At 38.6% G+C, this 70,398-nt stretch overlaps 8 protein-coding genes across 13 annotated transcripts in view; 3 read left to right on the plus strand and 5 right to left on the minus strand.

The window, feature by feature from the left end:
• Positions 1–2,602, minus strand: part of stx3b (syntaxin 3b) — a 23,131-nt gene extending 20,529 nt beyond the window's left edge. The window contains exon 1 of one of the 3 annotated variants that reach the window (XR_009649360.1): positions 2,227–2,596. Coding sequence is in view for 1 of the 3 variants with exons in the window: in XM_060884846.1 (XP_060740829.1) it covers positions 2,227–2,256 (30 nt within the window). In the remaining 2 variants the exon portion in view is untranslated. Of the gene's footprint in view, positions 1–2,226 lie in introns of all 3 variants that reach the window. The other 2 variants (XR_009649361.1, XM_060884846.1) reach the window with 2 other exon arrangements.
• A 2,706-nt stretch (positions 2,603–5,308) lies between these two features.
• Positions 5,309–8,095, minus strand: ran (RAN, member RAS oncogene family). The gene is made up of 7 exons (XM_060885442.1): positions 7,964–8,095; positions 6,995–7,063; positions 6,685–6,769; positions 6,391–6,516; positions 6,097–6,284; positions 5,829–5,999; positions 5,309–5,709 (listed from the first exon to the last, which is right to left on the minus strand). The coding sequence occupies exons 2-7, from the start codon at positions 7,025–7,027 to the stop codon at positions 5,665–5,667; spliced, it is 648 nt and encodes a 215-aa protein (XP_060741425.1). The 5' UTR covers positions 7,028–7,063; positions 7,964–8,095; the 3' UTR covers positions 5,309–5,664.
• Positions 8,096–10,006: 1,911 nt separating this feature from the next.
• tbc1d10c (TBC1 domain family, member 10C) lies at positions 10,007–18,994 on the plus strand. The gene is made up of 10 exons (XM_060884779.1): positions 10,007–10,092; positions 10,321–10,436; positions 11,286–11,382; positions 11,450–11,557; positions 12,441–12,547; positions 13,271–13,385; positions 13,938–14,003; positions 14,090–14,279; positions 14,360–14,520; positions 15,331–18,994. The coding sequence occupies exons 2-10, from the start codon at positions 10,324–10,326 to the stop codon at positions 18,370–18,372; spliced, it is 3,999 nt and encodes a 1,332-aa protein (XP_060740762.1). The 5' UTR covers positions 10,007–10,092; positions 10,321–10,323; the 3' UTR covers positions 18,373–18,994.
• A 148-nt stretch (positions 18,995–19,142) lies between these two features.
• On the minus strand, positions 19,143–24,613 carry rad9a (RAD9 checkpoint clamp component A). The gene is made up of 11 exons (XM_060884780.1): positions 24,394–24,613; positions 22,904–22,974; positions 22,611–22,733; positions 22,205–22,319; positions 21,367–21,466; positions 21,172–21,278; positions 20,491–20,597; positions 19,929–19,993; positions 19,722–19,829; positions 19,398–19,608; positions 19,143–19,306 (listed from the first exon to the last, which is right to left on the minus strand). The coding sequence occupies exons 1-11, from the start codon at positions 24,425–24,427 to the stop codon at positions 19,190–19,192; spliced, it is 1,158 nt and encodes a 385-aa protein (XP_060740763.1). The 5' UTR covers positions 24,428–24,613; the 3' UTR covers positions 19,143–19,189.
• A 1,048-nt stretch (positions 24,614–25,661) lies between these two features.
• zgc:113229 (uncharacterized protein LOC550612 homolog) lies at positions 25,662–31,817 on the plus strand. Its single transcript, XM_060884695.1, has 5 exons — positions 25,662–26,672; positions 26,775–26,914; positions 27,371–27,929; positions 29,132–29,377; positions 30,076–31,817. The coding sequence occupies exons 1-5, from the start codon at positions 26,007–26,009 to the stop codon at positions 30,364–30,366; spliced, it is 1,902 nt and encodes a 633-aa protein (XP_060740678.1). The 5' UTR covers positions 25,662–26,006; the 3' UTR covers positions 30,367–31,817.
• p2rx3a (purinergic receptor P2X, ligand-gated ion channel, 3a) lies at positions 31,812–40,066 on the minus strand. Its single transcript, XM_060884696.1, has 12 exons — positions 39,933–40,066; positions 37,765–37,900; positions 37,603–37,674; positions 37,437–37,506; positions 37,257–37,341; positions 36,859–36,936; positions 36,635–36,764; positions 33,761–33,897; positions 33,580–33,673; positions 33,423–33,488; positions 33,260–33,337; positions 31,812–32,287 (listed from the first exon to the last, which is right to left on the minus strand). Exons 1-12 carry the CDS (start codon positions 40,052–40,054, stop codon positions 32,165–32,167), a joined length of 1,191 nt encoding a protein of 396 aa, XP_060740679.1. The 5' UTR covers positions 40,055–40,066; the 3' UTR covers positions 31,812–32,164.
• Positions 40,067–44,626: 4,560 nt separating this feature from the next.
• ssrp1a (structure specific recognition protein 1a) lies at positions 44,627–58,219 on the minus strand. 4 transcript variants are annotated; one of them, XM_060884693.1, is made up of 19 exons: positions 58,143–58,204; positions 57,716–57,774; positions 57,432–57,617; positions 54,937–55,042; positions 53,059–53,252; positions 52,583–52,683; positions 52,120–52,249; positions 51,015–51,118; positions 50,663–50,791; positions 49,294–49,515; positions 49,094–49,166; positions 48,749–48,869; positions 48,562–48,607; positions 48,313–48,448; positions 46,728–46,895; positions 46,335–46,432; positions 45,556–45,721; positions 45,374–45,464; positions 44,627–44,975 (listed from the first exon to the last, which is right to left on the minus strand). In XM_060884693.1, the coding sequence occupies exons 2-18, from the start codon at positions 57,767–57,769 to the stop codon at positions 45,384–45,386; spliced, it is 2,115 nt and encodes a 704-aa protein (XP_060740676.1). In that variant the 5' UTR covers positions 57,770–57,774; positions 58,143–58,204; the 3' UTR covers positions 44,627–44,975; positions 45,374–45,383. The 4 variants fall into 4 exon arrangements, with proteins under 4 accessions (XP_060740676.1, XP_060740675.1, XP_060740677.1 ...); XM_060884692.1 differs by having other exon boundaries at positions 44,627–45,464; positions 57,716–57,771; positions 58,143–58,219; XM_060884694.1 differs by having other exon boundaries at positions 44,627–45,464; positions 45,556–45,718.
• A 2,859-nt stretch (positions 58,220–61,078) lies between these two features.
• The window catches only part of clcf1 (cardiotrophin-like cytokine factor 1), a 14,803-nt gene continuing 5,483 nt past the window's right edge, over positions 61,079–70,398 (plus strand). Inside the window, exon 1 of the mRNA XM_060885187.1 lies at positions 61,079–61,472. Within this exon, the coding sequence (XP_060741170.1) occupies positions 61,457–61,472 (16 nt within the window). The 5' untranslated portion in view covers positions 61,079–61,456. The remainder of the gene's footprint in view (positions 61,473–70,398) is intronic.

The following is a 70,398-nucleotide window of genomic DNA, read 5'->3' on the forward strand; positions in this document are numbered from 1 at the left end:
GACTTCAGAGAGAAAAGAAAGAGAGCTTATTTTTGTATCTCTAGATGAAACTCTGCTCTCGTTTTTTTCTCAGACATTTCTAAATAAGATTCCATGGTCAGCATTAAAGCACAGAACACTCACACACTCGTACAGTACACGCACACACAGACTCTCTTATCCTCCTCTGTAGGCTCCTTTATTCATGGATTTCCGGGAACACAAGCACTCAGGAAAATATTTGACTGATATAAACGTCGCCACAGCAACAAATCCTGCTTCAGTCTCTGTGGATTTCCTTCGATCACACTCTCTTACTTTCACATTGGGGGTTACGGGGTCTTTCTTTCCTTTTTGCTTTCTGTCTTTTTGTTGTTCTGCCTGTATCTCTGTCTGTTGGTCATTCATATTCACTCTATCTATTGGATGGTCTGTCATTTGGACAGTCTGTTGGTCTGTTTCTCTCGGTGTCAGTCTGTTGCTCAGTAATTCTTTTGGTCTGTCTTCATGATACCATTTTGTCCAAAAGATCAACCGTCTCTCTCTTTGTTGGTCTGTCTGTCAGTTCATCAGCTGGTCAGTCTATCTGTCTGTGTGCCAATTTGGCTGATGTCTGTCTGTCTGACTGTCTGTCTGTCAGTTCATCAGCTGGTCAGTCAGTCTGTCTATGTGTCAATTTGGCTGATGTCTGTCTGTCTGTTTCTCTCCTAGGTGTCTTTCTACCACTTTAAATGTTCTTTTCTTTTCTCTCACTCACTGTGAGTGTGTTTTGTGGTTTAAGGTCTATGTACTGTATATCTCTCTGTGCCTACGCTCTTTCCACATGATCGCTGTTACACTCTTGTTACTAATGTAGTTTTTGGGGATGTTTGCCTTAATATTTATCTCGTTTACATATATCAGAAGTCCCCTATGTGGCTCTTCCTCTCATGACACCACCACATTAAGTCAGCTGACCACATCCTCTGTTCTCTTAATTAAACCTCCAGTAACAAGATGATGTCTAATAACATATCTATTACAATATAGATATGTTGGTACTTTCCTTCATATTCTGCTTATTATTATTATCTTCATATTCTTCTTATTATTATTACCTTTAAATAACAATAAGAGCTCAGCTCCCTATATAGTGCATTAAACCCTATATAGTGCATTAAACCCCGTATAGTATATTAAACCCCATATAGTGCATTAAACCCTATATAGTGAATTAAACCCTATATAGTGTATTAAACCCTATATATTGCATTAAACCCTATATAGTGTATTAAACCCTATATAATGTATTAAACCCTGTATAGTGTATTAAACCCTGTATAGTGCATTAAACCCTATATAGTGTATTAAACCCTATATATTGCATTAAACCCTATATAGTGTATTAAACCCTATATAGTGTATTAAACCCTGTATAGTGTATTAAACCCTGTATAGTGCATTAAACCCTATATAGTGTATTAAACCCTGCATAGTGCATTAAACCCTGTATATTATATTAAACCCTGTATAGTGCATTAAACCCTGTATAGTGTATTAAACCCTGTATATTGCATTAAACCCTATATAATGTATTAAACCCTGTATAGTGTATTAAACCCTGTATAGTGCATTAAACCCTATATAGTGTATTAAACCCTATATAGTGTATTAAACCCTATATAGTGTATTAAACCCTGTATAGTGCATTAAACCCTATATAGTGTATTAAACCCTGTATATTGCATTAAACCCTGTATAGTGTATTAAACCCTATATAGTGTATTAAACCCTGTATAGTGTATTAAACCCTATATAGTGTATTAAACCCTGTATAGTGTATTAAACCCTATATAGTGCATTAAACCCTGTATAGTGTATTAAACCCTATATAGTGCATTAAACCCTGTATAGTGTATTAAACCCTATATAGTGTATTAAACCCTGTATAGTGTATTAAACCCTGTATAGTGTATTAAACCATGTATAGTGTATTAAACCCTATATAGTGTATTAAACCCTGTATAGTGTATTAAACCCTATATAGTGTATTAAACCCTATATAGTGTATTAAACCCTATATAGTGTATTAAACCCTATATAGTGTATTAAACCCTATATAGTGTATTAAACCCTATATAGTGACATTAGGTTAAGTAAAGAGTCTGCTTCTGTTTTAGTGGGAAATAACATCCCTGGTTTGTTTATTAAAAGCAGCTGACGTGAAGAGTTAAACAAACACAGAAGTAACTTTAATCTGAGACTCACCGCCTTCAGCTGCTCCAGTCGGTCCTTCATGATGTTAATGTCACAAATGTGAACTGAAGGAAATCAGTTAATAAATAAAAAGGTTTAGAAGTGAAGTGAAGCAGTCAGTCAGCAGCTGGGAAGTGAAAAGTCCGAGCTAAAAAAAGTCTCTTTTCTCCTCAGACTGTTGTCTTTCTCCTCCAAGTCCACTTTATCCACAAACGGTCCATAAAAATGGCTGATCTGCTCCAAACCAATAGTGTTTTTTTCATCTAAATCTATCCGCTCAGGGGATTAAAACAACAGTTGGGTAAAGCTTAATCTCTCTCTCTCTCTCTATCTCTCTCTATCTCTCCCTCTATCTATCTGCCTGTAATCACTAAACTCGAAGAGCTCTAACTCTGCGCATGCGCACTGGCGCACCTATGCAAACCGTTTGGTTAAGGTGAACACGCCCTGTTTGTCGTAGCCTATCTGTGTGTGTGTGTGTGTGTGTGTGTGTGTGTGTGTGTGTGTGTGTGTGTGTGTGTGTGTGACGTTATTCCTTTGAACAGGTGACACAAATATGAAAATTTAGCTGACCTTTCTTTTAGATCAACTTGCTCTGTGTGTGTGTGTGTGTGTGTGTGTGTGTGTGTGTGTGTGTGTGTGTATGTATGTGTGTGTGTGTGGGGGGGTGTCTGTGTGTGTATATGTGTGTGTGTGTGGGGTGTCTGTGTGTGTCTGTATGTGTGTGTGTGTGTGTGTGTATATGTGTGTGTGTGGGGGGGGTGTCTGTGTGTGTGTGTGTGTGTGTGTGTGGGTATGGGAACTACTGAAATATAATTCCTCTTCCTCTATTTTTTCTCAAACAGTGAACAGAGTGGTGTCCCAGTTTGTTTTTGGATCACAGTATATAAGCCATTAAAAAAAGACGTGTGTGTGTGTGTGTGTGCGTGTGAACCTGTCCACACTGTTTAACATGAATAAAAGAAATACATACGTCACATAATTAAAAAAAAGTATAGAGTTACCAGAATTGTGACTGGATAAACAAGTTAATCATTTCTAATCATTACCAGTTGGCTTCAGTTAATCCTGAGCTTAAGGTAGAATTTGACTTCCGTCACTAGAAATGAGTTTCTTCAACAGTGTTATTAACTTTCAGAAAATGTTTGTTCTGTTGTTTTCTTAACTTCTTTGGAGCATAGTAAATTAAATGTGTAATTAATTTTTCATATGGACATAAGTTACAAGTACAACACAAACTATGAAGGAGTAATTGTACAGTATGACTGCTGTACCGGTGCATTTACACATATATACATAGAAGACATCATAACACATATAAACATCACTCAGAGCAAATATTTTTCTGAATTTCTGAATTAGAATTTATCTGGATTTGCTAAAAATTCATTAAAAAGCCATTGCTTGCATTAAAATAAAGGTTTTACAGGTTATAAGAGTTATAAAGTCTGGTACTAAAAATACTAAAACACTACATGTATAATACAAACATTTGACCTTTGGTTTATATACGGACTACAAGACACACTGGCAGGGAAGTAGATATATAGACCTGATTAGACCTCTCAGATTAGACCTGTCAGATTAGACCTGTGATAGTGTTAGAGTGTTCTCGCCCCCTTGTGGCTAAAATTCATACAACAATGTACATTTATATTTCTATTACTAGGATTCAGCAAATGTCCATACAAAGAAGTGTTTTTAGTCTCTGTCCAAAACTTATCCTCCTGCTCGTACAAATAGGCATTGATCTAGGGATGATACTGATCAAGGGTATGAAAGATTTTCTTGTTTTTGTATATAAAAATTCAATACACATATGTCAGAAATGTTGGCCATCTTGTTCAGGCAAAATTCTGATTATCAATCTGTTTTATGGTCTATCAGTCTTTGGTTATCCATTTTTTTTTGTTTTGCAGTTTATTTTTATAGTTATTTTCTTAGTCGTTCAGTTTCACCTACTGTGAATGCACCAGATTTGCTGGGCATATGGATCTTCTATAGAGGAAATTCAGTCACGTCCATTAGCTACACTCACTATTAGAAATAATTTTTTACACTCTTCCTAGATGATTTATCGGATTCACATATTTTGGTCAGCATGATGCCAAAATCTCCACGAGGAAATTTTTGATAAGACATTCCTGTCCTCAGAATATGAAATAAATCATCTGACTCATCAGAAAAATTCTGAATAAATTTGTCAAACAGGTAAAACACGATTCTTCTGCCAATTAAACATCTCCATGACACTTTTCAACAAAACAGATGTCTGCAAATAAATTCTAAGTTTGGAAGGATAAACATCCTTTATCACTATATTTACAACTCAAGTGCACTGACTTTAAACTTAGAATATATTCGTACATTTGTATGGAATTTACTTGGGATCCAGCTCAGAGAACATTGTGGTTCTGGTCGGATAACATGCTTCCTTTTGTTACCTGTTCATTATTTGAATTTATTAAGAGCATATAGAGAAATTAATCCCAAAGATTTGTAGGCAGATAAAATATGCTCCAACCTGATCAAGGGTCATAAGTCTTTTGTTCAACCAAGAGTGACTGTTATTGCGAGATTTACTTTTTTTAACAATAGGACAGACCTTTTAACCACTGAGCTATTTAATCATGACAGACAAGACACTACACATTTACCTCACTAAACATGCAAAAATATTAAAAAGAACATACTGGATGATCCTCCTATTGCAACACAAAGTAAACCTACATTCAGGGCATGCAATTTTAGTTTGCATAATCTCTATGATTGGCTCATATAGCATTATGTACAAAGCCTGGTATAAAGCTCTTCCTGGTTCTTGTGATCTCCTCTGTAACAGTTAATCATGAAGCAGTTTTGCATATGAACTAAAACCCTTCCCAGCAAACAGCACTTAAAAAAACTCTTCTCAATGCACACACATTTCCACATTTTAATGTATGTAATTGTATGACAAGAAGCAGATAATCCCACAAACAGAAATGCAGCAAAACCTTAAGACAATATTTAAGACATTTTTAATTCGAACAGATTCAGCTGTGTAAGTTTTACAACTAAAGTTTGGGGAAAAGGAAAGGGTCCAGTCACAAGGTATACTGAGAATGTTTTTATTCAAAGTTGTTCTCTAAGTGCTTAAAGCCACACAGAGAAGGAGAATAAGCACTGGGACACTCAGTCTCATGCCGATGAGTGTATATGCATGTCTGCAAGTGAACGCACGTGTGTCCTAGAGTGAGTCTTAATGGTGGCGTCAACATGAGCATGTCTACAATTGAACAATCACTTCACGTTTTATTCAGTCTGAAACAAAATGAAAATTTGAAAAATAAAAATATCTGAGCAGGGAGGGTTTACAGTAAAAGGAACTGGGAGGAGAGGGTGTGGGGACAATTCCAATTGCTGAGGAAACCCAGCAACACCATAACGAAAAGATCAAAAGGTAACAGGTTAGAGGTCGTCGTCCTCATCTGGGAGAGCCGTTTCTGATGCCACCTAAAAGATGAGACAAGAAAAAACCCCAAGTTAAAATTATTATTAGTGCTAAAAATGCAATTGTCATACGCAAAAGGTTGTAATGTCACTAGTCCTGTACACTTCAGAGGTATACTTACTTTCAGGTCATGCTCATACTGTGCAGCAAGTGATGGGTCCATGGCGATTTCGGGTGGGGCTAGGGCAGGCATCTCCACAAACTCCAAGTTGGGATCTCCAATCAGCTTTCGTGCAAGCCACAGGAAAGGCTTCTCAAAGTTATAATTACTCTTGGCGGAGATGTCATAGTACTAAAATGAAACAGACGATACAAGCCACTGTTTTTAAAAAGGAATCAGACTTTCAGGCAAAGATGAAAAGGCAAAGATGATGTACAGCACAATATACCTGTAGGTTCTTCTTGCGGTGGAACACAATGCTCTTAGCTTTCACCTTCCGGTCTTTGATGTCCACTTTGTTGCCGCACAGCACTATTGGAATGTTCTCACACACACGCACCAGGTCACGATGCCAGTTGGGAACATTCTTGTAAGTCACTCGAGAGGTCACGTCAAACATGATGATTGCACACTGAGCTGGAGACAAGGAAAGAGGAGAACTCTGCTCATTACAGCGCACACACACCTGCACACTTGGAACAGCGCCATCGTTTACAAAACTGATGCCGAAGCCAAAGCATACCTTGAATGTAGTATCCGTCTCGCAGGCCTCCGAACTTCTCCTGTCCGGCTGTGTCCCATACGTTGTACTTGATAGCGCCCCTGTTGGTGTGGAAAACCAAGGGATGCACTTCAACACCCAGAGTTGCTGAAAGAAAACAGGATTTAGTTTTAACAGTTTAGTGTTATTAAAAAATAAAACATTATTATTATTAATAATAATAATAATTAATACCCACACTGTTAATTTTATCCATCACAGAGGTATTTCAACACCCATTTTTCCCCACCTACTTGCAATATTTTACACACGTACCAACATATTTCTTTTCAAACTCTCCTGTCAAGTGTCTCTTCACAAAGGTGGTCTTTCCTGTACCCCCATCTCCAACAAGAACAAGCTGTAGACAGAATTAACTGTTACACAAACTGGCAAAACAGCCCCAAGAACACTTCACAAAATAAACAGGCACAGAAACAAATTACTTCTGAAGTCTATACGTTTCTAAATCTGGGGAACAAACTCAGACATTAAAAACCTCTCACTTAGTTGTGATGCATAGTAGTTAAAAGTTAGGCGTTAAACATTATTTTCACAAAGAGACAAACACAGATGTAAAATTTACCTTAAACTGAACCTGTGGGTCGTTTTCTGCCATGTCGAGTGTGTTAATTTGTGACTCAGCAGCGGGACTCTGTGAAAGAGAGAGAGGAAGGGGGGGAGAGAAAGAGAGAGAGAGAGAGAACGAGTAGGGAGAGGGAGGGAGAGAGAGAAAGAATGAGAACGAGAGAGACAATGAGTAGAGATAGAATGAGAATGAGTAGAGAGAGATGGCGATAGAGAATGAGAACGAGATAGAGAGATGGCGGGATGGTTACGGAGAGCACACACATGGGCCATAGTAAATAATTCCTATATTTTGTCCTGATGACCAAAAACAGACAAAATAACATTTACTAAACGGCGCAAAGTTAATGAGCAGCGCGCGCGCGCACACGCAATATTTCGCACAAAACTGTTAATGCGTATTAAAGTCCGTAAACACGCTGGATTAAATACCACAGGCCTTAAACCCCGAACCATCTTACCACATCCTCCAAAACGACTCACTACCGTAAAGACTTTATCCCCGTTGTCATGCTACCAATGACGCTTTGCCGCACTTTTCTAGTTTGATCTGGAACAAAACCCGCTTCCCCATGCTAATTATGCTAATGCTAATGCTACGGGCTGTGCCCTAAACACGCACACTAGGCCCCAGAAGCGTTCGTCCATTCGTCCTAAAAACGAGGCACAGTCACAAAGAGATAAAACAAAGCAGATAACATTATACGCTACATTGCGAACCTAAATAAAAAAAAGCGCTATTTTCTAATCGTGCTAAGCAGCATCCATGCTAACAGCTAGCGCTAGCACACACAACGCTTAGCTTCAGAAAGATAAAAACAACTAAAACACAAATACGTCATTACAGCAGCCTAATGCCTCCGTTAAATGGTTAAAGTAAACATCAGGTCACTATACACTGTTCACGAGATCACTAGAAATAAATAAAAAAAACCCTGAAATGAAATACAAAACAAGTCACTCTTACATCTTAGCACTTTGTGCTCCGCGCAACGCGATATAAAGAAGAGAGCAAATGGCAGCGCCCGCGCGGGATTCAGCGTGCGCCGGTCACATAAACGCTTCCGCCCGCGACACGTGACACTGATGCTGAAACGTGGTGGGGTAAAAAAAAAAAAAAAAACCGCGCGAGCTCGTAATACCGCCCTGCTGTGGCCCGTGTTTTTACTGCCACGAACCCAAGGACCGAGTTTTTATTTGTTTTACTTGAGTTGAATATTTTACTTCTTCTGACGCAAATGTCAGTCCTCAGATAAATGACTGTTCTCTGCAGATTTAAGGGGAAAGTCTCTAACGCCTGCTACAAGTCACCAGAGGATGTCATACGTTATACAAAAATTTTGTTTACATTTATAGGTTCTATCTTACCGTCTGGTGTTTCGTGCTGTTCCTCAACATTAAATGTCATTTATTACAGAATAATCTCTTGTACTCAGATTCAGATTATTGTCAGCCCTACAGCATCGTGTGCACAACTGATCAGTTTATATAATCTGAAATGGATTAGCATGTCCAAAGTGATGTCAGGGGAGAAGACACAAGAAGCCTGACCATAGAGTATATTATTTCAGTATAGCAAAATCAACAACCTCATGCTAGACAGACAGGCAGACAGGCAGACATAGAAACAGACAGACTTACAGACAGAGAAACAGTCAGACAGACAGAGAAACAGACAGACAGACAGAGAAACAGACAGACAGACAGAGAAACAGACAGACAGACATAGAAACAGACAGATAGACAGAGAAACAGACAGACAGACAGAGAAACAGACAGACAGACATAGAAACAGACAGATAGACAGAGAAACACAGAAACAGACAGACAGAGAAAGAGACAGACAGACAGACAGAAACAGACAGACAGAGAAACAGACAGGCACAGAGACAGACAGAGAAACAGACTATCTACACCATCAAACAGAATCTACACCATCAAATCCTCTTTGAATAAAGGGACAGATTAAACCCGAATAGCGCTGTTAGTGAAGGAAGGGAAAGGGCTGATGGGGTTCCTTTCTATTCATCAGGCTGGTCGTATTCAGGGCAGACACAGGCAGAGTGGGAAAGGTCTTCTTTCTGTTTCAGCTTGTTAGCAGTAGCGTGTCTAGTTTTTAAACAGGATTTTGTAGGACAAATCTGCACTAGCAAAGTCTGATTTGTTAGTCGTGTAATGACGTTAAAATGTACTGACTTTATAGGCTTGAAAATTGAATTATTCTTATCATAGTTTATACCGGGAGAGCTGGGTGTAATGCAGAAACAGACACGGAACGGGACAGCATTTCATCACATAGCACCCAACACGTCTCACATACACTCATTCACATTTAAGAGCAATTTAGTAGAGCCAGTCCACCTATTGCTACTGTTTTAGGAAATTCAAGAAAACCAGACACTCACACGGACATGCAGAGAACACATGAAACCACACAAGACAGCAACCTGATATCAAGATTGAACTGAGAATCATGGTAACGCTACCTAATATACGACAGCCATACGATAGACTTTATATATTATCAAGAAATTTTGAAGTAAATAACATTTCAAAGATATATTGGTGATTGACAAGGAGCCACAGATGATTATTATTTTCCTGATTTATTTGTCAGGAATAGTAGAACAAACACAAGACATTATACTGTACCCCCAGACTAATTATGATGAATGTTAAACATTAGCTTATATTATACCACAGTATCTTGGACCACAGGAATCTTGGATAGTTAGTGTATAAGATTCCCACTTGTTGAGTCTTGAACACATATTTTACACACCTAAATATACAGCTTAGCACTTAATCTAAAATTCTTGCTACAAGTTTAACACTCCATGATTTGTGTTAGCAATCCCATCATAGATTAAATATGCTAGCTTGAGTCTGGTCACTTTTTCTAATCTTTTATATCAAGGCTTGTTTGTGAACTTTCCTAAAGCATGTGCACAAGCTCCTACACACACACACACACACACACACACACACACACAGACACACACATACACAACCACTACAGCGGAAGTGTTTTTTTCAGTTCTGTCTTCCCTCCCATAATAGCACAATTGCACCTTATAGTCAGAAGTGCATCCGAAGGTAAGTACTTGATGCTTGACTCTTCAGCTTTTCATAGATTTTCACAGTTCCATTCCCCAAAACCAAGCTGTAAAACTGACACAAACACACATGCTTGAGCAAGACAAATGATGTAGAGGATGTGAGGTTTAGGTGTGATGAAATAGCTCAGATATCACTGTAAAAAAATAATTGATATCCGGCTTTGTGCGGATTTTCGTGCTCCTGAGTTTAAAACTCTCTGTTTAGGTGATGTCTCTCCGTTCGGACCAGAGAGAGGATGGAGAGAACACCTCCGGCTCCTCAGAGGCTAAAACAGACCGTTATGGATTCCTGCTTGTTAATGGAGATACAAACAATGACAGGTCAATGTTAGAAAACACACACACACACAAACACACACACACACGCACACGCACACACACACACACACACACACACACATTGTGTAAGAACTGTGTTTTCAGCTAAGTATATGTATTTTATAAACATAACTTTTTCTCAACCGTCACCTACAATTACTTTCTCTGTTGCGCTCAACATCCTGCCGCATTACCATGGTGATATTGGCCCTGACAGAATGTGGTTTCCTGTTGTGTGTGTATGTATATGTGTGTTAGGTTGTTTATTATGACAGTTGTACTTTGTAATCTCAGTAACTTACATTTAAAGGCCACATGTTGCAATGTTGTGGACAAGGAGCAAAACTTGTAAACAGTTACTTGTGTAAACTCTCAGTATATATATTACTATAACTACATCTAAAATTTAGTTTAATTAGGTTTGTTAATTTATATTCTGATATCTAAAATGACACTGGTGTGTGTTTTTCTTTTACAGAACAGAAAGAAATATTGTACTGAAATTGTCAGTGCTGTCGTGTATTGTAATAGATTTGTTATTAATGTCAGTATTGTCATTATTTGTCATTAATGTCATTATTATCTTGGTTTTATTTTGTCTAGCCTAATGCAGTTAAATGCATGTGCTCATACGTTTAGTAAAAATCAACTTGTCTAGCAAGAAATTGAGCATTATTAAACATTTTTATGCTGCATGTGTTAATAGAGAACCTTTAACAGTAATATCCATATCAGACCTTATATAAGCAACATATCTTTTCAGTAATGCCACAAAGAGCGGTAATAAGCATACTTATTATCTTACAACCGTACAATCATTTTGTTTTTATGCTGAACTTGTATCACCAGTAGTGATGACCTCAGTCCTGAGTTGGTGAGACACCGTGAAATGAAATGGATCAACCTTATGAGCCAGTGGGATCAGGTGATGGAGAAGAAGCATAGTAAGGTATGTTAAAAAGACATTGCACTGTCAGAAACCCAAAATGTTCTACATCATCTTCTTTTGATTATAGATCAAAGCTCAGTGCCAGAAGGGAATCCCAGCATCTGTGAGGTGCAAGTGCTGGCCCCTGCTGTGTGGAGCGACACAGAGGAAAGAGAATAACAAAGATCTCTACAATGTGAGTACATATGTTAATAAGTAGTAGAGGAAAGAAAAGAAAAGAAATTAATCACTGGCTGTTTATACACAGTCCAGTACAGTGTTTATATATAGTATAAATATTCTAGAAAGTATCTTTCTTCATTTAATCACCTATGCCTACATTTCACTTCAAACGTCCAGGTGCCTATGGAGCAACATCCATCCATCCATCCACCCATCCATCCATCCATCTATTAATTCCATCCATCTATATATCTATTCATTCATTTATTCATTCATTTCAGTAACTGCTTTGTCCTGGTCAGGGTTGTGGTGGATTTAGAGTTTATCTGTACTGGCAAGAAAGAATGGAATGACAGTCCATCTCACACGCTTCAATGTTTGGTAGATCTCTTTAACCGTCACCTTTCAAGATTCTACATTTATAGCATTTAGCAGACACACTTATCCAGAGCAACTTACATTTATCTCATTTATACAACAGAGCAGCTGAGGGTTAAGGGCCTTGCCCATGGTAATTTGGTGGTTCTGGTACTAAATTTGGTACTAAAGTACTAAAATACCACTGTTCCCATGACTGACTGACTCTCTCCAAAGAACTTCATTAGCATTTTACCATACAAAGGACCCTTGGTGTGCTTCAACTTGTTGCATTTGCTAGCAAAAATCTGTTTTCCCCTTTGTGCAATAAGCATAATTTACCAGTAGTTGTTTGTACTGGAACAAAACCCGTTTTGCCAGTCAAGAACTGTCACTTTTGGCATTGAAGCAAGTGAAATGGCTCCAGATGGATAGTCAGAGGAAAGCAGCTATTGAATTAGAGAAGAACACCATCTTTCCCATGACCTGTTCTGACCTGTTAATTCTAGTTTGTGTTTCTCTTTATTTCTCTGTGTCAGACTCTGGAGTCGTCCCCGGGTCAGCAAAGCTGGATTGATGTCATCAAGAGAGACACAGACAGGCAGTTTCCTTTCCATGAGATGTTTCAGTCCAAAGACGGCCATGGGTAAAAGCAATCTTATTTTCGTCACTGTCCTTAAACATCATTCATGTCCATGCTGATTAATCCGGCTTGTTCTGACAAGCCATCAGCTGAAAAACACAGGCCATACTGGTGAAACTGGTAGATGATTATTCTGATTTACACCTACAAACCTGTTTCAATAAAAAAAAGGACGATAGACAGCCAAGGATTCATTGTCCTTGTGTCCTAAATTGAGATTATTAGATATTTCAATTACATTTACAGCATTTTAGCAGACACTCCTATCCAGAGTGACTTACATTTTTATTTCAGTTTATACACCTGAGCAATTGAGGGTTAAGGGCCTTGCTCAGGGGCCCAGCAGTGGCAGCTTGGTGGACCTGGGATTCAAACCCATGACCTTCCAATCAGTAGTCTTAACCACTGAGCTACCACATCCCAACATGACTCTGGCATGCATTCACAGCATTTCGCACACACCCTTATCCAGAGCAGCTTACTTTTTTCTTTTAATACAATTGAGGGTTGGGGCCTTGCTCAGGGACCCAGCAGCGATAGTTAGTGGACCTGGGATTTGAACTCACAACCTTCTGATTGGTAGACTAACACCTTAACCACTAAGCTGCCACATCCCGATTAAAGGGACCCACACTTACTTTAGATTTACTTTTTTTGGATTTTTTTGGCAGTGGATACAGCAAAGCTAATACACATTTCTGTTTTTATATTCTTTTATACGAGAAGTCAGCAAGGCTTGTTGCAGGTTCTAAAGGCTTACACTCAGTTTCGGCCAGATGAGGGGTACTGCCAGGCGCAGGGTCCTGTGGCGGCAGTGCTACTAATGCACATGCCCATGGAGGTACATATCCTAATTTATGACAAATTAATGAAAATTATGGCTTGTTTACTACAGTATTGCTGGTATGGTTTGAGTTTATATGAAATCATCACTGCAAATAAGCGCATATTTATTCTGACTGATCTTCAGGATTACTCTACCCTATCTACAGGGCATGAGAGTTCACTAAATAGTTTATTGAGGATAAAAATCATGTAAGACATATGCCATGGTTTTCACATTGATTAGATTTCAGAACACCTGTGAGAGATTTTGGAGTAATGTTTTAGACAGCACTCTCCATAAACAGTATCTTAATGAGGAAATTTGTTTATTCCACCAGATAGACTCCAGATACTTGTAGAACCTACAGTATATTAAGGTGCATTGCATATTAAGGTGCATTGTTTTGGTTGCTTGTGCTGGCCCAAAACTTTACCTTCCTTAATTTATCATCTATTTGTATGACAGTGATTACAGTATGTTGAAAAGCCTAGCTAGTCATTTTTATCATGTTTAACTGGTCAACACAACTGCTTAACTTCTAAAATGCCTATTCCATAAAAATTTCAGGAAGCGTTCTGGTGTTTGGTACAGATCAGCGAACACTACCTCCCTGGATACTACAGTCCCCTGCTGGTAGGGCAGAATTAAACCAAGCCACAGCAGACTTGGGGAGAATGTGCCACTGTTTTTATAGCCCATTGCACTTTCTGTCTGTACAGGAGGGAGTTTTGTTCGATGCTGCAGTTCTCTTTGGAGTGCTTAAAAGGACATGTCCAGCTGCATACAAACACATGCAGAGACAGGGGGTGGAGCCTCTCATGTTTGCCACCGATTGGCTGATGTGCCTGTATAGCCGCCACCTGCCATTCAACACTTTACTCCGAGTCTGGGATCTCTTCTTCTGCAATGGTGAGGGATGAATTGTGCAGGTTTGTCTTTATGCCTTTACTGACTGATAAGTATGCAACTAATACATGTGTGTGTTGCAGGCGTACGTGTGCTGTTTCAGGTGGCTGTGGTTTTAGTGCGACGTTGCTTAGGGGAGGCTCGACAACGGAAAGAGTGTGAGGGCCAGATGGAGACTCTGGAGAGACTGCGGTCAGTCAAGGGGCTTGTCCAACACGAGCAGGCCGATGTCTTTATTCAAGAGGTGTGTAATTTAAATGGGACCAGTGCTCAAACTAAATTAAGTCCATTGGGAAGCTGTCCGTTGGTTTCTGTGTTAATTGAAGTACCTTTATACTACCGATAAATATCTATAAAAGAAGCAATGTGTAAATGTTTGTTGTTTTTATATTTCTTTATTGTTTTGTTATGAAAGCCTGTTACATCTTGATCAATATTTGGAATATATCGTCGCTGTCGGGCGGAAACCTCGTATGTCCAAATTTGGTCAATTTCATATTTTTTCACATATCGATGCTATTGGTCAGTCCCCATGTGGGTCTGTTATTTTTAAAGTTATTAACCAATCTAAAGTCTTGAAAATAGCTTGAGCGCAAATCTCATAACTCCATTGGACACTTCAACTGTCCACCTCTTCCTCACTCTGCGGGAGAGCTTCACGGCATATTTCTCCTTAATAAGAGTCGCAATGAATCAACACGTCTTCTGAGGTAAATGTCTTCAAAACACTGGGCTCAAAGAAAAAAAAATCTTGACCCCCGCTAGTTCTGGTGCTCGTCTGAGGACAGGAATTTAGCGCAAGACAATCCACTGCAACGCGGACTAAACCCTGTGCACTGCAGATAAGGTACGGCGATTTTTTAATTTCCTGAAAAATAACGGTTTTGGAGATATGAGGATTCCTCCCGACAGCGACGATATGTATGCCTGCATGACTACCTGCATGTTTTGTTGCTTGACGCACAGGAAATCTGTAGCAATTCGTGTAAAAAAGTAATTTTGTAGTATATACACAGAGTAAAATCATTTATTTCTCTCATTCTCTCCTTTTTAGGTGTGTTCAGTACCTTTGTCCTTGGGAGAGCTCCAACGACAGACTGAAAAGGAGTTACAGAAATGGAGGAAAGAGCGCCCAGGTTCGACCTTTGACCCCCGAGATCGTTGCCAAGGATACTATATGATATGGGAGAAAGGGAAGGAAAGGGTGAAGGAGAACGAAAAGAAGGAGAGACAAAGCAAGAACCTGAAGGTCCCTGTGATGCGTTCACACTCGTCTCTCTCTCCAGCAATCCTTCGTAAAAAATGGAGGAAGAGAGAAAGTAAAACAGAGACTGAGGAGTGGGAAGGAAGAGGGTTTATGAAACAGTGCAGTGATGATGAAGAGAAAAGGAGGGCGAGCGTGTGTGGTGTAGCTGGAGAGCTAATGGCGAAGACACAGAAGACACCACCTGAGTTCAGTAAACACTTACAGATAGAGTGTAACACAACCGTTAACAAACAGTGTACATCAGCTATGGAAACACAGCTGGATTCGGAACTGTCAGATCGCAATGACACTGTGTTTGAGGAGGATGAGAACGACGTGGTTGTCATTGCCGTCCCATCGCACACTGACACTGGTGACCATGAAGAAGAAAGAAAGCTGCCTAACAGCCTGAAAGAAGATGATTTACTAACAGCTACCAGTCAACAGGAAACAGAAAAACAGCATGGCACCGAGGCATGGCAAGACGAAGAAAAGAAAGAACAGACTCCCAGAGATAACCAGGATGAAGAAATTTTAACACATCGAGACCAACAGGAGCCTGAAACACAACAAGAGGAATCACAACCTTCCCAACTAGAGGAAGTAGAGGATGCAAGAAACAAACCTGAGCAGGAACCCCAAGAAATCAAAAATAAACAGGAAGAGGAAACTGAAATTAAGACATGTAATCCTGAAGAGAAGGTACACCTTAAAATCAACACACAAGAAGACGATGTAGAAGTCCAAGAAAATACTGACAAACAGGAGAAACCGGAGCAGGAAAACGGAACGAAGAGTAAACGTGAAGGCAAAATGCGAATGGATTCTAGTAAAAATAAACAGGAAATAGAGACAAATAGCCAAGAACAAGAAGAAGAAATACATCTAGGCAGCACTAAAGAGGAAGCAATACAGTTAGGAAAAGAAAAACAAACAATAAGCAGTGAGGAGGAAGTGGAAATAGAGGAAGAAAAGGAAATACAGACAAAGAGCAATGAACAAGAAGTGGAAATTCAGGAAGACAAGGGAATTATGACAAACAGCAGTGTACAGGAAGAGGAAATAAAGGAAGAAAAGGAAATACAGGCAAACAGCAGCGAACATGAAGTGGAAATAAAGGAAGAAAAGGAAATACAGGCAAACAGCAGCGAACATGAAGTGGAAATAAAGGAAGAAAAGGAAATACAGGCAAACAGCAGCGAACATGAAGTGGAAATAAAGGAAGAAAAGGAAATACAGGTAAACAGCAGCGAACAAGAAGTGGAAATAGAGGAAGAAAAGGAAATACAGGCAGAGAGCAGTGAACAAGAAGTGGAAATAGAGGAAGAAAAGGGAATTATGGCAAACAGCAATGTACAGGAAGAGAAAGTAGAGAAAGAAAAGGAAATACAGGCAAACAGCAGCGAACGTGAAGTGGAAATAGAGGAAGAAAAGGAAATACAGGCAAACAGCAGCGAACATGAAGTGGAAATAGAGGAAGAAAAGGAAATACAGGTAAACAGCAGCACACATGAAGTGGAAATAGAGAAAGAAAAGGAAATACATGCAAAGAGTTGCAAACAAGAAATGGAAATTATGGAAGGAAAGGGAATTAACGTAAACAACAGTGAACAGGAAGTGGAAATAGAGAATGGAGACAAACAAGCACATAGTGCTAATGAAGAAGAGAAGCTAAAAATATCTCTCATACACACACAAGATGAGCTTCAGCAACAGGAAGACAGCACACAAAAAATTGAAGTTGGGCAAATTGTGGAAATGGAAGAGGAAATGCATTCAAATGTACAAACTCCAGAAGATCAGAAGGATGCAGAGGATCGAGCACCTTCCGTTCAAGAAGAAGAAGGTCATGTGAAAGATGAATGCTGTGGAAATGGAAGCAATAAAAATGTGGAAAACACACAGCAAGAGCTGGAAGGAGAGAGACAGAATGAGGCACGGATTAGTGATGCACCTGCGGAGGAAATCGAAGGAAATGTCACGGACGGAGAAAAGGGAAGTAGCAATAGTCTCACAGTGGATCAAGCGGAATCAGAAACTTTAGTGTCTTCACCTTGCGTTCAACTAGAGAGGGTGAAAGAACATTCTGGAGAATCAGAGACTTCACGGAACTCCGACTGGACCCAGGATGAAAACACGGAAGTTAACAAAATGTCCACACCTGAACATGTGGAACCTGACAGAACCAGTGTATCTAGAAATCCAGAGCCTCTACAGCCAAACAAAAAGGAAGAGGAAGTGGAAATAGAGGTAAATATACCATCTAACTCAAATCCACAGCTCAGACTTCGCAGGTCCTCCAGCTCCCACACCTCCTATCCCACGATCCTCTCTGGGGACACTTTCAGGGACCCGCAACAAAGCATCAAACGAGATTCATGCCCCCGAACCACAGAGGAAGAAGAGTCAGACATCGCACAGCCTACACAAACACAATGCTCAAAACAGGAAGATTCACAAAAACCACAAACGCAATCTCAATCGAAGTCAAACAAACCCAAACGCAAGGGTCTGTTTCAACGACTCAGAGCTGACACGCCTTCCAAATCCACCATCCCCAAAATCGTCATTCAGGACTTCAGTGAGGCAGAGGAAAAGATGAGCTCTAAGGAGAGGAGGCGGCGGAGGAGGATGCAGGAGAGGAAAGAGAAAGAGGAAGATAAGGAAAGGAAGAAGCTGGAGAAAGAGCTGGAGAAAGAAAAGGAGAGGGAAAGGAAAAAAACACAAACGAGAGGAAAGAGCTTTCAGGCTCTCAGTAGAAAGCATGACGACAATGAAATTTTCTCTGAAAGAAGCGGCTCGCCGGCGGTAGGACGTAAAAGGACGTCTTTCTCCGAGAGTTATTTTTGACTCAGGGAGACACTGACATTTCTCAGCATTTTATATAAATGGATTGTAGTATGATTCATTCATTTTTCATTTTGCAGAACATACACTGCTTTAGAGAGAAATGCTTATAAAACTTGTTTGTCTTTTCAAACCCTTATCAAACATCTTTGTATATACAGTACACCTGACCATTAAAGCAAAACGTGCCTATTTTGTTACTCTATCCAACTACTGTCGAAGGAAATTAATGAACATCTGCTGACCAATCAGATTAAGAATCCAGCAGCACAAGTGGTATAAATTATTTTATTATTTTATTCCTTGGTATTTGAATGTTGTGATTTCCTAAATCAGAATTTTAACCGAGTTAATAGCCAGTGATGTTTTAGCATTTTTGGTAATGACTGGTTGGTTAGCAAAATAAAATCAGCCGTGTGAACACAACTCACCTGTAAAGACAATTATAGGTATCTCATTTATATTTTTATTGGCCGTTTATGGATGTTCCAAGGTCAGTAAAGACATCTGAGAAGATTTTGTTTAGCACAGAGATTACTTTTCCTAACACACCTTAAGTGAATTTTAGTAAATTAACTACACTGTGTTCAAACCACAGAAGTAAATAGATTGACATGTACGATGATTCGGGTGCAATGTGTCTTGTTTTGACTGTTTCACCACTGATTCTACTTAAAAAAAAGCGAAAAACAAACCACTTGAAACACTTGAACTTAAAAAAAATTACAAAGAACGTTCCAAATGGATCCATTATGAGGTTCCTTGGTACGAATTGTCCATTTTCTTTTTTGCTCTTTTCTTTTGCTCTTTGCTGCGCAGTTTATTCCGACTGTCTCTCGTCCTCGCTGTCGCTGGCGAGCACTTCCTGGCTCTGCATTGTCTGATCGTTTGCCTTAGTCGAATCCGGTATCACGGAGCCGAAGAAAAGTGAGCAGAACTGAAAATGACAGGATGAAAATGTAATGAACGATAAATGAACAGCTGATCAGAAATGTACAGCGTGTTAAAATTCAAAACCGCTTTTAAACCTTTTTATTGGGTGGTCCCAACACTGACTCCTCCTCGGGCTCCACATCCTCGTCTTCCTCTTCGCTGGACAACCGGTTTTTGTGGTTGGTGGAGGACGTTTGAGGTTGAGGTTGGTAAGATGGGCCAGCGAGGTCACTGGTCTCCATGGCGATGAGATACGAGTCAATATCATCGCACATAAAGTCGTCGGGTGGGAGTTCAGCACGGGCTCTGGGAGACGGAGCGGAACAGATCAAGAACAAAGATAATAATTAACGAATTAATTTAAATGTGTGGAAATAGAAAATATAGCCCGTAGCGTCCGCTCATGAAAGTTTGCATACCCATTAGCTTTGTTGTTGTTGTGGTTGTGCTGGTGTGTGTCTTCAGACAGAGTAGCAAGTACAAAGTTCGCCTCTAAGACACTGTCGGACACGCTCAGGACAACAGGGCTAAGACATGGACACGCACACAGACACACAAATAAAAAGCACTTTTAGGACAAAACATAAAAGAAATCTGTTATTAATTTGTGGTATTAAGCAGTTTACCTGCCAGGCTCTTCAAAATACATGGAGATGGGAAGACCTGCTGTTTCAGCAAACACCAATAAACCCTGTGAACCAGAGAGAAGTGTTTAAACTAACATACAGCCTTCCATCAACATTTACGCACTCAGAATAACATTTCAAATAAACAGTTTTAAGACGAAGCAGTAACTAAAAACAGGAAAGAGACGATTAACAGCTGAAAACTGACAGTCTTGTGAACTTTGAACTTAATCAGCTACTTACAATTTATACATTAGACATTCTCAGCATCTTTATTTAAAAATAAACCAAACACCTTATTCAAGCATTTGGATGAATCTTGAACACGTACCATATGACTGTGCTGTATATAGAAATTAGACAAATTAAAGGAAAAACTGTGGAACTACAGGGTGTGGGGGGCATTTACTTTTGCTAGTACAGAGATTGCATCTACTTGTCTGTTAGAGTTAAGTCGCTGCCCCACTGAAAATCTTTTTTGTCTCTTTTCCCCTTGCTTTCTTTCTGTAGCTCAACATAGTGACATAAATGCATTAGACCCTGTAAGTGTGTGTGTGTTTACCCGGAGTTCTTTGAGACAAAAGGTGATGCTGGTCTCAGAGCCAATAGCAAAGTGATCGAATTCATCGGAGCTCAAACACAACTCGGTCATCATGGCTTTTGATGAATCTTGGAAGAAAGGAGAAAGGTAGAAAGAGAATTTTTTTAAACAGCGTATAGGAATAAAAAGGTTAGATTTTGTAAAAGACGTCATGGACTGGTGTCAGTGCTACAGTTTAAGAGCTACAGCATCTATTCATTTTGGACATTAGAACTTCACACAGTTCATATGTTTAACACATTCTTCATTAGACAATTATTAATAAATGTATCAAGAGTTTTTTTACATCGTCATTTTTCCACGTAATGCTTTTAACTAGCACACTGGTAAAAGTGACTTATCAGACATCAGTATAAATAAATTATTTTTTATTATTATGTTAAGTCTGATCTAAAATGAGGCAGGAATTGTGTTGGTTGAAGATAAACACCTTCAAATTTTTGACGCTTATGAACAAGCACTTGGGCTTGTGCTTGTACTGAGATTTTTAAGCCACCTGATGCATCTGAAATGTGTTACCATTTGGAAAACCACAACGACCACCACTGTAACATTAGGTCTAGTAAAGCAGGAACAGTGAATCGTACTTTTAAAGACATTTTACAGAACAGAAAATAACTTAGAAACCCGGCACTTCATCACCTGCATCGTCTTCCACGTGGTTCCTGAGCCAAACCCGATCGCTGCTCACTGATACGTTCACTTCGTCCAGAGAGGGTGGGAAATGCAGTACTGTATCCACCCACAACCTGCACACAGAAGACAGTGGAAGAAGAAAGTGAGACAGAGACTGAAGTAGAGATAAAGGAAAAGAGAGAAAGAGGGAGGAAGAAGGACCTGGGTTGAGCTTGGAGCACGTTGGTGCAGGTGTCCTTGTTAAACACTGCTTGCAAACACTCACAGTCCTGAAAGGACAGGTTGTGTGTCTTTAAAAGCCCTGAAACACACACACACACACACACACGTCTCATTAGAAGGGGAATTCGTTAGATCGTTTGTTCCCCTTTCCCCTCTACTCTCCATCTCCCTCCTGGTCATGTTATTTCCTCCACCAATTTATTTCAACTTCCAATTTTTTTTATTGTATCTTTCTTCTCTCTCTCTTCCTCTCTTTAATCTTTCCCTCTTCATATCCTACCCTACTTACACATACTCATTTCTCTCTGCTTCACTTTATCCTTTTTCTTTCACGTCTCAGTGTCTTACATCACTCAGTTTTTCTCTCTCTTTTTACCTCGTCTTCCTCCCCATCACCTTCACCTCCTTTCACCTTTTCTTTTCCCTTCTCTCTACCTTTGCCTCCTTCACTTTTCAGTTTTCTCCGCATCGAGTTGCTGCTCTTACTAAGTAAACCTAATGTATGGCAAACGTGGCAGAAGTTATTTTTACCACCAGATGTTTATCATTTTAAATACAGACTGTCCCTGAGATGTGTTCTATTCCTTTTATAACACAGTAATTGCCAACAATGAATTATTTTAGTTCCTGAAATCCTTTACAAATGTATTTTTTCCTCATATGCCTTGAAAAATACACAGTATATCATGTTACTAACAAACCAAGAAAAGAATGTCTTCATCCTAAAGACTTTCCTAAAGACAGTGTGACAAAAAACTCCTTCCATGAATGTTATAAAATTGTTTCCATTATTTCTATGACTTCTATGACTTTTTACCATGTTTGCAGTGGAGTGTGATTCTCAAACGACTCTTCTCGGTGTTCATCTCAATGCGGCACTTTTCCACAGAGCGCTCTAGAGATGAGAGAGACCTAAAAACTGTCTGTACACTCTGAGAGAGAGAGAGAGAGAGAGAGAGAGAGAGAGAACTGAAACACACTGAAACACTGAACCTATAAAAGAAACAATCTCATTGATTTGAAACAGTGCTCATGGACACATTCTGAAATTTCACAGCATCCGACCCTCATACTGGTGATTTTTAGAAGTTGAAGAGAAACCAGAGATCATGCAAAATATAACATAATAAATAACTGCCACATAGTAAATTAATATCACAGATTTAGTTTGAGAAGAAGTGTTTGGGAAGAGGCTGGTAACATTAGAAGACTTTGCTTGTTACTTTGATGGGCATTTTGCAGCGAAAGGCTTGGTCTGGAGGATGCTGGAACCTCTGGAAGAAGAGTGGAGACATCAGGAAATAGGCAAACGCTGATCGAGATGAGTTCACTGCACGCAGGGTTAGCTGCAAAACATGGGCACATGATATTTACATAAATATAAATGATAAATAAATACAAATATCAATATGAGATCTAATGCATCAAACATAATGCCTTTAGACCCTTAATTTAGTGATATTAATGGTAATATTTAACTCCCCTTGACCACACAAGCAGACACACAGACACTAACCCCATCCTCAGTGGGCTCCAAGTAAAGTTCTTCTCCAATCCTTGAAAGGGAGTGTATTGCTTTGGCCAGCACTGTAAGACACAATGTATATATAATAACACAACAAAAGGTTATTATTGTATTTTTTATAGTATTTTTTAACTACAAACTAACAATATCTTGCAGATAATTCTCAGGGTTTGCCAAAGGTTGCCTGTATTTTGCATACAAACTAAATTACAATAGAGAGAGTCAAGAAGCTTTTATTGTCATTTCAACCATATATAGCTGTTGCAGTACATGGTGAAATGAGACAACGTTTCTCCAAGATTACACAGGACATTGTTTAATAATATTTTAAAAAGGAATGCAGATAAAAAAGATTCTGCCTTCTTAGATTCGTGAGTGTGTGTTCTTCAAATGCCAACAATAAACTATGAAAATAACAACAACAACAAAGCCTACAGGGACAATGTTAGCTCAAGTGGTTAAGGGTCTTGGTTGTTGATTGGAAGATCAAGGTTCAAGCCCCAGCACTGATAAAGCTGGGGCTGCTGAGCAACACACTAAAAAATCTGCTCCATGAGTGCAGTATCATGGTGACACTGTGTCCTGACCCTAACCTTCAAAGTTGGGATATAAGAAAAAAGAACTTCACTGTGCTGTAACGTATACGTGACAACAGAAAAAACTGCTACTTCTAAACACATCTGGATACAGATAATATAGTGAATTAATATTATTTCTGCTCCTGTCCAACATTTACATTTCTGTCATTTAGTAAAACACTTTTATCCAGAGTGACTTACAATTGATTTCAATTTATACAACTAAGCATTAAGAGCAATTGAGGATTAAGGGTCTTGGTCTGGGCCCCAGCAGTGGCAGCCTGGTGGATCTGGGATTCGAACCCATGACCTTCTGGTCAATAGTCCAACACCTTAACCACTAGGCCACCACATCCCCTTATTATTAGATGACAACCAACCAGATTTGCACCAGAATAACTCTCTCTCTCTCACACTCATCTTCTACCGCTTATCTGAACTATCTCGGGTCACGGGGAGCCTGTGCCTATCTCAGGCGTCATCGGGCATCAAGTCAGGATACACCCTGGACGGAGTGCCAACCCATCACAGGGCACACACACACACACTCATTCACTCACACAATCACACACTACGGACAATTTTTCTGCACCAGAATAATAAAAGGTTTATTTAGGGATGGTTCTGAGATTAATCCCCTGAAGTTAAAACCTATTTTTAAACATGCAGGTTTTGTTCAAAACAGTTTCAAACGATTAAAAGGTTATAGGAACATTAAGAAACTTAGATTTCCATAAAGAAAACTTTCCTGGAACAAAAAAAAAGTTAAAACTGTTCTATAAACAGCCAATAATCGTTAGTTTGAGATACAAGGCAATATAATAAAGAGATATAAGAGTATTAGTGATTTGACGTCAGTATGATTAACGTTGTTGTTTGTTGTTATTTACATATTTAAATCACCTTTGACGTTTCCTCCTGTAGCGACGCAGTCCATCCTCGTGCACTATTAACTATCTAGAGGCGTAGACATTATTTAAAAAAAATAACGTTGTTTGTTTTTGGTTACGGTTTAACGCACATGCTGGTGCACAAACACACTCAACAACAACCATTTATTCAGACAAATAAAAACAATTCTAAACTGTTTACTTCTCATCACTTCGCCATGTCGCGCGCTAAGTTCAACCAATCAACACGCTTTACGTCATATAAACGCGCCAGGGAGGAATCTCAAATGGCTCCCTGTTAGACTTCCCTATTTAGGGCACTTAAGTAGGAACTAGGGAGCTATTTGAGGCTCGGGCAGATGTGTGCAAACAACACACTTATTTTTATGCTATTTATGATTTCTCGTCCAGATATTAATGTAGTATTTAATCTAGTATTTCCACACATTTCTCATGATATAATCAAACCACATACAGATTTTGTGTTTAATATAGTTTCATTCACAGTTTAATGTTTATTTTATTAGACACTGAGCTTTAGATCAGAAAATAAAGACAAAATAAAGACACATAAAGCCTATGTGACATATTCTAAACTCATATTTATTCAGGAGAGCAGTTAATGAGGTGTATACGTATATGCTTCCATTCATTCATCATCAGGAGCCACTTTGTCCTTGTCAGGGTTGCACATGGATCATATCCCTGAAACACTGGGTGTGAGACACTGTCTTATTCACACACAATTCAGCTCAGCCCAGTCAAGCTGTCATGTTTATTGGGAGGTGAGAGGAGACTGGAGAACCCACCCAGACAGTAACCTGAGCTCAAGATCGGACCAGGGACGCTGGATCCGTGGGACAGAGGCACCTCCTTGTGTACCGCCCTGTACACATTTAATTAATCATAAATAATAACTAAATAAATAAAGTGACATGATCATGACATGATCTGCGACTCCTCACTGCAAATTATGGTTTCAAATGTATCTATTCATGTGTGTGTTTATGTAGGTTTTTTTTTGTTTATTTTTGTTTAGTATCATTTGATCAGATTTAGCATTAAAACAGCAAACCAAAACACACCTATAAATTACAGTGACCATAGTAACACAATTTCACTGTAATAACAAAAATACACATGCATGTTGACACAAGTGTGACAGTGGACAGAGAGTACGAAGAGAAGACTTTCTTCCTATGAAAGATGTCAACTTGACACACTTGTCTTTCTTGTCTGTCTGGGTCTGTGTCATTGCTGAACACACCTCTGTGCATTTCATCGGACGTGTGCATGTCTTTCAAATACAAATAAAATCGACACTTACTGGGACGCTAAACAAAAAACGGCTGGATTTGGATGATATGGAAGCGTCATCATTTCAAAATCTGAGTGGGATATAAACAACAGTGAAATTTTAAACTCACTTCGCTAGGAGATGAACCAAAGACATGAAGAATGAAATGATGTTGAGCCACGATACTTCAGGATTTGGTGGAATTTTACTTTTGGCTTTAGACAAATATTGAATGTTGTGTGTTTGTGAGTATGCGTGTACTAATGTTATAATGACTTTGTGTCGCATGTGTGACATGTAATCTTATCTTTTACTTTCACTGTGTGTAAATGGCGGACGTAAACTCTGTATCCGACACTCAGGGCTTGTTGCAGTCGATGCTTCAAAAGCTGAGGCTCCAACCAAGACCTGAGAACATCAGTATGCACGCAGGAGATAAAAAACAGTTTGGTACAACGGTGATCGAGCAAAATGGAGGTGCTGCTCAGAGCCCACCTCAAACTCCACCAATGTACAATTTCGATTTTAATATGGACAGCAAATCTATTGTGACCAATCTGGCTGGCACACCGGGTTCGACTGGTGTATCCACATCTCTTTTCCAAGAATTTTCCCAAGGAATTGATGTTCGAAATTCACAAATGTCATCCACACCAAAACAGAGAACACTAAATTGGAATTTTATGAGCAACCACACTGTATCAGGAGGGAACATGGGCATCAGTAAACACCCAGATGATGGCATGATTCCAAGGCAAGCCAAGCAGCAAAAATTCTCTCTGACAAAAAACAGTGCATCTTCTCTACAAAGTATAGAAAGGATGTTGCCCTCAACTCTTACATCAAGCCAGGTGGAATCAAACATCCAGGACCAGGGAGCTGGACAGAAAAGATGGACTCAGAAGGTGAAGGAAAAATGGAAGGAGAGACACAAAAGCATACCCAGAAGAGAACAAAATAACAGAGAGAAACAAGAACAGAACAACATATCAAATGTAAGTTTTTTGTATTTATATAATTGCATTCATTTAGTCTTAAACTTAGTAATTTATCTCAGTCAGTTAAATAATTCGCCTTTCTTTCTGTACTCTATGTAGAGCATCATGTCTCCAATTCCTGCCCAAACTGTGCCCTATGAAAACACAACTACAAAATTCAACCAGGACGTGAGTGTCCAGGACCAGCCAATCAACAACGGTTCAGTCGAAGACAATCCCAGTCAACTTGATCACATGAGGTACATGAAATATGAGCTATGTAGTTATCAGAGCACATCTTTCATTTTTGAGAATGTTGTCCTGCTCACCTGCTGAACTCAGACGCCCTCAGAGAAGGAGAAAATGAAATTGTAACTAGTGTTAAGGAATTCCAACTAAAGCAGTAACTAAGGAGATATCATGGTGTTTATAATGTGCCATGTCAAGACAGTTGTATTTCAACCTGGCTGCTGCAGGAAAGCTGAATATTGTGTCTATATCAGCACACCTTAAAGGGATTTAACAACAAAACTTGTTTTATAAGAATCTGGACAAGATTTAAGAAGCTTAATTAAAATCTGATTATTTTACTCAACTACCAAACAAAGAAAATTAACAGTAACATAATATCTTTACAAGGTTAGCACCATTTCCTTTTTCTAAACTTAAACTTAATTATAATCACTCTAATTTGTATTGTTTTTATTTTTTCCCAGTGAGAGATTATTTTCACCAGGTTCTTTTAACCTAATGGAAGAGATTTTTACTGGTCAGGAGTGGGCCAGGTTCCTTCCATCCAGCACCATCAGCCAATCCGACTCCAGTTCCATCACACAAGACCAAGAAATGGGATTAACAAGCAGTATTAGCCAATCACATCAAAATAAGCAATCCATGCTCAGCCAATGGGATTACAGAGGGTCCACAGACTCTAATGGGGGAATAACAGAATCACAAGTGAACCCTGGAGGTTTTCACACTGAAATGTTTAACCAAAGAAAGACTCCAAGTTTCGGTCAAGTTTCACATAACGGCCAGTACGGGCCGTATGATACAGGACCAAAACATTTAGAGGACATGGATCTGAGCGACAGACCATTTTGGAATAATCATCCAATCAAAGAACAAACACATATTTATCCATATAATCAATCAAACAACACAGAACTTAGTGTAAATCTGCCATTAGCCAGTGAGCAAACTATGGAAATAAACCACAACCAAAGTGGAAGTGTGCATGAGGTTCTCCCAGTATTGGATTTATCATACCTTCAGGTAAGAACAGTAATTGCTAAGAATATTTTTATTTAATGTGAAATGGGTGTGTTGGTAATTGTTAGACAGATTTAAAGAAAAACAAAGATAAATTGTATTTGTAAGGTGCTGGATAAGAGCTGCCAGTGTTCCTTCGTGTAGATTCTCCATGTTTCTCGAAGTGTTTAAGAAAATGAACACCATTATTCCAAAAGATCTTTCCTTAGATAGTGTTTTGATGATGGTATCGCTGTCGAACAAGCCACGCGTGTTCAGGCTCCTGTGAAGACCACCTCATTGATGATTAATGATTGACATTATTTCCATCCTCATAAAACCATTCATTGAGTCTTCATGTTTTTGGATGGGGCTGAGTCGTCCTGGAAGAGACCAATCCCTTTAAGGTTCAAACTGTTTCATTATAGGATATGAAGATGATCAGCCAGAAGAATTTTGTCTTGATTTGCAGTGATTTCCTGTAAGAGGACAAGTAAACTTTTAAAAAAAATAATAATAATAAATACCATTTTCCTTTTAACTTGTCACATGCTTGTATAATTTCTAAAATCAAATTGAAATCATATACAGTAGAACATGTAGTGAAATGCTTTTACGACTATCCTTGATTTAACAATAGCCAATTGGTAGAGAATAAAATAATTAAATAATGGAATAAAAATAAAATATGGCACAAAGTAGATACAATATCAGGAAGAAATAAATATTTCACAATAAACATAAAAAAATGAATAAATATATCAGAAATATATATACATATATATGTACAATTTCAAATATCAGATAGTTTCAGCAGTTTCCACCAAACCAGTTATTTTGCAAATAGATTTAAGGTGACTTGTATAGAATTTACATATTTATTTATTTACATCTGTCTTCATTTATTGAGCTTTGAGAAGAAATGAATATCTGTTTATTATCTGTAATCTCCAACAACTTTATAACTGTAATACACATAGTCTATTATAGTTACATAATAATAAAAGTCCCTTTTGTGTATTAACATGTGGTCTGTCAGAAGAATCTGACTAACGTGCATCACATGGCAGAGCAAAGTATGAATAAACAAATAAAACTTCCAGCATGAAGTATAACAACATTCTCAAACCTGTATCTGTTGGCCCAGACAAAGACAACACAATGTTTTTGTTTAATTCAATGTACACATGAGATCTTATCATATTATTTTTGTAATCTCTTCTCAGTCCAAAGGCAGTTCCTCACTGAAGAAACAAGTAACCCTGAATCGTAAGCGAAGCCACGCCGCTGAGAGAAGAGGTTCAAACGAACGATGGAGATCAGAAACAGGAGACATGAACGAGTGGAGAAATAATTCCTCGTCTTCAGATCCACTACCAAGTCTTTCCCCTGCTTCCTCAACCTCCTCTCTCCAGTACTCTATTTCTCAGGATTCAGAGTCATTGGTGTCTACAGAAACTGTAATCAAAAGGGTAAAGAAGTCTATGAGTCTATGAGTGTTCATCAAAACCTTGACCACTGTGACAGGTGTTTCTACGATTGTGTATTGATCATATGAAATTGTGGGTTAAGTTAGGGTTAAGGGTGTGGTTTAAGGTTACTTCAGTGTTATCAAACTGAACAAAACCCAACCACATGTCCTTCGCACCTGATCACACTGGAACTGGTGGAAGGTCTAGGAGATAAGGAAATACCATGGTGCATTAAGTCTTATAGCAAAATCATAATCAATGCCACAATTATGTGATCTTACCCTGATATGAAGAAGGTTATGTCTGTGTTTTATCCACCTCAACATTGAGACATTTCCAATAACAACACTGCTTCCATAAATGGTATATATACATATTACAGAAAGCTTCACCTTATCAATGATTATATGCTTATCTTTATTATTTTAAAGTTTTGGCCTTAGATCATAAGGCATGTGCTCCATAAATCCCTGTGAGTGATCCGTTACTCTACAAAACAATGACCTAGTAGAATAATCACAGTCATATAAATCTGTTTATCTCCTATTCTCCTTCTGACCAATCAGATGTAATTATTCTGAATATTATTGTTAATGTATAGTATATTATAAGAATGCTGTATATTATTGATGCTCTGAGCAGTCTACACTATTGCTTTTAGGTGCCTAACATTCATCTTTATTTCTCTGAATGATCAGAGGCGGGTGGAGAACACACGTCATGTGCGATTTGCAGAAGAGGTGACCATTGTACCACCTCTTATTTTCTGTGATGATGATGATGGCGATGCTGATGATGAGGATTACACTCATAACGTCAACGAGGGTAACGAGGGCAACGAGGGCAATGAAGGTAACGACGACAGTGGAGAAGAGTTGCCGTCACGGCCGTCTGTTCCCCGATGGATTGAGGCACTCAGGAGTAAGACTAAGAGAAAGACTAAACTTAAAATTCCACGCATGAGGACTAAAAAATATCGTTTCGTGTGACAAAACGATTGACTAGTGACCTGAATAACATTGTCGTTACAACATAACATTGTGTAACGTGATGCATTCTGAAGTGATCGTAACCTCCAGAGTGAGAAGCCTACACTTCATGTTGTTTGTAATTCTATCTCTATCTTCTAGCTAATGAGATTTTTACACCTGGAAAATTCATGCCCTTAACCAGCAAGTTAATCAATTATCAGCAGTGCAAAGCATAAAATCATGCAGCTTCAGATCATCCTCACATCGAACATCAGAATAGGGGAAAAATTTGATCTCGGTGACTGTGACTTGTTCGTGCCTGATTGAGTTTATCAGAAACTGCTGATCTTCTGCGATGTTCATATACAAGAGTCTACACAGAATGTGACAGACTCTTTACAACCATGGTGAGCTGAAAAGCATCCCAGAAAGCAGAAACCTTGAGGTGGATGGTCTACGAATGCAGAAGACGATGCCGGGTTCTGCTCCTGTCTGCCGTGTACAGAAATCTGAGGTTATATTGGAAATTGGCTCACTGTCAAACTGGACCGCTGAAGACTGGACAAATGTCACATCAACAACCATGCTACAGTCAAACTCAATAACGTCACAGTTTTCTCCATTCTGATGGGTGACAAGAACATTCACTGAAGATCTGTATCTGCGTGATTGACTGCATAATTGCATGGAGCATGAATGTGCAGGTGTATAGGTGTTCATACTCTAGTCCACACCCACACGAGTCATAGAAATTGAATGGATTCAACAGCATACGATTCACCATTTGTTTATAACAGTAATAACAGTAATTATATTAAAATAACCGAATACAAACACATAGAATAAAACATGGAATAACAACTCCAGAGCATTAGAGATAAAGGTTTATTAACGTGTGTATATTTAAAGGGTGTAGTTGATTTAAACAGCAATTATGCAACATGAATAACTGGAACAATACGTAATGCCAAAGAAAACAATTTTGCTACTGATTACTATGAAAATCACACGTTTATAACTCATATAACCTTCCATTTTTTTTTTTGTAGTTAGACGACTTTAAAATGTATTATTCAGGGTTTTTATTTTTTACACGATTATTGTGTTTACAGTGTGTTCGATATGTATTTGGTAAATGTGGTTAGTTATATTTTTTTTGTATTACTTAGTCTATATTTGTCAATAAACCCTAAAAGCCTGAGAGTTTAAATATGAAATAACATGAATGGATGTTTAAATATACAAATACCACAGTGCAGTACAACATGCAGTAATTGTGGGTTGTGATATGTTAGTGAGAATGGTATAAAGAAATAAACGTCCTGCTATAATACACTGAGATGAATGATCCTACTATATGTAATAGTAGCAGAAGGCTCATGTGCATAGTTAAAGAAGCAGTGAGGGTGATATTGGTTTGAGTCACATTGGACATTTTGATTGTGATGTTATAAAAGGAGAAGTGAAAAGAGACGTTTCTTTTTTTTTTTTTTTTTTTTTTACTATACCGCTGAATAGTTTGCCTTTAGAAAGCACTAGGAATGTAAAAGTACAAGAGGACTGAGAACATATTGTCTAAGTCTTCCGTCTTGAATTCTGAGACTTTGTTCCTGACTCTTTAAAATGTTTAACCTTAAGAATTCCACCGATAATTCTTACTCATTACTTATTTTTATGAAGATACTCATATTTATGTTGAGATACTGGACATTGGAAATTGGTGATGGCTGTAAACCTGATGTCCCCTTGAGTAACATGTGTCAAGGTTCAGAATACTGAATCTCCTTCTCTTCGTTCCAGCCGAGGCGCCCGTCGCTCACACATGATGTCCAATGGAATAAGCCCCTGAATCATCTGAGCTCTTCTCTTCCCGTTTAATTGTCACCTGGCTGGTCTGATATAAGTCGAGACTTGGAGATCGACTGACAGAATCTGAGACCTGAATCCGAGAGAGAGAGAGAGAGAGAGAGAGAGAGAGAGAGAGAGAGAGAGCGCAGTATCAGTCATGTGTTTTAGCATGAAATATATAATTTATTACCAATCAGCCAATTATGTGATAAGAAAGGTCAGAGGAGAACAGGTTTAAGCTGACAAGAAGGCTATGGAAACTTGACTCGTATGTCAAATCACTACTCTATTGTGAACTGTTTTCTGCAAAAATATGGGCTGCACTTTTGTATTTAATAGGCAAGCATGAAGTAATTATTATGCGTCATTCCTTTAACCAGTGTCTCTAGATGGCATGTCTCTGTATAACTACATAACTTTCCTATTAGTTTGACTGCATTTACGGAGTAATTTAATGTATAATTTTAACGGATGCTTGCAAAATGCAGGAATACAAACACACAGATAGAAATAAAACTTTGGCTTTGCCTGAAATGGAATCAATTGGACAAGAAATGTTGTATCCAGTTTCTGTAGTTTGCTTTGTATTTGTACTTAAGCTATAAGGTTCTTGTTGCTAGCAGGAAATCTCTTGAGACTAGCAATATCTCTATAACAAAAGAGTCCTGGCTAAAATGTCCTCATCATAAGTCTGTATTTTAAAATAGGTCTGTATTTTTAAATAGGTTTTCACTTTGCATATTTGGAATTTCGACTTCTAAGGTCTTTCGACACCTCCTACTGATTCTTATATTAGCGAGGAGTAGAAAAATGCAAAAAGAGAAGAAAAAGTGATTTTGCCTCAAAATGGTTGCTGCAGGTTTCTTTAGTTTAGCTCTGTGTCTAAAGAACAGTCAGTCTAACGTGAGTAATGATTTAGATTAGAAGCTTCCACAATGCTAAACTGCTAGCTGTGTAGCTTCTGCTCAAAATTAAACAAGCAAACGTATTCACACAGACACCTAACGTGCGTTGACTGGGATAATGAAAAAGGTGTGTGCATTTAGGAATAAAAAGACGTCACCTCTTCAAACTTCTTCGCCTTGTATTGTTTAGCCCCTTTCAGGAAGTTTAACAGGATGATGTCACAGAGGACCGTTGCCTGTAGTCAGTGAAAATTATAATTAGTGCGGTATAGTGGACGTGTGTGTGTTTGTGTGTGTGAGTGTTTATGATGCCGAGCTTACCAGGCCGACTGAGGTGCAAGCTGCAACAACATTAATAACTGTTGGGATTAAGTGAAATTTTCCAGCCTGTAAAAAAAAACAATCAATTATAACATACTGTACACACATTATTTCATTATCATACCTACATCTACACACACACACACATTATACTCACGTTGCCAGATACAAGTATGTCAAAGCGAATAGCAAAAGCTTTATGAAGTGTGCGATATTCTTTGCCATCTACTGTCTTAAAGTATTTTGCAAACCTGAAATAAAGAAAGAAAGGATATTGGACATTATTGTGTGTGTGGTGTATTTGTCTACTTTACTGTAGTGTGTAGTTGTTCTGCTACCTGAAGTTGTATCCCTTTGTGATAGAACTGTCTTTAAATGCATTGTCCAGACGTGTGAATGTGTATTTGGGTTTACAGTTGTCCACATGTTGGTCTAGATTGCATATCCAGGCGATATTAATTCCAATCTCTCCTCCCTAATACACACACACACACACACACACACACACACACACACACACATATAACATGAATCTTGACAAACAAACAAAACAAATGTATACATTTTCACCCTCATTCCAGATTACGTTTGTTATAGAGTTCTAATAACTACCAAATTATTGAAATCTGTCTCATGTAGAAAAATATTTTCCATTAACACATCCCCAGTGAGACCCCAGTTTATGTGGTCCAGGAGATTGGAATAATATCAAACAGGACTAACAGGATTTCCAGCTGTTCAAGATGACTGTGAACATAAAAACAATGAGTACAGCTACATGGGGCAGTTTTGTTCATGTTTATATATAACAGTCATAACCTAAATAAGATTCTGGTTCCTCACTGGGGAGTGTGGGCATGGAGACTGGAATCCTACAAGATCCCAGTAAGTGATCAGATATGAAGCAGTGTAACAATCAATAAAACTCAATTTTCTAATATCAAGCAAGCTAGAAAATACTACAATACAGAATAAACTGGATTTTCAGTGGTCCTTCATTAAAAGGGCAGGGAAAGAAAGAGTAAAACAAAAGTAATCAGTGTATCAGTAACACAAAAAATGAGGGCATGTACAGGACTGAGATTTTAAAAATGCGGTCCTGTGCAGTTCCTCTAACAGGCAGAAAACATTTCATTCAAAAAACAAAAAGAGGTTTTGGCTGACTTTCATAATTTGTTCGCAAAATTATTTCTAGTTCTACTGCAAAACAAAACATGCAAACATCAGACACCAAAGACACCTCAGGTGAGCCTTTGTTTTTGGTGTAAATGGGATGCATTTGATTCATAAGCATAGTCATCAGATTATTTCCTGACCAGACAGTACACCTCCTCACCAGCAGGGGTCTCCATTGCCTGAATTTTAGTTCAGTACTTCCAGGTTACATCCTGTATACAGAGTATACAAGGCCACCATGGGCATGGGCATGGCCTCAGTGTGAAGTCTTGACAGTCATTAAGTTAAAGGCCCTATATGATGTTTTGATTGCTATTACTGTGCGATATCTATCTATATATATATATATATATATATATATATATATATATATGTATACTATGGCATGCCGTTTAGGAAATTATTCATGAGAGAATTGAGTGAAAACTCGGAATATATTGAATGAATCCTGAATATATTGAATGAAAACTCGGAATATATTGAATGGATTCTCCAAAACTCGGAATATATTGAATGAAAACTCGGAATATATTGAATGAAAACTCGGAATATATTGAATGGATTCTGAATATATTGAATGAAAACTCGGAATATATTGAATGAAAACTCGGAATATATTGAATGGATTCTGAATATATTGAATGAAAACTCGGAATATATTGAATGAATCCTGACGTCATCAAGACGCACCCGATATTTTGTACTTTAGGCAGAATGACTGAGTGAGCGATAAACTTATTCGCTGCTAGGTAGGTGGGTTAATATGGGTTTGTAATAGCAGATTTGGTTGTAAATTGTAAATAATTTTATTGTTATAAATTTTCAAATCACACTAGGTCATCTCACTGTATCCAAAAGACAGATATTTGCAGGTTTAAAGAAATTTAACAAAGTCACCAGTCTTGCGTGACTTTTCCAATACTTCAGGCATATTGTGTCTTACAACTGTCAATTCAGCAGCAATATGTGTCTTTTGGATACAGTGAGATGGCCTAGTGTAATTTGAAAGTTTATAACAATAAAATTATTTACAACCAAATCTGCTATTACAAACCCATATTAACCCACCTACCTAGCATCAGACAATAGGCAGACAGTAGTGTAGTGGACACCAAAAGAGATCCAAATTAGTGATCTTGATCCGTGTCTGTTAGATATGTAAATAGGGGAACTTAAGTAAAGTTGGCTGCATATTCACAGATTCGTTTCCTGAGTCAATAACTCCTGAACTAAAGGGTGTTACTACACAAATAACACCTCTTTTTTTATCGTAGTAATGTAGAGACGCAGCTACAACCCAATTTTCCTCAATATCAGCTTTCCTCCGCGTTGGAAAAAATACATAAGTCTCTATAGTGCAGACGACTGAGAGACAGATTCCAAGGGACCGTCTGCAAAGCCCGAAAACCCGGTTTTGCACTTTGCAGACGGTCCCTTGGAATCTGTCTCTTAGGTGTTCGCACATAGAGACTTATGTATTTTTTCCAACGCGGAGGAAAGCTGATATTGAGGAAAATTGGGTTGTAGCTGCCTCTCTACATTACTACCATAAAAAAAAAGGTGTTATTTGTGTAATTAGAGCGTTTAGCTCAGGAGTTATTGACTTGGGAAACTCGAATCTGTGAATATGCAGCCAACTTTACTCAAGTGATATCGGGTGCGCCTTGATGACGTCAGAATCCATTCAATATATTCAGACTTTCCATTCAATATATTCAGACTTTCCATTCAATATATTCCGAGTTTTCATTCAATATATTCCGAGTTTTCATTCAATATATTCCGAGTTTCCATTCAATATATTCCGAGTTTTCATTCAATATATTCAGAATCCATTCAATATATTCCGAGTTTTCATTCAATATATTCCGAATTTTCATTCAATATATTCCGAGTTTTGGAGAATCCATTCAATATATTCCGAGTTTTCATTCAATTCTCTCATGAATAATTTCCTAAACGGCATGCCATAGTATACATATATATATATATATAAACAAAAGAAAAAGGTTCCTCAAACAAGCTACAGGACTCACATTTGTCGAGATGTGTTGGAAATCCACATTGGCGTATTTTAGCACGTCTGCCACTCGGAAGATGGGACAGTCTGTGTTATTTTCAGGGTCAAAGACACATTTCAGTTTATTTTTTTTTCCTAAATTCCCCCTGAAACAGATAGATAGAGAGAGAGGGAGAGAGAGAGAATTATGTTTTGGAAGCAAATCGTAGCCTTGCTCTAGTAAAAGTGTTGGTGTTTCACCTTGTGACATTGAATCGAGGGAAGTGAATGCTGTTCTTTACAAAGATTGTGAAGTTCTCAACCTCCTGCATTGTTTCACTGTGAAAGGTCAAGGGCAGAAAAAAATAAGTTTACAGAGTTTATTGTTATATGTGGATGTGTAAATGTTTTAATCAAATGTCTTCACAAGACTAGAAATATTCGACAGTTTGGAACTTGTGATGACATTTAGTTGGTCCTCCACAAGGAAAACGTCTTATTAAAAATAAATCCTCCAATTTTAATTTCAAATATTAAAAATGTCTGCTTTATAGGATTAGGATTAAGTGTAACAAAAAAGTAATAATTAGCAACATTAAAAATTGTCATTGGAAGGTTCTTGTAAGGATAGTAAGACAAACGTGTATGTGTGTGTGTACTTGGTTTTTAAGTCATCCTCTGCTGGACACCAGCCTAAAATCTCACACCGTTTTGCCTCAGTGACACACTTCCCCGTTATCTTCCCTACAAGGTGAAAGCAGGGAGAATAAAAAAAACTTCAAGGTGTTACACATGACAAAAATAGAAGGAAGGAAGGAAGGAAGGAAGGAGACACACACCACTTGGCAAGTTTGAGGAAATGTGTTGTTTACAGTCATTATCAGTGTTGCAACTAAAAGTCCTGTCAGTCTGAAAAAAAAAGGAAGAGAAGAGAAAAAAAGGTATGAGGACATGGATAGAGCTACGTAGGCCTGTATGCATTCAACAGGATCTTTAAATACCGACCTCTGGACACGTACTCTGCATCTGATTGGGTGTCATGACCATCCTGGTGATGATGCAGAACATAGAGGCACCCTGGGAAATGTCACATAGTTTTGTTTTTTCATTCTGAAAGACTTTTATTTTATCATGGAACATATTTTGTTGTCAATATGTGTTGCTAACCTGTTTGGGCATCACATAATCTGCAACATCCATCAGAGTGTTGTTGTAGAAGCCAAAGCCCTTTACTTTAGTCATGACTGAAGACTCGATCCCGGTGTCACGGACCTGATATGCCTTTTCATGGATAAACACCCAGCTTTAAACCCCACACACACACACACACACACATACACCAGAAAGCAAAAATGTTTATTCTTCTGGTTATTTGATTTCTGATTATGCATCTCTTGTTTTTTTCTCTCAAATTGAAGAAAAAGCCAGCTGCCTAATTGAATTAGAGAAACAAAGTCATTATGTTCTTCAGAGACTGAAAGCATTTATCTCGCACTAAGCAGCATAATTTGTGACTGGATTTTTCAGCATTTAGTAACTAGAAATGTAGTTAAAGGATGTTTATTTCTGCTACAGTAATTTCCATAATATAATATAATATCTGGGACACAAAAATCCCTAATATACAGTGTGAGAAGAAGGATACACATCTCTGTCTTCTCCTTATCTGCTTTTCCTCCACCTAAATCATAACAATTAAAGCAGGCCATGAATATTTATGATTTCTGTTTGCTTTTGAATTGATTACAGAAGGCTTCTCAAATGGCTTGCCACCGGGGATAACTATGAACCTATAAACAATGTATGAATAAATATTAAATGAATAATATCCTCAGAACAGAATTATTTCATCAGCATTATTTAAATGTGAAATTAAATAATAAAAAAGAAATAATTAGAGCATAACTAATAATTTATAAATTGTAATCATTTGTTTCTCTCTTTCTAGGATTAGGGTTAACTTGCACTCCCTTGTTAGGATTAGAGTTCTCTCTCTCTCTCTCTCTCTCTCTCTCTCTCTCTCTAGGGTTAGGGTTAACACACTCTCTCTCTTTTTCTCTCTCTCTCTAGGGTTAGGGTTAACATACTCTCTCTCTTTCTCTCTGTCTCTCTAGGGTTAGGGTTAACACACTCTCTTTCTCTCTCTCTCTAGGGTTAGGGTTATCATACTCTCTTTCTCGCTCTCTCTCTCTCTCTCTCTCTCTCTCTAGGGTTAGGGTTAACACACTCTCTCTCTTTTTCTCTCTCTCTCTAGGGTTAGGGTTAACATACTCTCTCTCTTTCTCTCTGTCTCTCTAGGGTTAGGGTTAACACACTCTCTTTCTCTCTCTCTCTAGGGTTAGGGTTATCATACTCTCTCGCTCTCTCTCTCTCTCTCTCTCTCTCTCTCTCTAGGGTTAGGGTTAACACACTCTCTTTCTCTCTCTCTCTCTAGGGTTAGGGTTATCACACTCTTTCTCACTCGCTCTCTCTCTCTAGGGTTAGGGTTAACACACTCTCTTTTTCTCTCTCTCTAGGGTTAGGGTTATCACACTTTCTCTCTCTCACTCTCTCTAGGGTTAGGGTTAACACACACTCTCTCTCTCTCTCTCTCTAGGGTTAGGGTTAACGCTCTCTCTCTCTCGGGTTAGGGTTAATTCTCTCACTCTCTCTCTCGGGTTAGGGCTACCTCTCTCTCTTTCTCTCTCTAGGGTTAGGGTTAACTCTCTCTCTCTCATTCTCTTGGGTTAGGGCTATCTCTCTCTTTCTTGTTCTCTCTAGGGTTCGGGTTAACTCTCTCTCTCTCTCTCTCTCTCTCTCTCTCTCTCTAGGGTTAGGGTTAACTCTCTTTCTCTCTCTCTCGCTTTCTCTCTCTAGGGTTAGGGTTAACTCTCTCTCTTCCATGTGTTGTGAATGTTCCCACATGAACAAGATTCATAGTATCCCAAAAACACACTGGTACACATTGAAAATGGGTACCTATGAACTGCTGCTGTATTCATAAAGCCTGTCTATTTCATCTCTCACCTCAGACTTGTTCATTAAGCATCTACATCCTTTGTGACACGCTATATTGTAAAAAGCACTATATGTTTAAAAAAATGTGTAATTACATTTAGTACTATACATATTGTTTAAAGTATGCCCTTATATGTAGATACTTTTTTGTCTTCTGATTTCAAACTTAATAAATAAACCTATTCTCAGGTGCAACAAATGCAACAGATTTTATCACATTATTTTTATCCATGACACAATAACACATAAATTAACACTTACTCTCTCTCTCTCTCTGACACACACACAATTTCAACCACATGTACAGTACAAACATGTAAACATTCCTAAGCTCTTACCCAACAAAGTAAATGATAATGAGGAGCTGAGCTATACGGTTGATAATTCCCACCAACCAGCTCTTGACCACCACCGACTTGGTCGTCTCATAGGTGAAGAAACCGGCAACCCATCCGAACATGATGAGGTCAGTTGTCAGATTTGTGTGCTAACAAGTGTAAGCTCCTGTTCGCGTCCGGATGTGTAGAGAAGAAGGCCGCAACACGTGAACTCCAGCTAAGCTTCTCTTGTTCCCTCAGAAGTTTAGTGCCTTCTCCTTCCAGCACTAAATGCAGAGATGAAAAAAAGAAAGACAGCTAAATGACCATTAACGCTATTCTCTCTCCTCCCTCTTCCAACTCTTCCTCTCTTGTGTCTCTGGGGTCTGCTACGTTTCCTTAATGATCCGTTCATCTGCTAACCTCTTAGGCTCTTCTAAACAAAGTGTGAGTGAGAGCATCACCACATTGAGCACATCAGCTGCCAAACTCATGCATTAATCTCACTGCTATATACAAAAGCATGCTGTTACTTAACACACCTAATAAATGAGGTAATTAACACCAAAAATATTGAAATCACCTAAAATAAAAATATTTAAAAGAAATCTTTGTCATCACAGGCACATGCAGATCGCATGCATACAGTGGGATGAAATATTATCCCTAGGCTTTCTGGGTTATAGTATAAAAAATTATTTATATATGTGAGCCATCTTTTATCTTGTAAATTCACCTACATGTCAAGGAACTGACTCAGAAATGAGTCAACTCATCAAATCAAACATTTTAAAAAATTAGGAAATTAAAAAAACAGTCAAATGACAAACACCATCAACATGTTTGTGTGTGTGTGTGTGTGTGTGTGTTAAAAAATCTAAGCCTAACTGGTGCTATTGAACAAAGAAAATAATACATCATATCTAGAAATGATGTATTATTTTCTTTGTTCAATAGCACCAGTTCAATAGCACCAATAGCACCAGTTTGTGTGTGTGTGTGTGTGTTAAAAAATCTAAGCCTAACTGGTGCTATTGAACAAAGAAAATAATACATCATTTCTAGATATGGTGAAGGTTTCTGTTCAGAGACGTGTGTAATATTTATTTTTTATTTTTGTTCTCCACAAGCAGTTTCATAACGTGGGGACCTCATTTTTGTGATCATTAATGATCAAGATTCTCTGAGTCTCTACTGAAAGGTTAATGAATGTGTGATGATCATGTTAACTGCTTTGTACAAAAAGTCCGATTTTCAGCATGTCTAATCTCTTCTAACAAAGCATGTCTTTGCACCCTGATGGATTTAATCTCGAATGGATCGTAAACTTGATGCCAGCTTCGTTCCAGCTCGAGTGAACAGAAAGCAAGTTAAAATGTCAAAGATATTCTACCTTTGAAATTTTTCGACACCAGTATTACATTTATAAAGAAAATAGTTAAATTAGGAAAGAATGCAAAATGCAAAACAGAAGCATTTACACAAGCGGTTTCAGACTGAAAGATTTTTCCTATCATTATTAGTCAATTTACGTTTATTCCGTAATTTTACTCATTTTATCTTGCACTTTTATTTCTCTAATTGTATCTTTTTTTAATTAAATTTAATTAAATTTGTTTTGGCTTTTTATTTTATTTCTCCTTTTATTTCTATTTCTTTGGCAAATGTACAACCCTTCATCATGCCGGTACATTAAAACATTAGGAACTCACTCTAAGTGACACACATACAGTACAGTATTTACATAATATCATATTATTACTGTATATATAACTTATTTATTGTATTATATACTGTTTTGTACTTTTATATTTCTTTTATTCATTCATTCATTCATTCATCTTCTACCGCTTATCCGAACCACCTCGGGCCACGGGGAGCCCGCGCCCACCCCAGGCGTCATCGGGCATCAAGGCAGGATATATTTCTTTTATATTCAATTTATTTCAGCAAAAGAAATGCCCTCTTACATGGTGTGGGGAAAAAAAGATTCAGAGCACAATAGAATGAATGAATGAATAAATAAATAAATTTGCAGTGAATCTGGAACATTCACTCCTCAGTGATAAAATGTCAGTTCATCTCTATCTCATCACCACACACACACACACACACACACACACACACACACACACACACACACACACACAGTAGCTAATCGACCTACTGGCATACTTTTGGATAAGGATCAACCAGAGGAGTACAGTGTACTTTTACCCCACTTTAATACTTAACACTCTGGAGAATACCTTCTACCCAAGTGGGACTACATTAATGTGCAAATTGTGTACTTATTGAGGAGGGGGAATGTGCTTCCGGCTAATACTAAAGTGCCCCATTATGTTTGTGGTTATTTTTTGAGCCAATTACAGGACAAAAATGCTTTCAAGTTACTGGGGAAAGGGAATTTCCTGTAAATTACAGAGCACGGCTGGTGCCATATGTTTAGTACATTAGTAACAGAAACACTGTAGAACTGCTGCACAAGTCAATGACATTCAACAACGTCCACGAGGCAAATGGATGTATAGTCGGTCGGAGAAACATTAACATGCACTTGTTTCGTTAATGGCATTATGTTTGAAATCCCACACCACGAGAGCTGAAAACAGGCAAGAGGGTGGAACACTCCCTCGACGTCCTCCAGTTAGATCAGATCTGTGGAAAGCAAAAGGAAATGGCTCCATTTGTCTATTTCCATCATTTAATGAAAAAAAAAACCCACACTCTCTCTTACCATCCCATTTTCCTGTGAATTATTAAAGACCACCCCGGCTAATTCGGTCAGAGCATAGATTAAAAACCACACGACAATACATACCCCATACAAACTATGAGCTGTGTCTGTGAGGCAAGGGTTTTATTTTAGTAAACAGACTCTCTCTCTTTCTCTCTCTGTCACACACACATCAATATTTTCTCAAAATTATTTTTGCCAGGTAGCACCTTTAAAACTACAAAAAAAAAAAATCCCATTGAACTCCCTCGGTACAGATTTTATTCAAAGGATTTAAACATCTACAATATCAATCTGCTGCTATTTATTAGAGTCAGCGTGCTTTTTTTTTTTTTCTTGATCTTTCCATCAGAAAAACACATTAGGACCATATTAATTATTAATTATGCCTCATTTACTCACTCCAATTGTTTTTCGGTTATTGAATTTTAGAATTAAACCGAGGAAAATTCCAGAGACCAATTAAAGCAGCTATTGAGCTCTAAAGTACTCAGTAACTAGACAGAAATACACGGATACTGAGTGCCAGTTTCAGTCTGTAGCATAAACTCTCCTGCTTGATATTATTTTAATCTCATGATCTTTGTTTTTCCTCTTACCTTTAAACACCCCTACGTGCCATCATATACACTTACGTCCTCAAGTTTAGATTGTCCAATATGGAAGGTCACTTTGTGTCTTAACATCCAAACTTTTGGACTTTTTTCCCCAGCTCCCTCTTTAAAGCTGAGCTGAAAGTCTTTCCTGATCTCTCAACGCTCACCGTCATTCTTCCACTTCATAGTTTCTTTTCCCCCCTTTTATGTAATTGTCCTTTGTTTGGTTTCACTGGCACCAAGTTTTTTTTTTCTCCTTAATAACAAATTGTTTATTTGTATTATTTATTAGTCAACCTGTTTTTGCAAAAAACTTTGCGTATACAAATCTAGCATCTTTCAAGCGATTCCTTCCAAAAGAGCACATGCAAAACACAAAGCCATGCAGTCATGACTAGTCTAAAATTTCTGAGTGCTTTTATTTAGCATTTTAATAAAATTCAGCTAACTGTAGATTTCAAATTAATTTTAAATTCTAATTAAAAATTCTAAACCAAAAAGTGGATATTCTTTAAGCTTCATGACAGAAGTTAAACTAATGCCTTTACAGTGAGATGCTTATATTCCTTGCGCTTCGAATGATTTCTGTATTAACAGATCTATTTTCCCTCCAATTACACAAATAATTCATTAAAAAAAGTGTTCCTGGTTTTCCAAATTCTGCAGATTTGTCCCACTGAATAATTTACAACCTATTGACAAAACAATCCTGCGACACATTTGTTTACAAATTAATCACAACACTTAAAATGACCCATGTTAAAACTGAGCACCTTGTTTACTTAAGCAGTCATACATTATAGTAGGAGTCAGTCACTATAACCGACTCTGATTCAGATGATTCACATGATTCAGCTGTGTTGTAGATGCAGTCTAATGCAAACCTCATTCATTCCCAATCACTTTACTGTTGAAGTAACTGCTACACAATTTATCATTTATCATCCTGCGCTCACACCACTATGGCCTGGGTTTGATTTCCAGGCAAGGAACCAACCCAGCAACTGAGGGATTAACTCTGTGCTGTTCCCAAAAACTAAAACGAAAGGTCGTGTCCGGGAGAGCGTCTGGAGTAAAACCTTTGCGAAATCAAAAATATGAGACCCGCATGATGATCTGTGGAGTCTCTGAATAGGGAACAGCCAAAAAAACCAACATCCTTTGTGACAATGTCCATTGTTGAAAGTGCTATACAAGTAGAATTGAACTGAATTTCATTCCTGTAATGTTACTTCACGTTTTCTATTCATTTCTTTAGTTGTCTACTTCGAGCCTGAAGATCTTTATCCTCGGTGTAAACAAATTGCTTATTGTAGGGATTTGGAGTGTGTGAGAACTCACATCAAGCTTTTCATCTCACACACACACACACACACACGGAGTTCAAACTTTATTACAAAACATTTATTGATATTGTCACAGAACAAAAACATCCATATATTCAAATCAAGCTGTAGTACAGGATCTTCACTTAAAAGCAGGAAGAAACGAAAGCACACAAATAGGAGAACGCTAATCATCCCTGATTTTTTAATTTTTTTTTAATTCGAGTTTAACTACAAGCAAGTAAAAAGATGTTGCATTCAGACAACAGGATTTAGAAAAACGTACCCGCCTCTCCGTGGTCTCGGTTTCCCTATACATAGATGAAAGTACACCAGTGCTTGAGGAGGCTTGAAAACTTGGTCCGAAGAGGTCAGTGTGTGTGTGTGTGTTGTCTGTGACTGATGCCTGAGAGAGTATGTGTGGGGGAAAAAAACAGGATGCAAGATATCAGTGTTGTTCTGATAACTTTCACTGAACAGAATGAGCCACCAAAATACACTGTTTTCCCTGAACGTGAACAAACGCGAATGAAATTATAAATAGCAAAAATAGCATTGTTCCATTGTGAAGCAATTAACATGAGTTGGAAATGCTAATTAACAGACTTTTATTTGGTGAGCTTTAAGGACCTGATCCAAAGCTTTTTTTTGTTACAAAAATATACAATTTTCAGCTATTCATAATTATATTTCTCATCAACGTTTGCGTGAATGAACTTCGTAACTCTAAATGACGTTCAGTGAAAACATGGTGTGCAGGATGGCGGTTTATCCTTTGCGACAGTTCTCAGAATCCCAGCTCACGTGTGCGACTTCAGTCAGAGCCAGACTCTTCCTCCGAGCTTGGGGGTGTAGATGCAACTTCTTCCTCGTCCTCATCATCGTCTTTAGCAGCCTGTGAGGGAGAAAGATAAGATATTACTTCCTGTTTGTGTTATTATTAACCGAAGCCATGGCTACAGAAGAGTTTTTACAGCCGTTTTGACCTTGCGCTTTTTGCCTTTGCCGCGATCTGAATCTGACGAGCTCTCCTCGCTTGAAATGAACTCTTTGCTCTTAAAGCTTTCGTTGCCTCCTTTGTCTCGCTCCTTCTCTACGACGCTCTTCCTTTTCTTCTCCTCCGCTTTCCCGACTTTCTTCTTCTTTTCACTGCTGCACAGCAGACACAGGGGTAAATCTTATGTCTGACAAAATGTGACATCACTCACTAGGACGTTAGCTTAATAAGGTTTCTTGCACTAGCATGAAAACAGATTTATGCCATCAAACGACTACGGTGTTCATTTCAGCATCAGCATAAAGCTGTGTAGTTTCTTCCAAATATTTATTTAAATCTTCCAGTAGGTGTGTGTGTATAAATGCACGTGCACATGAGGGTCAGTGATGGACAGGCCATTTGACCAATTTAAAAATAAAAAAAATACATTTAAGAAGAGGGGAAATAGGCTTAAAACTCTTGAAAAGGTTAAACCACCATGTCTATATCTCTGTGTGGCATTTATACGCTCACGCAAGCTCATGGACGCTGATCCAGACGAACATGTCGTAGATAAATTGACTTATCTGGAATCTTTCATCTTAACTAATAAAAATATTCTGTGTGACAAATAATGAGGGAAGGAAGGGTGCATATACTTTTGCACACTGCTGTACGAAACTAAGCAGGCAGATTGCCCAGAGAGCTGACTTTTTATCTGTAGATGATACAGCAATTAAGTTTAAGTTTGTGTGAGTGCATTTGTGTGCGTCCGTCCGTGTGTCTCACCTGACCGCAGATGATGAAGCTCCTCCGCCACTTTCTTTATATTCTTTCATTGCTCTCTCGTATTGTTTTTTAGCTTCTTCTGCCTTCCTTTCCCACTCCTATTTAGATACAGAGAAAGCTCAGGTTCAGTAAAGTGCTCAGTTTAGACAAGAGATTGTCAGTGATGTTAAACAGAAGGCGTTTCGGGACAATGCTATGGGAGATTAAGTGAAGCAGCTTTGTTACAGGAAGTGATAACAGTCAGGGTGGAGCCCGGTGTGGTTGTGGGTTTCAGTATGAGAAGGTGCATTATAGCGGTTTTGTGTATTGTAAAATATTAATTTATTAGTGTTGTATGAGGAGAATTGATCCTGCTGATTGTATATGACTATGCAGTATCATCATTAGACCAACCTCCTTGCGGTTTTTATCAATCTGCTTCCACATCTCGCCGGCTTTCTTGGAGATCTCCGTGACCGAGATTCCGGGGTTCTCGGATTTGATCCGCTCCCTGTTCGCATTCAACCACAGCATGTAGGCGCTCATGGGTCTTTTAGGGGCGCCGGCGTCTTTCACCTTTTTCTGTTATTGAAAGACAGATAAAAGATATGATTTTGCTTTTTTTTTTTTTCAGTCAGATAAAAATTCCTGCAGATTTGGGCCAGGACACGATGTGTGACGATCACAGCATGCATTCAGCATCAAACAAGAGTACAGCCATCATAAGTGTCATTGTGTGTATCTTCACTGGGAACAGTTGCTGGTTCCTGTGTATTCAAGCAGTATTCGCACAGACGAGAACAAAAAAAAAAAAAAAAGGGTTGAAAATTCTGCAAAAGTCACTTTAATTCTATACAATTTCTTGCTAAAAAAAAAGTAAGTTGCATTGAAAAAAAAATTCTGCAAAAATACAAATTGATCTATTGAGGGTGAGAGGGATGGAGACGGGGGGAGAGAGAGAGGAGGAGGGAGGGAAGAAAAAAAAAAAACCCACCACACCTTGGTACATACATTTGGTACCTACTGTATATAAGGCAAATAAATAAATGATATATTAGGGATTAAAGCGCTCGGCTTAGTTTATATTGTGCATGCACTATGACCTCGGGGGGAATACGGTAACGGAATTTATAATTTCTTTATTATAATAATAATAATAATAACAACAAGTTTAAAAGCACATTTAAATATCAGTGTGTTTCAGAGGCTTAAATAAACCAGCTGCTACATAAAGATGTGCAAATTTTTTTAATACGGAATGTAAAATCTAGCTACAAAGTTTAGAGTAAACAAATCAGAAGGGTCATTATAACATTTTGTCCTTTCCTTCGTTTAACAAAGCAGACGAATGATTTATACGATACGAACCTCGGGTCCGAGATACAGACGACAACCGTGTTTATCGCCTGTAGAAAGAAACTATCTTCTTGTTTATATTTACATGCATGTGTGCAGGCGGTAAACTTCGAATCTATTGTTAAAGAACTGGGACTGCTCTAATATAAACAGCACAGTGGTCAGTTTCTGAGCCCAGGAACATGCGCTTGTCTGTGCATCACTGAAACTGCACATTTCACAACACACCAGGAAGTAATTATGCTGCACACATGGATCGTATTAATTGCATTTTTATTTATTCCCTTGGACACACGCAGGGTTTTGTGCCCAACAAAAAAAAAAAATGGGAACGAACCTATTTTTTTTTTCCAGCTCTGTGGGATTTTGGTGTCTGTGCATCATCAACGTGAGGCCAAAAAAAATGACTTGCAAACACAAGCATATTGGGACGAGTGCTGTAGGTTAAACAGTAACAGATTTTCTTTTCTTTCATTGAGCGTTCAGTGGTAAGGCCACCATGTCTGATCACAGCTAAATGACTGTTACACACACACAAAAGAAAAATCACACACCATGACCATATATGGACGTTTGGGCTAAAGAAGCAATTAAGGACCAACCAAAAAAAATGACCTACTACTACATTTTTTGTGGAATTTACCTCTTTGCGTGGTTTTCTCTCCTTCTTCTCTTTCACAGGTTTCTTGGGCTTCTTCTCGACTTTTTTCTTCTTCCCTTCGTCCTCGCTGTCATCGTCCTCATCCTCGCTGTCGCTCACCGAGGCATTGCTGTCGTATCTACGAGCATTTTAAACACTTTTAAACAGTCACTGTCAAAACCATCGAAGGAAATGAAGAAAAAGTATTAAAATCAAGCAAGTTAAAAAAAAAAACAAACAAGGAAAACTCACTCTTCAGCAATATCATCATCTTCCTCAACAGGATTGAAGGACTCGTCTGCAGAAAGATTTTTGTTATACAGAACGCTAGTCTGATACAAAGCAATAAAATTATTAGATAGGTTTAGAAACGTAAAGAATTTAATGGATTAAACGTAAGTGTGAATTTCAGATGCTACACATGAACAGTGTCACTCACCGCTGTCACCCTCCGACTCGTCACCCTCCTCTCTGATTTTACCCTCCTCCTTCATCCTCTCCAAATAAGCATCGTGCTCATCCTCGTCCGAGTCGCTGTAGCGTTCAGTTGCCTTTAAGTCCTACACACACACACACACACAGCTTCAGTGACTGCAGTACACTCCCTATCCATAAGAGGGCGATTAAGAACTACAGCATTTACATTTACAAGTCATTAAGTACATCAAGTACAAAAAAAAAAATTCCAACCCCTGGGGTGGTTAGTTCAGGTTTTATTGTCTCTAATGAGGCCAGGTCACGCACACACACACAGGCTACATCTGTTTATATACTATGTGATTACCTCCTTTAAGCCTCTGTTCTTGATGCTCAGCTTCTTGGCATTAACAAAGTCGAACAGTTTGCCGTATTCCTCTCTAAAAGACAAACATGACAGGCGGAAAACGTGAATGAGGATATAGTTTGGGGGGGGGGGGGGGGGGGGGGCAACAATGTAGATACTCAACATGCAGTAGTGTAGAGGGAATTCTGGGTAACGCGTACCTCTCGATGCTGCTGAAGGTGTACTGGTTGCCCTGCTTGGTCTCGATCTCGAAGTCGAAGGAGCGCGTGGTGGTGGTGCCTCGGGCGAAGTTCACGCAGGAGATCTCCTCGAAGCGCAGGTGCACTGGGGGTTTGTGCACATAAATAAAGCCCCTCTCTAAAGGATACAGCAGCCCTGAGGTAGCTTTGTATGAGCAGGTGATACACTGAGCACCTGAATGACTGCAGACACAGAGAGAGAAGGAAAAAATGATGTATGTCAAATCGTAACTTTAAATCTGCAGCTTTATTAAATTTCCAAATCATGATTTCTCAAATACGGTTGTTCAGAAGGTGTGGATTAGAGTTTCTATAACAGCCATCATGACTGTAGTAGTCCTGGATATGGTACATAATTTAACAAAGAACACGAAGGAGACGTTATTTAACATGTATGAAAGGAGTTTCTGGAGTCAGAGGACAAGCTGCAAGTAAGTTTTTCCACTATGGTTAATTTTTTAAGGATGAAGGATGCTGCACTTTTGTGGTTGCTTGGTAACAAGCTGGATTTCTTTTTGTTTTTTTTCCAAGACAAGCATATGAGAGAGAGAGAGCGAGAGAGAGAGACTGGTGATACAAGTGATAACATTCCACATCTTCAATCTAACTATAAACAGATTAAAAGTAATTCTTGGCAATCTGCTGTGGTATTAGCAGAATAAAACACTTCAGGATGTGCTTTTACAGAACAATCGCTTTGTTTCTTTTCACTTATGCATCATCTGTTCAGTATTAAGCAAAATAATTCAATCTTTTTGGAGCTTTTTTCATTTATCAGTTTCAGGAATGGTTTGGGATACTGATGGGGAGGTGCTTTATATAAAGTCTAGCAGACTGCATACATGGCAACCCAGAGTGTTGGACTGGAGACTTGAATTTAAAAAGGAATAAATAACATTTGAAAAAGAAAAAAAAAACCCAAAAACAACAACAAATCTGGTTAATACTCTGACACCAAGCTGTGTTTTACTTTGTTGGTTTTGTTGAGGGCACAAATAAGAGCGTTACAAGGTCAAACCTCTTCCTATCCTCTTCCTACCCCAGGGATTCTAATTAAATGACCAAAATTCTCATTCCTAGAATTTTACAGGACTTTGTGTTGGATTCAAAGCAGCTTTCAAGTTTTTATAGATCAGTTCTTCCTAAAAATAGAAAATCAGCACACAGCTGATTGAACAAACCTGAAATGAACTTTTGCCCACTTCCTAAAGATCACGACTGAAGCCATTAAAGAGAGCATATGTTCGCATCGAGACCCTGAAACCACAGCTAATGCTTTTCTAACTGCTCCGTGATGTGAATGTGGGTGTGGAGGCGTGTGTAGTCTCACCCCTGGAAGTTTCCGGGCACCGTGATCTTTCTGTTGACCAGAGCCTTCATGACCCTGCTGACCATCTCGTACAGAGAGCCGGACATGTGCTTGTTCAGCTTTCCCTCAAAGCGCCTCTCCACCTCCTCCCTGTCGAGAGAGAAAAAGAGAGGTTAAAAAACAAAACAAATGTGTGTTAAAGAATCTGACAAAGCTTAGGGTTGTAGTATAGCTGACAAAATCAGTTTAACTGTAACCAGGGGCCAGGGGGCCTTCCCCCACCCACAGAGAGACAGACACACATAAAAGCTGTGTTTAAGGGGAAAAAAGAAGAAAAAAGAAAAAGAAAGAGGGGGGTGGCAAAGCTACTCACTCGCTCATGCTGAGAGTAAGGTTAACGTCTTCATCTTTGGAGAAGAGGAGGATGAGGAAATGATAACGTGTCTGGCCCTGCTTAATGGGTGGATCCAAGCTGATCTGAACGAGAGAGCGTCACAGGATACAACACAGTAAGAACAATGGTGTGGGTCACACACAAAAAAGCTGTGATGTCATAAAACATCATTTACAAATCTCTTACTGACGCTCAGGCATCGCTTTACACACCTCAGCGTTTCTACACATTATACAGAAAATCATATAACAAACATTACTTCATTTCAGTTCAGATTAATGAATCCTCACAGCAGCAGGAGTCAAGATTTTTTTTAGTGAATTGATGAACCGCTGTGATTGATTTTCCCTTCAGATAAACATTACTTCTCTTTATATTGCTCTAATAAAGCTCAATTAATACAAAAATGAATTTTACATCTGAAATAACTCTTAGTTTCAATTTAACACACAGTGGTTGCTCACAACCTTTTAATAAAGTACAACAAAATATTTTTCTTTCTTCAAGTGCAAAAAAGTGGAAATTTATATAATCTTAAAAAGATTATATAATTTTTTTTTTTTTATATTGTGCACGGCCCCTTATATTGTGTCTATCTATCATTCATTTATTTACCAATAAAACAACTAATTAGCAATGTTCATACAGCCCATCGTAAGTTTTGTTGCCAGAGCTTTGTTTACAATGGTGAAAATAGGTGATGGTCCTAATTACTCAATTAATAAATAATTATAAAATAATAATATAAAAGCTTTAACTAAACTAGCTTTACACAACATCGAACAGATTATTAATGTGCTTGAAAAAATTATAGAAATTGTTGCAGACATTTCTTTTTTACTTTTATTTTAGGCTACTGGCGGATTCTCAGCTTACTGACAAAAATATGATGAGTTCTTGGTGTTGGTGTCAAAAACGCCAAACCAACCCAGAATAAGTATAAAGTATTTTCAAAGGAGTCCCTGACTGTGTTTACTTGGTGCCAGCAGGTGGCAGTAACACCTTCAAAAACACGCTGGATTGACAGTGCACTATTTCCCATACATTACAATCTTTCGTTGTTCTAGTTAAAATCCACACTCACCACGAAGAACATCTGCCGCTGGTCCTTGTGCGGCAGCAGGAAGAGGCGCAGGACGGTAGTGTAGGGGATCTTATAGTCAAACGTCTTGCCGTGAAGATGTAGGAATGCGGGATAGATACGAATATCGTACCTGAATGAGAGGAGGGCAGCCGTGGGTCAGTTAGCAGTGTGTGGAATACAGGAAAGAAAGAAAACGGTCAAATGTTCCTTCAAATTTCTAAACATCAGGCATCGTGAGCGTTTTATGTACTGCAAGGAATCAGTTGAGTACGATCTTCAGTTGAGCACATTTCCATCAAAGTGGAGGTCATGATGTGGTTACAATTTAAAATTTAGAAGAAAACATGACTTTACTAAAAAGTCTGGGTCATCCTAATTTACATGTGATTAAATTCAATTGTGAAAGTGGTACGAAATGCAGTGTGTGTGTGTGTGTGTGTGTGTGTGTTTTCATGGTTTTTACCTTCCTCTGGGTGTAAGGCACTGCAATTCTTTGAAGATACACACAGCATCTCCGGTAGCCTGAATAACATCTGCCTGAGTGAGAACATTTTGGGCAAAGACCTGCATGAAAGAAAAAGAGAGCGAAAGAGAGAAAAATCCTATAACTTTGCACTGAATGAGGATTTATTTATCTGTGCTTTGTATCAATGATCTCTACATACAATTGATTCTAAAGACAATCAGTCATGAAAGTTAATACAGCTGGCCGGAGGCCTCTTTCTACTTTGTGAAGGTTTCTACAGAGCTTTTGGGGGGCAAACTAAAGATGTACAAGTGTCCTGAACTGGAATAATACAATTCTTAGAGGACTTCCTGTTTATCGTTCATGGTTACACTAACAGCATGAGGCAAAGCTGCAGTAAAGAACAGCATGTTTTGCTTTATTGTTGAAACAACGCTAAGTGTAATTAATTCCCCAGTGTGAAACTGGCGTACCTCTACAGGGTCCGTGCCGTCGTCTCCGGTGGAGGGCGGGACGTAAAAGCGGACCTCCATGAGCGACACTTCTGTGTCGTCGTTCTGATGGAACTCCACCGTGACCTCGTTCTTCCCTGTGGTGCACTGGGACACGTTAGCCAGCGGGATCTCGAACGCCGGACTCTCGTTGACGTCGAACGTCAGCAACGGCCCTGAATGCATAATGCACAAAAACAACAAAAGTTACAAACAGACCAAGCAATTTTCCTTTTACAGATGCATGTCAGATATTGGAAGAGGTTAACAGAGGTGTCGTGTTGTGTGTTTGTCTCGAAGACGTTGGCCACTACGGCTGTGAGGCTAAACATGTGGCTGCAACACAACGTGAATGTTGCAATAAGAAATAAAAAATAAATAAAAAAAGTCATGGTCATGAGAGATTCCTAACATTTGGACCACGTGTGGAGAAAAACCTGAGATGTAGGAGAGCACCCTGCTGTCTGGACCTCCCTGATGTCTCCAGTAACCACCCAGATCAGTGGTTTCTCGGAGGTTCAACGTGCTTATAAACTTCTGGCCTCCCAGATTTCTCTATTTTAAACTCTGTATCCGTATTCATTAAGGATATCTTTTTTCACCCTTATGCTACTTTATTTTATGCATTTAACTGTGGTCTGATTTCCTTCAGTGCATTCGCTATCTACATTATCACTCTGTTCATTTTCTCTATAACATTTAGGTGGAATTCTAATTTAAATCATCTTCTGCAGCCAAAAGTTCTCATTTGCGTACATTTTCTAAATTAGTAAAAAATTGTTTGCGATTTTAAATTTGATGCTCAGACCATGACACCGGTCATGAAGACGACAAGAGTTTTAAAAAAGAAGCAGAGCTGCTGTGTGTTTAACATCTCTGTGAATGAATTCCCTAAACATTTTACAATTGGAAATGGAAACCAGATGGACACGAACGTTCTAGCTCAGATGCGACCTCTAGTGGATATTGCTTTGAATGCTACAGATGTATATAAAAGTACACAGGTGTGGGCGTAAACAGCGTGGCTCACGTTACTGCTGATACTTTTCATGACTGTTGTTTTCCGTATCATTTTTCTTAAGTTTAGGTCATAGCAGCTTCCTCGATCCTCGTGTTTATCTGAAGGTGTATATCCTTGCAGACTTAATCATAAAATAAGTCCAGATCATTTGCATTTTGTGTTGGTATTCGAACCTTTTTCCCTGTTTGTAACTTATGCAACTTTATAAAGCAGCAAGTCTTTGGAACACTCTTCCAAATGATATTATTTTATGTACAAACTATAGCACATTTACACGCCTGACCAAACAGTGGCTATTAACAAAGCAAACTTGTGAGCACTAAATGACTGTGATGTGAACAATGTAGACTGTGAGTGAGTGAGTGTTAGATTCATGAAGTGGAGAGTGTTTTTATGATGTGAGTGAAGTACGTTTTTTTTTTTTTTGTATAACTTCTGTTAAATTATGAAGTGGAGAGTGTTTTCAGTGATTTTACTGATGCGAGTGAAATAATGATTCCATGTATGATACTGTATGTATTTCATGACCTTTAGCAAACGTAACATCTCTCTAGGGACTGCAGGTGGAAGTTAGCATTTTCTTTGCTATAACCTGGCACATGACATCTCTTCTTTCTTAGACTAATGTTCTCTGTGCATTGCCCCTGATTAAGTACAAATAAACTCATTCATTCAATCAAACTAAACACACAAATTCACTGGGATTCCTTCAACGCATCCCAAATATTTCTCTCATTTGTTTTCACTTTGTTTTTCTGGAGGTTTGGTGCACGTTCTGCGACTCAGGGAATATTTAACAATTTATTTAGAGCACTCAGTAAAGATCGGATTATATTTACCTGAGAATTTAGCAGTTCCCCAGTTCCATCCTTTCACACACATGTCCTTTTCTGTCAGCTCAACTTTGTAGTTGGACTTAAAAAAGGCGGAGATTTTCTCAAAGTCCTGTCGAGCACAGAGAGCGTAAAAAGAATTAATTCTTGCCTTCCAAACCCCCTGCCCTCCACCCCCCATCCCCAGTTCAGTAAACCAACCCCCCCCCAAACCAGCTTCATTAATAAGAGGTCGGCTGACGGCACTGCGCCCCGCGGCCCTCTGGGATGGTGGAGGTGTGCGTAATCCGGCCACAGGCTCATACTGAGCGCGTCCAATCAGACTGTTTATTTATCCAGCACCGCACAATCGCTTCCACATGTCACACTAGCGTTGTGCATGTGTGTCTGAGCAAGACAAGAAGAGAAAGAACTACAGACAGACGACACACATCTGCACACTCAGCGTTGCTGGTGAAGAAAAATGTTGCTTACAATCACACACACACTCTCCCTCCACCTCCTCTCCTGCTTTTATACACAAACCTCAACTTTCATTACAATGCTGCTTTTCCGTTCTTAAATTAGCACGCCCCCATTGTAAACTAGCATAAACATGAAGATTCAGCTGAGCCGTATATTTAACAACACACACACACACACACGTGTAACAGAGGACAGATCACATTGTGTTAGTTTGTCACGAAATGTTGTGCATTTTCCCGGAATGATGGTGCACCAGGAAACTAATAAAAAACACCCCCACTAAGACGGACACACACACGCCACTGATTAATCCCGGAGAGACTCGACTCGTCCTTTTTCCTGTAGCGTCTTGAATTACACAGACATAAACACTGAATATCTCTCACACACACAGTTTTGTTTTAAACATGTCTATTTAACACTGAGCTGAAAATTACATCAGGTTCTTCTGTAGTCCAACTTAAACATGATGCTGTGTGTTTAATTGGGAAAATCACCAGACTCTGATTCAACTCATCACCGTTTCTGGAGCATGCACACAATTTCATTAATAACAAAAAACGCAGCCCGGGTTCTATAGTAAAATAAACATATTAATTAAATCATAGAGAACAGAGTGCACACACACACATTTGGTATGCGTGAACACAGATACTGAAATATTTAACCTACTTATTAAATCATCACTGGCATCATGGAGGATTTTAGGTGTGTGTGCTTTCGTTGTATTTTAGTGCTCACTGAAGTCAAGTGCCTTCATGAAGACCTTGTGCTCTCTAATAAATCAGACGGTCTATAAAGAGGTTTTATCAGGTCATGTGTATCGTGACCTGATATAAAAGAGACACTGCAGTACATCATATTCTCACAAACATTCATTAATCATCAAATCAAGGTCCTGTTGTTGTATTAGTTCAACACCACAAAACCTCTGGTATTGGATTTTGGTATCAGAGCATTCCTTATACAAGAAATGAGTAGGGTAGAGGATCAGTATCAAAATATAAATATATTAATTAATAAGTAATTTTTGTAAAAAGCCTTAAAAAAAGCGATAAAATTCTTTGGTGAAAACAGATCAGATTACAACAGACTAGAACGTGTTAAACTAGAACAAAAAATGCATTACAATTTGTAAAAAATCTTTGCTTACAAGGCTTCAGCTCCTCAAAGCAACTAACATGACTTAACATAGATGATTTACCTTTTAACGCCATTAACCGTTAGCTAAAGGAAAGACGTTCGTTCTGACTTTTTCACGAAAAGGAAAAAATATCTTTCTCCTCCGTTCGTTTTTTTAAACGTCCTCCATTCATTGTCAGACAAAAACAGACACCCGAGCCATGTTTTCAGCTCTGTGATCAGACCAGAGAGAATAAATACAATGAAGAACCTAAATAAAAATCAGTGCACTTATTACAAAGGTCTGTGATATGATAAACATCAAGCTACAACAATTTTAACAGATTAACAATGTTACTGGATTTTCAACCAATCTTCTAGACACTAGAATTTTTTACCTCAAGTATTGAAATAAGGCTGATTTACGCTGTACATGATATTTGTGCCAGAAATCAGTCAGAATATAGGATGAAAATTTCCACGATAATCCAGCGACGCAAAAAATGATTTCGTCTGTGATTAAGTGTTTAAACAAAGTAAAACCTCTGATGTTCTCTGACCGTGAGAGAATCATCTTTAAAGAAATGTGTCTTTAATTATTTAGCATACACAAACTGCAATCTAATCTTTTTCCATTCTCCCACCGCGGAAGAGAACAGAGCGGTTGAAGATTAGAAATAGTTCACAAAACAAAAAAAAAATATTTTAACACTAAACGACTTCCTGATGGACTTTTAAAGGACGGAACGACTCACGTGGAAGTTTTCACTTCATCCCTAAGCCCATAAACACTAACAGTGAACGATCAGATTCTATAGACGCAGTAAATGTTTATTTATAAAATGGATGAATACATTTTATACATATATATTTTTTTATACCGATATACTGACTACAACACATCAATTCTTTACCGTGTCTTTAAACCCGTCATATTTGTAGACGTGACCATTGCTTGTGGTCAGTTTGATCCCATGTCCCAGACAGACACGACGCCACTGAGCGTGAGACACATCATGGGCCTGGATACTGTCCACTTTTCCTGTCTTACTGCTTTTGTAGCTCACAGACTGTTTGCTGAACCTCAACCTGCCGTCATTCTGTAAAAAGCAGAAACACAGCATGTACACGTGTGATATTTAATGCACAGAGAACTTCGTGCTGATTCAGGTGTAATGAGAGAGTGTTTGTTTCTCACCCAGAATCCTTTCACCTCCTGATAAATGTCGTTAAACTCCAGAGTGTCTCCCATCTCTGCTTCATGTAACACACACACACACACACACACACACACACACACACACACACACACGTGTCTGCCTTCATTAACTGTTACTTACATACGTCTGTAGACTCCACATCCTCCTGTTTCACACGGTTTTATATCTAAATCACTTCTTTACACAATCTCCTGTTGTTAGCATACAGACAGTGACGCATGCTAACAACTTAGCCTGCTAGCATCTTGTTTTTCATTAATATCATAACAGGGGCATAAATAAGACATACTTCAAGGATTAAAAGAGACACGCCATTAAATAATATTTGTACTAAACTGTTCAGACGGATTTAATTCGCAGTTTTAAGTCATTAAAACGTAAAAACAGGCGAAACTGTAGCCAAACCTTTGCTCCCCCTTTTCCCGCGTGAAACGTCCGGGAACAGCCAACAATCACCCGGAACAAGAGCGAATTATTTCCGGTCTATGACGTAAAAGCACGACATAGAGAACATAAATATGGCAAAGTTTTTACTAGAATTTTCTTTACCGATGATATTTTTAAACGTATAACACTTTTAACGTATTAACTTAAAAAACGGAACGTGTGTCGTGTTTGTAAATCGATTTAAGTTACAATTAAATTAAAAAGGGAATAAATAACCCCATGAACAAAGGCACAAAGATGTTGTTATCATTTATTAGCTCATATAATGTAGGATAGAATCAGGAAGAGTCCTAAGTTTAAAGATGTAAATATGACTTGTTTATGGCCAAAAGTTCACTTCAATTCAATTCACTTCAATTCGATTCGATTCACTTCACTTCAATTCGATTCAATTTGTTTCGATTCACTACAATTCGATTCAATTCACTTCGATTCAATTCAATTCACCTCACTTCAATTTGATTCGATTCAATTCAAATGTATTTGTACAGCGCTTTTTAGAATTGACATCGTCTCAAAGAAGCTTTACAGAACATAAACATAGAACAAAAGGTTAATATAAAGAATAATATAAAGATTAATATAATACAAAAAATTCAAGATTAATATTAGATATATTTAAATGTGTTTGTATTTATCCCCAATGAGCAAGTCTGAGGTGACTCAGGTGACTGTGGTGAGGAAAAACTCCCTTGAATGGGAAAGGAAGAAACCTTGAGAGGAACCAGACTCAAGGGGGAACCTCATCCTCATATGGGTGACACCGGAGGGTGTGATTATAAATATACAGTCTGATAAATGTTGTATTGATGAGGACGTTGTTGTTCTCAAAGACCTCATGGAGTTGTCATCTCCTCTTTAGTATAGCAGATTCTAACTGGAGCTGGAACATCTCTAGATGCCTCAGGATCCTCACAGAAAAGTTTGGGCAAACCTGATCATCACACCTATATGTGGTGCTTCTTCCAACTGTTACTACAAAGTTTAAATCACACAATTATATATGATGTCTTTGAACGATGTAATTTAACAAATCCTCTTTTACTGGAACCAAGAGACCCAAACCCTTTCCAGCACAATGATGCCCTGTGCACAATGCCAGGTCCATAAAGACATGATTTGCTAATTTTGCAGTGGAAGAACTTGAGTGTCCTGCACAGACGCTGACCTCAACTGAACACTTTCTGAATGAACTGGAATACTGACTGCACCCCAGATCTCCTCACTATCCTAGCAGCTTGTAGATGAATCAGCACAGCTACAATGTAGTGGGAAGTCCTCACAGAAGAGTAGAGGTTATTATAATGGCAAAGGTTGAACCAACACTGTGTTCATGTGCATTGTTTTGGAACAGGCACATATGGGTGGGATGGTCAGGTGCCCATGTACATTTGGTATCTGTATATTATTTTAATATGTATGTACTTGAAAACTGTGAGTTTTCAATTATTTATTTATTATTATTATTTATCATTATTTGAATTGTTTTGTGTACAATATGTACCCTTGGTATATTTTGTGTTTATATATGGTTATTCATGTATAATTAATGATAGATAGATAGAGAGAGAGAGAGAGAGAGAGAGAGAGAGAGAGAGAGAGAGAGAGAGAGAGAACGCAATACATAAGTGAATAAATATACCACGATTATTGTACAGTGAGCGGCAATGTTGTAAACACGGAAGACCACCAGAGGGCGACAAAGTTTTTAAAAGATAGCAGGTTACACGTTATCACAAAATAACTATGTTAATTTTATTCAATTAACTGTATGTTAAATATAGTCACAGGATACACGATTGGCTTAGTGAACATAAAAGGAAATTCCCATCAAGACAACACGATCCGTAAATCCGCGTGTGATTGTGCTTGTGTGAGTGTGTGTGTTTGTGTGTGTGTCTGTTTGTGTGTGTCTGGGTGTTTGAGTGTGTGTCTGGGTATTTGTGTGTGTATGTTTGTGTGTGTGTGTGGGTGTTTGTGTGTATGTTTGTGTGTGTATTTGTGTGGTTGTTTGTGTGTGTGTGTGTATGTGTGTGGACAGGTAAAGGTGTGGTGAAGAAATAGAACTAGACAGGTAATACCAGAGGTATGATACATCAAAAAAGAATCTAAAGAGTCACTTAACCGGAGCCGAAAGAGTCGAGCTTGCCTATATGATTCTTTACTATAAATACATACCTACAATTTTTACCGACACTACAAGCAGACCTATTTCAGTCCAGCTTAAATATGCTATTTTATTAACAGTGGCATGTATGACGAGATGAAGTGTAGTGTTGTGTGGAGCTATTAAATGTCTGATAATAATAATTCCCCCGGGCGCTTTGCGGTTTGGAGCCTCGTGGCCGCGCTCAATCAGACTCTGATAACAGACACGGTGAGAGAGAGAGGGAGAGAGAGGGAGAGAGAGAGAGGGAGAGGGTGAGAGAGGGGGGGGGGGAGAAAGAGAGAGAGGGAGAGAGAGGGAGACAGAGAGATGGAGGGAGTGAGAGGGAGAGGGAGAGAGAGGGAGAGAAAGAAAGAGAGAGAGAGAGAGGGAGGGGAGAGAGGGAGACAGAGAGATGGAGGGAGTGAGAGGGAGAGAGAGAGAGAGGGAGAGAGAGAGAGAGAGGGAGGGGAGAGAGGGAGAGGGGGAGAGAGAGAGAAAGAAAGAGAGAGAGAGAGAGAGAGGGAGGGGAGAGAGGGAGAGGGGGAGAGAGAGAGAGAGAAAGAGAGAGAAGAGACGGAGAGAGAGAGGGAGGGGAGAGAGAAAGAGACAGGGGAGAGAGAGAGTGAGAGAGAGAGAGAGAGAGAGAGAGAGAGAGAGAGAGAATGGAGAGAGAGAATGGAGAGGAGGAGAAGGAGGGAGAGAGAGAGAGAGAGAGAATGGAGAGAGAGAATGGAGAGGAGGAGAAGGAGGGGGGACTTGAATATATATTCACCTCTCCTCTCCGTCACTCACTCATTCACTCACTCACTCATTCCGAGTCTGTCCGTCAGACTCAAGCGGACACGCGCAAGCCGGAGACGCGCAAAGAGGTCACGCGCAAAAGCGGACACGCGGAGCCGCATCGGCGCTACTAAAGCCGCTCATCCTCTCTTTATAGACTGTCGCGGAGTTGTAAAAGAGTCTCTCCGTGGAGGAGTGTGTGTGTGTGTGTGTGTGTGTGTGTGTGTGTGTGACAGTGTGGAGGTGTAACTAACAGAAGAGTCTGTTTCATAAAAGTTTCATAAACTTTACAACACAAGGCGAACGGAAGGAAATAAAGTTCATATCAGATAAAATTAGGAAAATGATGCGCCAGGAAGGTAAGATATCTCCCTCTTCATTTCTAATGCAAACATTATTATTATTATTATTATTATTATTATTATTATTATTATTATTATTATTATTATTATAAAATGTCCCATTTTTACACTTTTTATACGTTCTTTAAAAACATTATTCTAAATTATTTTTATCCAGTCAAAAAAGAAAATTAATTCTTGATTTAACAAGACTTAATGTTATGCGTTTTTATACCAAAATTACTGTCATTCTGAGAAAACTGTATTAGAAATTATAATAAAATTCTGAAGGAAACTAAATATAAGAATTTTGATTCACCACATATCAGGAAAAGTTTGCAACTCCAAGCAAATGATTCCTTTTCCTTCTTTAAACTGTTTGTGGTGTTTAGGATGTGCATGTTAAATCTACTGAATAAAATAGTTTTGTGAATAGTTCAAATACGAAAAGATTTCAGGCCTGTTCGCCAGTAGACCGGCGTTGTTTTGAGCAGCTGACTGATGAGGAGTGGGTTTAATAATTCTTATTTAGCTTTTATGTGGTTTACAAGTTTCACAAGAGGCAATGAATCTGTTAGGAAACTCTCTGTAAACTCACCATAGTGGTAAAAGTATGTTAATCTGTGAAAATAAATGAACTAAATGACGTAATTGGTTTAGGAAATCGGATTGTATACACATTCAGATTGGGTTAGATTGGAAGGAAGGGATTTGAACAAATATTTAAAAGCAGTATTGTACACTGAGTTGTTGGTTTATATCTAGTAACTGGTAACTCGATCTTTCGCTGTTATTTTTGGTGATTTACATGTAAGATTGACCTCATTAGAAAGGTTTGTAAGACATGCAACACACACTGGAAACACTGTGTATTATTGCTGTGTGGGTTTTTTCTATACGTGTGTGTCATTGGATAAAATAAAGTGTGTATTAAATCTCAGGTCTTTTTCAATTTCCCTAAAAAAGACACCAATTTGGATCTTTTGTGGTTATTTTGTTTGCTCTGGTGTTAATTATTTTCTCTTAGTTACTTGTTCTTTTCCTGTAAGTTACCTTTTTTATACATCAACAAGCCCTGAATTATTCACAATGTCAGCGTTTTATGCTTTTTTATCGATGTAGGGTCCTTTTCTTCTCAGTAAACCTAAGACTGAACACACAGAGGACATATATGTAAATAGAATAGGACACACACTCACACATGCTCAAACACTGACACACAAGGAAACACAAAAATGGAATTTTTAGGAGTTCATAGGTCGAGGGTCATCCTTGTTAACAGACACTAATATGAGAAAGTATATGATTCATGTTAGTCAAGGTTTGAACACACAGCTCTCATGCACACATACAAACACACACACACTAACGCACACACACTTGGAGTGCACAGACACACACATACCACCTGTCCACAGGGAACCATGTCTGTGAAAAGGAGGATGAGTGTGTGACGAAATGATGCGATTTACACTAAAAGAAAGCAGCAGAGCAGCGTTTCATGCTCACACCACCCACACACACACACACACACACACACACACACACACACACACACACTTCCTCCAGCTCCCTCTCCTCTTCCTCTTTCAGTTTATCTTCTATGCTTTTTTAATTTCCGTCCCCTTCACATACACACGCCAACTTTGCACGCTTAATCCATCATGCGATCACAACCACAACGCTGAACACACCCAGACTTATGTATATGGATGGTCTAAAAAAGACAATGCCATTATTAGCGTGTCACTGCCATCCACACAATTAAATTTTTACCCATGCGAAAGAAACTACAGCGACAATCTGAGGAGAGACGAAAAAAAGATGGAGGCTAACATGGACGAAGGAACATGGAAGAAGAGAGGGCGAGAGGTAGAGTAGCATAGAAAGTTAAGCATGAAAGGATGAGATAAAGAGATGGAGTGATTGAGAGGGGGATGGAGAGTGAGGGTTAATGCAGCCCAGATTCCCTCCAACAAGAGAACAAGAGAGAGAAAGAAAAGTAGAGAGTGAGTTAGGAAAAGAAAGGAGAGAGAGAGAGAGGGAGAGAGAGAGAGAGAGAGAAGTGCACAGGGGAATGATATAAAATGAGTTGGTCACGGTTTGAACAGTTACACATGCTGTTTACATTTTTCCCAAATTAACATGGCCCCCTCACTTTACCAACTCCCTCTCTCCTTCCCTCTGTTTCTCTGTCTATCTCTTGTACGTTTCCTTTCTCCACACTTTTCTGCGAAGAACGGGAAGTTCGGATAAGTAGACCGCTCCCTGCACTCGTTCGCTATTTATTTTGATGAGAGGACCGTGTCAGGAGTTAACAGAAACCTGAGGCTGGAAGATGGAAAAATGGAGAGGGGGGACATGAGGGGCAGATAATTAAAAAAAGGAAGAGAAAGGTAATTAGAGAGGTAAAAGGACTTACAAGAGTCAAGCGGTGCAGAGAGACAGACAGGCTGAGAAAGAGAGAGAGAGAGAGAGAGAGAGAGAGAGAAGATTTTTTTTGGAAGATCTAAAGGAAAAACAGTCAGAAACGGAGGGATGGAGTAGAGGAACGAGAGGGGAACGGGTTTGAGGGATTTGTTGTAAATCCAGGTTTTTATTCTTTTTTTTTATTCCTCCTTTTGTTTTGATGTTCGTTGGCGGAGTTGACAATTTTTTAGGCCAAATGTGATCAATTTGAATTTCAAACTGCTTCCAAGCATCCAAAGGGAGACTTGTGTGCCCATGTGTATGTGTGTGTGTGTGTGTGTGTGTGTGTGTGTGTGTTTAGGAGGAGATGATGGCTAGTACATGTGAGTGATGCTAATACACAATACTTGAGTGTGTACTCCATGTTCACCATCCACATGCTGGTGTGTGTGTGTGTGTGTGTGTGTGTGTGTGTGTTGAGTTAGTGAAGGAATGCACATTTGATTGAGTGCAGGCTGCACATAAATCTCCACTTTAACTGTACACAGACACACAACATGGACCCTGACCCCAAACTCTCCCCTACAGACACAGTCTTCCACATACACACATAGTGACACACACAATCACACACACACACACACACACACACACACACACACACACACACACACACACACACACACACACACACACACACAAACACTAAGCTCATTGTGTATGGACCTGATTGGTTATTTGGCTCACATAACATTTTATTGATGCGCTATGAACTATATCATGTTTTATGATACGGTGCATTCCCAAAAGCTCGGGTGTGAAGTGAAACAACAAATCAGGGAAGTGTATCCTGCTGCGTACATGTGTGTGTGTGAGACTGAGAGAAGAGCAGGATGTATCGATCTGCACATTTCTCATCATATCATTGCTGCCAGCTGTTGGCTCGTGCTCACTCTTTTTCTCTTTGACACACATACACACACAAATCCTCTCTAATAAAAAACGCCATTTCTCAGTGGGCTTCAGAGTTCCACTTCAGAAGAGACGTCTCGGAGAAAAAAAAAGTTTCCACAATATGATAGTGTTTAGATCATTACTCAGCCACCTAATTCCCTTTCAGTTGGTTTCGTCAGCGCCGAAAATCGAAACATCAATCACAATTAGGGCTCCTTGTGTGAGACATGCTGTATACTGGCGAAGGATCAGCACTGCTCTGTGTTCCTTCTCCAACTCTATATGATGAATTAGATGTGAGACGAAAGCAGTGAAAAGCGTGAATCAAAACAGGGACGGAGTACGAGTACACAAAAGAGGTGTAGATCAATTAATAAGAATTCGTGTCAAAATGAAGCACTGTTAAATTCAATTGTACCCAAACTTGATTTGAGAAACGAATAGCCTTTTATCTTATATTACTGAACTACTGAATCGTGGAAAGCTGGCAGGAAATTTACTCTTCAAAAACTTTTACCCTCATTAAGAAATTCACATGGGTTCTGGTGTAACGTGCAGCTCCTCGGTTCGAACCTGAGCTCATGTTACCGTCTGTGTCGAGTTCTGTGATCTCCTCGTGTCCGCATGGATTTCCTCCAGGTTCTCCATTTTCCTCCCACCTTGTAAAAACATGCTGGTAGGTGGACTGGCTAAGATAAATCACCTCTAAGTGTGAATCACATGCTGCCCGAAGGAGTGTAACCACATGTGAAAACATTATTGTATTAACCAGATACTAATAGGAGGCACATTATTTATTTATTTATTTTGAATAAAGTTTGACAGTCTTGACTGGGATCAATAAAATAATGCGAGGAGGCTAACAAGGACCTCGTCAGCACCAACAACCTCGTCAAAACGAAGGTTTAACTTCTAAATAGCTTGTTTATGTTTTAGGAAATCGGACCTGATAAATTTGTTCATCGTTCTTGAGTGATATGAAGTTGAGGAACTTTCAGAGATTTTTCTACCTCTGTTATTTTTTTTCTTACAGTGTTTTCCCATATTTCCATCAGCATAGTAGCTAGTCTGATTGATTTACAAATAAATAAATAAATAAATAAATAAGGGGAAAATCCAATTTAAGGCAACCTTCACGTTTAAATCCGTATACAGATATAGCTAGTTGGCGCTCTAAACAGATCCAGATCCAGATAGCATTGCTTTACATCACTAATCCACACTGCTCCAAGGGATTGGCTTCCCCTTTATCCTGATCATGGATGAAGCGCATACTGAAGCTGAGTGAATAAAGAAATCCAGAGTCTGTGTATATGAGAAACAGAAATGTCCACAACACCACACACTTTCCTCTTTCTTTCAGTACTCCATGTTCTGCATTTATATATCAGAACATTCTAGGTATATTTTACAATATGACACACTAAGGCACACGTCGGATGTTTTCTGATACCGACCCGTGATCTTCGGAGGTTTTTTCTGTTTCTGAAAAGAACTCAGTGACGCTGATCATTTTCTTTGGCGCTAACCTCAGATTCCTATTCTCGGTTGACTGGAGTTGAACCCGATGCGGTTCTTCTGCTGTTTTAGCCCATTTTCCTTCACCGTTTGAACTCTTTTCTGTTCACCACAGTTGTAAAGAGTGATTATTTCATTTCAGTTACCTTGAACCTTGGAACCGGTCTGGTTGTTCTCCTCTGATCTCTCATAAGCGAGACGTTTCTCCCTGCAGAACCGAGCCTTACGTGTGTTATTTCCGTACCGTTCCGTGTTGTGTGTGTAAATCCCTGGAGATTCCTGAAATACTCAAACCAATCCGTCTGCCAAGGTCAAAGTCACTGGGATCAAATTTTTCCTTGATTCTGATGTTTGATGTGAACATTAAGCGAAGCTCTTGATCTGAATCTGCACGTGTCTGTATGCATTACATTGCTGCACATGATCGGCTGATCGAAAAACCTCACAGTAAGCAGGAGGGCAGGTGTTCCTATTAAAGTGGACAGCGAGCATAATATAATATTTTGATTAGTTTTTGAAAGAAAAATAAAGCAAATCATATGGTAGAGCTGAATGAATATATAGTTTCAATGCTGAGAGAATACTGAATGTTATATTTGGAAAAAAAAAAAAAAAAAACAATTCTTAAAAGACTCGGTATTGAAATCAGGTGCTGAACTTTCCCGCTCCTGGTTGCTTATTGCACTGCAGACAATAAGTCCGGGGATAACTGCCATAAGTTGAAGTCAGGAAAAGGTGTGTCGCTCTATGTTGTAAAGTTATATTTGCGTGAGTGTGTGGTTAGAGCGCACAATTTAACATGTGAAACTTTCTTAGCATATTTAATAAAAGCCTTTGTGCACGGCTCTGCTTTCTGCGACGGGAAGAAAAGCGAGGAAGAAAAGCGAGGCAGAGAAGAGAAAAGGAAAACTGGCAGGCCTAATCGAGGTTAATAAGCTGCTGTTATTTTGGCTGGGGGCAAAAAAGAGATAAACTGCTTCAAAAGAAAGGGAGAGAAAGGAGGTGTGCACAGGAGGAGGATTAAAAACAACTTGACAAGCGAGGCCGGCACTGAGAGAGGAAAAAAAAAGTAGGGGGGTGTAGATTAGAGAAAGAGGGAATGAGGAGAAAGAAGGGTAGAGGAAGAGGTGCGAGGGTTACGAGAGTGGACAAAAGGATGGCAGACGGTTTAAAGAGGAGGAATGAGAGGTAGCAATGAGGGGAGGAGGAGAAGGAGGAGGAGGAGGAGCGGCTGCGAGCACATATTTCACACCTGCTGAAGACTCAACGCCTCAAACAAGTAATTACACATCTCCACCGTGTCCCTCTCGCTGCCTGACAAAAGAAAGAGTGTGTGCCATGTTTGTGCTGGAGGACACCCTGAGGCTTCCCCAGACACGCACACACAATATTATAGCACTGTCTGAGCCTCTCTGAAGTATGAGAGATCATTTGCTGCCATTTTCCTCGCATGGCTTCAAGGCTTAAAAGGGTTCAGAGGACTCATGATGGTCACATACACACACATGCACACACACACTCACACACACACATATGCACATACACATAAACTCATCATAAACACCCTGATAAGCAAACTTTCCAATGTAAGGCATGTAAACTGTGAATTGGCTTTAGGTCAAAGATACCATATCCCAAATTGGAACATGCAACGGCAATTTCCAAACAAAAACACACCAGACCACACACAAGCACACACACACACGCACACACACACACACTTGATGCACACTGCCTAAAAGCGTTCTGATAAGATTTCGTTCACTCCAGACGGATTTTGCTCGACACGTTTCAAGTCTGAAAACACTTTTCCTTCTTAAACATGACTCACCCCCCTGTATTTGTTTTTAACCACAACTTCAAACTGTAATTGAATGTTTTTTTTTCCTGTTTTGTTTTGTCCTCAAGGCATCTTCACTGTCTTTGCCAGTTGACATGACAAACACACACAAGAATCATATTAAAAATAATGAGGGGGATGATGGAGGAGGAAGAGGATGGGGGGTGTTCAGGGAGGGTGGTGGTGGTGGGGTGTGTAATGAGTTACGGAGTTACACCAAGGGAGAAATTTGTGAAACAATGCTTGGGAAATCATAACTATAACCTGCCTTTATTCCCGCTTGCCACGGTGCCTTCTGTTGACTTAAAATAATTCCACATGTCTGGCACTGTACTTATGCACAGTAGTAAGTCTCATTACTTCCTCATAAAGCTGAATTAAAAGTATAAATGCAATGCCGTGAACCCACAAATCGTGATTTCCAAAACTAACAAAATGAACGTTTTTTTTTTCCTTTTCTCTTAAACGAGTAACAGTAACAGAGAAAGACGGCATTTAATCCATTCTAATCAAATACCCTTCCAATCATCTAGTCTATTCTAATTGTTTACCTAAAAATTCTATTTTTTAGTTTACTTTTAAGTTTAATTTAAGGTTAAACTTTCAACATTGACCTCATCAGTTCTAATCGTGATATCATACCAATTACAAAATAATATAATCTTCCAATGATCTTCAGGAAATTGAAATGACTCACCTGTGTGATTCGGTCTGATTCTGTGACTTCTGGAATGTTCCATAGATTTCACAGGGGTGAATGTGTTCAGGTAACAGGGTTAAGTGAAGCTAAAAAGCAGGTTATTTTTAATCTGATGTGTTAAATCTGACTGAGGAAAAGAAACGGGCGTAAAAATGGTAATGAAATAATTTTGCAATGTTTGAAGTATCAAAATTATTTTAATGAATATATTTCAAGGGAAAGTGTAGTCATATAAGGGTGGGATGATGTTTAAAATTCATGTCTTTTTCTTTACTCATAATGTTTTACACAAATACCGTCTAAGTCATGGAATTACTGAGATAGATAGATAGATAGATAGATAGATAGATCGATAGATAGATAGATAGATAGATAGATAGATAGATAGATAGATTAGCTATTTACAAACATCCTTTATTTATTCTGAATCAAAATCACAGATTTTTATTAATTGAGTAAAATGTGTAAAAATCATGCAGTATAACTTTCAAATATTTGTGTAATATTGAAAGACTTGTTAGAACTTATTTTGTTTATTATTTGTGTATTTTTTTTAATAATGACAGTATGTGCAGCTTTGAAAAGAGCTTTTTTTTTTTATAAACATCATCATAAATAAATACAATATAAATACAGCTCCAAAGTACCTTAATAATAAACTGTTATTATGTGTAATGAATTAAGGCTGCATTATAACATGGCAATATAACATGATTATAGATATGATGTATAATTAGACAAGTATGAATATAAACATTTTTTGTCTAATTAATTGGAAATTCTAGCAAATGATCCAAACATATTTTGCATATGATGTAAAGGAATAACTAATGGCTTTATTTATTAAAAACTCAGTATATGTTGAGGATTTTATCTGTGCTACAAAATACATTAAAATATGTGTGTGCAACCAGCAAATGATGTTTAGACTATTAAAGTAATAAGTAATTAACGTTACTGAATGTGTTTAAGTTCTAATGTAAGCCAGATGCTTCTGGATTACGACAGGATTAGGACAGTGTGTGTAAAGAGAGAGATGGAGAGAGAGAAAGAGAGAGAGAGAGAGAGAGATCTGAAGAGGTCAGAAGAAACAAGACAAATCTTTAGGCAAACACCCTGAGGGTTGTAAAGAAATTGCAAAAAGGGATTTACTTTTATTTATTTATTTAATTTTTTTCTATTTTACATCCGAACACAAAGACAAACCTTCATTTTATTTTTTATTTTTTGGTTTTTACAGCTGTTCTGCAAATTATGTTACAAGCGACAGAAACTCTTGACCCTTTTTTTCCCCCTGAAAGCCGTTTGACAAAGAGGCCCTCGGCTTTGTGCGTATTCGGTGCTGACAGTTGTATTTAGTATTCGCTGAGTGACTGCCAATTGCACAGTAAACAACATATCCATCTTTTAGTAAGCATGTCTGATTTGATTCAATGTTTTATTCGAGTGTTTCGGATTTTGACAGCGGGTGATGAAACGGGTGACATCTGATCCTCGTAAGAGAGCCAACGTTTTTGTTTCTG

Source organism: Tachysurus vachellii, chromosome 13 (genome assembly GCF_030014155.1).
Source record: "Tachysurus vachellii isolate PV-2020 chromosome 13, HZAU_Pvac_v1, whole genome shotgun sequence".
Taxonomy (NCBI): domain Eukaryota; kingdom Metazoa; phylum Chordata; class Actinopteri; order Siluriformes; family Bagridae; genus Tachysurus; species Tachysurus vachellii.

Bases quoted from the DNA above. Each gene is read 5' to 3' on its own strand.
- zgc:113229 (XM_060884695.1), top strand. From the start codon at position 26,007: ATGGCGGACGTAAACTCTGTATCCGACACTCAGGGCTTGTTGCAGTCG. The intron at 26,915-27,370 runs GTACATGAAATA...ATTTTTTCCCAG, and splicing joins AGTCAACTTGATCACATGAG to TGAGAGATTATTTTCACCAG. The intron at 27,930-29,131 runs GTAAGAACAGTA...ATCTCTTCTCAG, and splicing joins TGGATTTATCATACCTTCAG to TCCAAAGGCAGTTCCTCACT.
- tbc1d10c (XM_060884779.1), top strand. From the start codon at position 10,324: ATGTCTCTCCGTTCGGACCAGAGAGAGGATGGAGAGAACACCTCCGGC. The intron at 12,548-13,270 runs GTAAAAGCAATC...TTATACGAGAAG, and splicing joins CAGTCCAAAGACGGCCATGG to TCAGCAAGGCTTGTTGCAGG. The intron at 14,521-15,330 runs GTGTGTAATTTA...TCTCCTTTTTAG, and splicing joins CCGATGTCTTTATTCAAGAG to GTGTGTTCAGTACCTTTGTC.
- ssrp1a (XM_060884692.1), bottom strand. From the start codon at position 57,769: ATGGGAGACACTCTGGAGTTTAACGACATTTATCAGGAGGTGAAAGGA. The intron at 57,618-57,715 runs GTGAGAAACAAA...TGCTTTTTACAG, and splicing joins AGGAGGTGAAAGGATTCTGG to AATGACGGCAGGTTGAGGTT. The intron at 55,043-57,431 runs GTAAAGAATTGA...TGTGCTCGACAG, and splicing joins ATGACGGGTTTAAAGACACG to GACTTTGAGAAAATCTCCGC.
- ran (XM_060885442.1), bottom strand. From the start codon at position 7,027: ATGGCAGAAAACGACCCACAGGTTCAGTTTAAG. The intron at 6,770-6,994 runs GTAAATTTTACA...TTCTGTCTACAG, and splicing joins ACCCACAGGTTCAGTTTAAG to CTTGTTCTTGTTGGAGATGG. The intron at 6,285-6,390 runs GTATGCTTTGGC...CCTTGTCTCCAG, and splicing joins AGACGGATACTACATTCAAG to CTCAGTGTGCAATCATCATG.
- rad9a (XM_060884780.1), bottom strand. From the start codon at position 24,427: ATGGACTGCGTCGCTACAGGAGGAAACGTCAAAG. The intron at 22,734-22,903 runs GTTAGTGTCTGT...CATGTTTTGCAG, and splicing joins TGGAGCCCACTGAGGATGGG to CTAACCCTGCGTGCAGTGAA. The intron at 19,830-19,928 runs GTAAACTGCTTA...TCCATGTCTTAG, and splicing joins TATTTTGAAGAGCCTGGCAG to CCCTGTTGTCCTGAGCGTGT.
- p2rx3a (XM_060884696.1), bottom strand. From the start codon at position 40,054: ATGTTCGGATGGGTTGCCGGTTTCTTCACCTATGAGACGACCAAGTCG. The intron at 37,675-37,764 runs GTTAGCAACACA...GACATTTCCCAG, and splicing joins ATTATGTGATGCCCAAACAG to GGTGCCTCTATGTTCTGCAT. The intron at 33,898-36,634 runs GTGAGTCCTGTA...TGTGTGTATTAG, and splicing joins TCCAACACATCTCGACAAAT to GGAGGAGAGATTGGAATTAA.